Source organism: Octopus sinensis, unplaced genomic scaffold (assembly GCF_006345805.1).
Source record: "Octopus sinensis unplaced genomic scaffold, ASM634580v1 Contig10875, whole genome shotgun sequence".
Taxonomy (NCBI): domain Eukaryota; kingdom Metazoa; phylum Mollusca; class Cephalopoda; order Octopoda; family Octopodidae; genus Octopus; species Octopus sinensis.
Window position 1 is genome coordinate 80837 of NW_021832228.1, and position 72089 is coordinate 152925.

General features: G+C 36.4%; 2 pseudogenes; both read right to left on the reverse strand.

Moving 5' to 3' along the window:
- Nucleotides 1-31113: 31113 nt before the first annotated feature.
- LOC115228665 lies at nt 31114-33164 on the reverse strand (annotated as a pseudogene).
- A 3792-nt stretch (nt 33165-36956) lies between these two features.
- Nucleotides 36957-39443, reverse strand: LOC115228666 (annotated as a pseudogene).
- Nucleotides 39444-72089: the final 32646 nt, after the last annotated feature.

Below are 72089 nucleotides of genomic sequence, written 5' to 3' on the forward strand. Positions count from 1 at the left end.
TAGATATCCGTGCTTAAATGTATCAACAATGCTATGTCGGATTTGGGGCAAGACCACATAATTCTATTTCTCGACCATTTTGAACACGCAGGCCACGTTTTTATTGTGTTTGAATTGCTTTCAATCAATTTGTATGATTTCATGAGAATTAATGCATTTTCTCCAATTTCAATTTACGGCATTCGGGCAATTACCTTTCAAGTAATTTAATATCTGACAAATCAAGGTTCTTAAAGCATTAATAAAGCTTTCATACCTCGGGATTATCCACACTGATTTAAAGCCGGAGAATATCATGCTGGTTAACCACCAAGAATATCCATTCCATATTAAAGTTATTGACTTTGGCTCTGCGGTATATTGTAATCGAATAAGCGACTCCTTTTACTTACAATCGAGACATTACCGGTCATTCTGAGTGATTATGATGTAGAGCACCCGAGGTTATTTTGGGTTGTGAGTATGGATGTCTCATCGATATGTGGTCTCTCGGCTGTATTATGGCAGAATTGGTCACTGGTTGGTCTATATTCCCCGGAGCCAACCAGTATGAGCAGATTCGTTATATATGTTCTGCATTGGGTATTCCCAACGACGCAATGCTCATGTCTGGAAAGAAGGTGCCTCTGTTTTTTGAGAAAACGACTTACTGGAAGCTCAAGGTATAAATATGGGCATTTCAATCTTTCAGAATGCTTCTAAATTTACTGAGGCTACCGGAAAAACGGTCAAAAATCCGTCGCGATATTCCGTGAAAGATTTGAACAACATTGCCATAAAAGTGGACTTTAATGCTCATATTTAGATTCTAAAATCGTCCCAAAGTGTTCCAAATTTGGATTCATATCAAATCTATCAGCAGGATGTTAATAATTTCATGTTTTCGCTGAGGAAAATGCTCGCAGTGGACCCGAATGAGCGAGTAGCTGCTTGTGATGCAGTGTATCTACCATTTTGGGACTTTACTTCCTATTTGCCTCAGGATTCCAATTGGTATTCATATTTGTGAGTGGATAGGGTGGCCTATAATGTTCGAATAATGTACTCCTCCTATTCCTGGAAATATTCTCATGTCCCTCTACACTTTAATTTACTCCCCACTCAGTCTTCAAAAAGGAGTGTATCCTTTCCTTTCAGTTTTATTGGTCGTTATTAATCTTATAAGATCGTCAAATGAGCCCCAGTATATGTGTTCCGGCTGTGAGGTAGTTTGGTGTGTGTATTGGGTGTAGTGGAGGTGCTAAGAGAGTGTGTTGTGATTCAAATGATAAAAATTTGAATTTAAAGTTTGGTTTGTTTCTTTCATATTTAAGCGTTTCATCGTTGTTCCGACAGCCTTGATTTTTTCTATTTTTTGAAATTTTTTTGTAAAATGTTTGATGCTAATTAATTAATTTACTCGGTCGATTAGTTTAATTAATCAATATAATAATTCGATGCCTATTAACTCGGATTAAGTAAGGCACTCGGATTAACATTTTTATGTAATGGTCATAACGTGTTTTATTAATATAATTCACATGATTTATCTTTATGCCAATTCTCTCACTAAAAACTCAGTTTCTCCCAACTTGATGAGTGTCCTGAGTCAATCTTCTCTCCCTTTTCTCACAATGGAGGACAAATTACTCATTATTAAGTTTCTGTGTGAGCATTGTGAGTATTATGTGACTTATCGGCTGATTCCTGCTTATACCGAGTTTTGAGAATGTGGAAAGTTTGTTTCTTTTAGAATTTATGGCAGAGCTAACAATCTGATGAATTGTCACCAATGTTGTGCTGCATTCCACTCCGAATGTGTTTCCAGTTTGCCTGATTCTGGCCAAGTTTGGGTTTGTTTTGCCTACAGGAGTTTTATGGTATGAATTGAGTTCTCAGATGTAGATTGTGGGGGTTCATGATTTGGTTTTGAAAGAATCTTTACTGGGGAGAGATAGAAATGGGAGGAAGTACTACTATATGGCCAGGAGAGTTGTGATGTAAGCACATTCTTTCATTTGTAGTCGTTCGAATTCCTCGGATGACGTGTATTATTCGACCAAACTACAACTTAAACGACTAATTGAGTGTCTAAATGTCGAAATTGAGTGTGAGAGGAGTTTGGTTGATCTTCTGGGCAAAAATTCGGATATTTCTCGTGCTTTCTCCGTAACTGAGACCCTGACAGACGAGGGTTCAAAAATGTTCAAAAAACTTAGTTATATTCAACAGTATTTTTGTCGAAATTAATATTTCAGCTAATGATACAAGCAGATCGGCTATTTCTATAAAAATAAATCCTAAAAATGTATGATATATAATATATATTGTAGATATCTCTCTCGAATATAAAAGGGGATAAAAGTATGCGGTTATCTTATGATGTCTTAGCCAATGAGCTGCTGGGTGGGAAGGATGTGAACAATCTTCTACTCAGAAAGAGTGACGGCACCAGAGTGAACGTCAAAGTCCTCAAAATTGTACTCCCACGAATGAATGTGCCTCATTCCAGTCCGACAGTGATCAAAGGTAAAGACAAATTATTTCCTTCAGCTTCCCCGTCGAATTCAGAGAGGAGTGATATTGGAGAGTTGTATGTTCTTGGAATTTAGTCCTGATACTAGTCCTGATATATAGGGAGGGATTATCATGAGTATTTAATTTACTTTCTTGTATTAAGTCAATATCGAGGTTGTTTGAGATAATAAAGTATTTGAGCTCCATGAATTTGTTTTGGATTCCTTCATGTTCGATTGGAGACGCATTTATTTAAAATTTGTCGACCTCAAATCTCGAAATTGCGTAAATTTTAATTCTTAGTAGACTATATAATCGGTCGTATCCGAAATGGATAAATTTATGTTCATACTACCGTCGATTATTGTTATTTTCAGTTCTATCTTTTTAATAGTAAAAAACGAAGTTTAACATTATCTGTGATGAAATAACAAATTTCATTTTTAAATGTTAACATTTTTGCAAAAAATTTGATTTTTCATTATATTTTTGGCGTAATTTCACTCTGGATTATATCTTCCGATTGAATTCTCTTAATTTTGCTCTGCATTCTGATGATATACTGCGCGTTAATTTACCGAGTCGTTATGGGAGCATCGGCACCCGCTCTTGCTGAGATTTAACCCTCCCATGTTACCTATCATCGTTGTCAGCTTCCATTAATTCCGTCAACTCTGTTCTTTTTCCATCTTCTGAACAGTGCGAGTTGTTGGAATAAGCAGCTGGTGTCAACAAATGGGTTTCCAGGGGGCTTAAAATCCCGGACATTCCATTTGATCAAAGAAACTGGAATAACATGTATTGCTCGCACGCGGGGACAAAAAACGTCCTGATGGGTTGACTTAATTCCCGTTTAGGGAGGGACTGGCCCTTGTGTGGGATGTTAACTGCGTAGACTCATTTTCCTCATCATCGCTAATCGACCCTGCTTCCCGTCCTGGATCTGAATTTGCCCTTGTCGAATCTAGGAAAACTGCAAAATATGCCTCGTTGACGGATACCTGGTGCTTCTTTCCTCTGGCTTTCGAGAACAGTTGGATAATTGGACCCAAAGCGCTCAAACTACTCTCAGACATTTTTTTAGATATCATTTGCGATATTACGTAGGAATTGGCTGTCCATTCCCTCGGTGACTATTTTATATTAGCGAACAGTTCTTTCATGTTCTTCTTTACAAAAAATTAATTTCCTTTCTCCTCTTCTTTAGTTTTTGTAATAAAAATGCTCTCTTGAATATTATAAATTCTAATTCTGAGTTTTTTACGATCCAAAGCATTGACAAATCTTCGTAATTTCCTGTATAATTTTTGTTTTTCTTTTTTAAATTTGCAAGTCTCTTCATTATTAAGGATAACTTTTTGCGAATACGTGTACTCTTGAAAAATATTTCCTTTGGAAACAGGGAAATGTAGTAGCATAATCCCATCTAAACAAAATTCTTGACAAATGAATAAAAAATCAGTGGATTCAATGATAATCAATGAATAAAAGATTTTTATTGATATCACTGACAATTTTAATAAGATTTTTAAAAACACTTTTGAGGAATTGTCATAACAAGAGGCTGACAATGCGACATGCAGTGAAAATATTTACAATTTTTTATCGGAAGATTGTCCCTTATCTCAGAAAACAGTTATATCCATACATTGCTGCTACTTCATCTATGATACATGCACTAATATTTTTCCACTAATGGATAAGCGCACCCTGCTTTGATAAACACTGGTATAAAGAGTCTTCTTCCACACAGATATACAAGTAACAGATTTTGTTTAAGGTCCATATAGAAAACTAACTAACTATAGAAATTATCAAATAAGCTCCACGTAATTTAATGCCTTGTCTGTGAGAATTACTTTCAAGACCAATTCTGTTCCAGTTCTGATATCTTGAGTTGTGCCCTCGTTGCTACTAAACAATCCACACAACACGGCCTGGGTCAAACTATCAAAATTACCTGAAAGGGAAGTTCACATAAGTCTTTACTAAGAGGTTTCAAAGAATTAACAGAACACACAATCGGACTACCACTGTCTAACGACACCAATCCGCAGTCGTTTTGACGAATCCAAAGTATTTTGCAACGATCAGAGTCCATAATTACGTAATCTCCTTCATTGAACTGTACAGATAGGGCTGTGGTGTGTTCCTAATTCGTTAGTTAAGCCTTTTCAGCTGTTGTTTCATCATAATCAGATCTTGACTGTAAAATACAGAATTAACATAAAAATTCTTCAATTCTTCACAAAAACGAATTGACCCACCTACTCCCCACCACCCATTCTCACAACACACAACTCAAAATGCCCAAATGTACGAAAAAGAAAAGAATCAGAAAAGTGCTTTCCATTTTTTGTTGTTGTGGACGGGCATTTCAGAAAACTGCAGTAATGTTGGATTCGAGTCAAACAGTCCCTTCTGACGTGGCACATAATATTATTTTTTTGTGTTGTGGATTTTTTTAATTCGTATTTAATTCAATATTGCTATCAATGTTGTATTTATATTAAATATTTTCGATTATTTATTTGTTTGAAGATTAATTAAATTGATTACTGGTAAAATATCCGAACAAAGTTTATTTTCCAGGTGAATTTGTCCTGATTTTATCGATTAACTAATCTTTATTCACATGGATTTTCTAAATTAAGTTTATTTTTTTTATTTTAGTGTGTCATTTGTATCTATTAGTTTTTTATTGTTTATTTTTATAGCTATAGTTTAATTTTTTTCAAAATAAAGAGATAGAAGAAAAGCGTTAAGTCCCAGCGGCAAAGACGCAGTGGCGATTTTGACAAAATTTTTGTTAAGTTATTTTTCAACGAAGAGAGACTGTTAGAAGACTAGCAGATAAAAACCTTCGGATTTCTTGCCTTTTAGTCCCGCAACACGCACACAGACTAAGACATACCGCTTTACCCGCATCATTATCTCTAGGAGGCCTTTGAGGTACAATTCCTGGGCGTCAGAAAGCTTCTTTAAAAATAGCAGGATGACTAGTCGTCTGACTTTTTTGATCGCCTCAAGCTTCTTCTCCCTGTCCTCGCAGAAGTGTCGGACACTATAGGTCAAGACGGGTAATACCATGGAATTAAAAATGCGGAAGCAGGCACCTCTTGGCATGTGGAAAGCACGCAACGCGCCTAGTCGCTGCATTGCACAAATCTAATAGTGCAATGTGATTGTCGAAATTACCGGACAGCCTGAAGAGCATGGGGATTGTTGTGATTAGATAAATACGTCTTTATCCCAGCCTAAAAATGGAAAAACAGCCTTATTAAGTTGAGGAGAATATGGTGCATCAAATCTTCATATAGTTACTATACATTGTTGTTAATGCTGGCAAACAATAATTTTTCCATAATAGTATTCACGGCGCAATATCTGACAAAAATTGGTAGGCGTGACAATCCAGATATGTCAGTACTTTCGTCAACACAAAGGGAAATGAAATCACAAGACTTAATGTCTTTATTTTATTAAAGAGAGATATTTTCACTCATCACCAAAATTCTTTCCTTTACCGTGTTTCGTGAGAGGGGAATGAATGAATTTATTTGAAAGGAAGTTAATGAGACAAAGTATGCCTCTTCTACGTTGTTTCTCTCTTTTTTATGTTTTATTCCAGATTCGAGAGGAAAAGGATCTCTCAAGAACACTTCCAACCGTTTCCGTCGCTTCTTCCATCTCTTGAGGGATGGGTTGGTCCAGCTAGAGTCCATTTGCCAATTTGATGGCATCTTGACTTGTCTTTTCGAGCTTAGCGATAATGCAATTCCTCTCAGCAGTAGGGTACCATCCCTAAATCCTGTAGTAAGCAATGTCCAACGCACGTTTTATAAACATATAAAAATGCTTCAACATGAGAGGGGAATTTTTTTTTCTATAATTTTTGGATTTTTTTGAATAAGAGTGCTGCATATTTTATCCACGCTTCTTTTATATATTCACCATCAGAAAAAGGCTTCCCATGGTTCGCAATAACATGAGAAATAACGTAACTAGCACTGATGGAATCAGATTGACTGTTAATGAGTGTTCTGAGTGATTCTGATTTTGAGAGTTCTTTTTTAACTGAGATGCAATTGTTTCACATTGTTCATCCTTAGTTTTCTCAGATAATGATTTGTGAATAATTATCGATATAAATAATTTGAAAATGGCGTTTTATAGAGGATGTTCGGTTCAAATTTCCTAACACACTTCTCATAGGCAAGATACTCCTCTTCAAGGGGACCTCCGGTAGATCTTGCCATCATTAAGAAGATGTGCTGTTTTTCTGTAAGATGTTCCATTAATTTTTTGACGTATTTCTCAATTCCGAAGACGGCGTCATTTTATCACGTTTTAGTAAAATAAATCAGTAAATCTTATTATTGATTTATCAACTACAAAAATAATTAATTTAAGTAAGCACCGAGCCATGCCCCGCTATGAGGGTGTGCGGCCGAGAGCAGGCACGCTAGCCGGTGTTGGTCTAGCTGTGGTTTCAACTTCTTAAACCAGTCGGTGGCCCAGATTTCACCCCACATACGTTGCCCGCACATGTCAGACGAAAGGGGTAGGTTGGCATCGGTCCAGAAATTCGGTAAAATGTCAGCTGGCAAGTCCAATGAGAGTTTGTTGTAGGAGAGTAGAATCTCATTGGTCAGATAAAGGCTGCTGCAGATCAGAGAAAAATATGCTTGCGGGGCCAGGTCCTTTGGCGAGCGAAATCCAATACCTCCAAACCTGACGAGAAGTTTCCCTTTCTCCATCTAATGTCGTCAAATTTTTTGTGAATTTGTTTGATTTTAAAATCAAAACAAATTTTCTTTATTTCCTGATTCTTAAACTCAGACCCATTATCTGACTGAAAAATTTGACATGGGCCGTTTAAATAAAATAATGATTTTAAATTTTCCGATACTTCTTTGCTTGACTTATTAAAAAGAGGCCTGGGAAAGGCAAATCTATAATGATTCTTTTAACTAACCAACCTGCTATAGACATCAATGACAGTTAAAATCCATTTAAAATCATGATTAACAGTTGAAAATCTTTTTAAGTCTATAAGATCTATCTGAAACCGTTCGTTAAGACAGGAAGCAAAAACATGGTGATTTATATCTCCAATCTACAATAAAAAATGCTTAAACTTTTAAAGGACGTGAAAATTTATAGACTTGACAATTTCGATTCCTATTCATTCTTCTATAATATGAAGACTGCAAATTCATCCTCTCAAAGTTAAACCGGTACTCATCATCTTTACTAATAAGTAACAATAAAAACCTTTATTATAAATGTCGGGATTTTTTACAACTTCCAATTCTTTCATATCAAAACTTTTTGGATTTTCCTCAACACCTAATTCAACAACAGTGTTGAATCCAGGAATATTACGATATCTTTGGAATGGAGTAACGTCTAGAAAATAAAAAATGCAATTTACATGTGGATGAATGAGCTCTCTGATTGTACAAAAACACAGCATTTCAAATGTGTTTTACCCACTCTTCAAACTTATTCATCCGAAGCCATCAATTTGGATAAACTCCTTGTAATTGTTTGATTAAATCTTTCAACTATCCCCTGACTCTGACTTTGTTAGGCATCAGTACAACGTGATTAGTGAAATACTTTATTGAGTTTATCGTCAAAAATTATGGTATGCCAGCAAAAATTGGTGTAAATCTTAAATACGAGTAAAAACTCATAATAATTCAAGAAAGTATTTAACAAATGGGAGTTGATTTTACGATTTAAAATACAACATTTTCATTAATCGTAAATCTACAATACTTTTAGGAACCTTGCCGAAACATCAAACGTAGGGATTTCACTCCTCTTCAATAAAGAAATAATCATTGGTCCAATTCCCAAATACTACAAATTCACACGAATTAACCAAACCAGCTCGTAGAAATGAATCATAAAACTTAGAACACGATGGCAATGTTGGATCCGAAAATCTTTATTTTAATAACATATTCATTATCTAAATGGTTTACAAAAAAATATTACGAGTTAAATTAAGACTAGGAATTTGTTTTCCTTATTATGTTCGAACCAAAAAAATTCCATTCAGATAGGGAGGATAGCGCACCGACTGTCGTCTCAGTTGAAAAATTTTAAAGTAAACTTAGGAAATTATAACCCATTATTTCAAAACCGCTAGAAAGACAGGAATAAAATCAAAATTTAACCAGATAATTAAAAGACATAAAATTTTAACAAATAGTTTTTCTGTAAATAAGTCACAGAGATCACAAAATTTATTAAATAGTTAATTAAATGAAATTCTTTGTTGTAATCAAAAGGATAGAAATTGTAAATACGTGAATCAAAATACGTGAATTTCATCGAGGAATTAAACCATCAAAAAAGATACTATCCAAAGTGTCTTAAACCAGGTTACTCCACATAAGACTGTATGCATTATATTCACCAAATTTTGAGTTATCAACATTGACAAACTAAAAAACGCCATGGAATTATTACAGCTCATTTACTGCACTCATCGATAAGCACTTAATTCTGAAATGAACTAATCTATTATCTAATCACTATTTTTCTTCCTTGCTTTTCAGTCTATATAAACACATAATCAAGTCACCAATGTTGTTACGGCAATCGCCCTGGAGACGGCTGGAGCCGCTGGAAAGGAGACTGACTAGTTCCTCAACGAGGTCGGGAAGTCCATCGGGAGGAGGCTTAAGGATCCAAGAGAGGGCTTCCGGTTCCGCCAGCACATCGGTCTGGCCATCGTTCGCGGCAACGCACACTGGGGTTGGCACATAACTTTCACACAAATTAAAAGTTCCTAAGTCACCAATTATTGACCAAACATTTGAAAATTTTTGGAATTTTTTATTAAAAATATTTTCCTCATTATCGGATCCATCAAACTTTCTAGAAGGCTAATTTCACTAGGAGTTGAGAGTTTTTAGTATTTTTATTTATATGCTTTTGCAATGCCATGGATCACCACAAAGCTTGTGCAGCATTGGAAACAATAAAAGTTATTAGTTCGGTCCATTTCCCTCTATCTTGGGCGACGTCCCGTAACAAGTCAAAATCGTTCCCGTTTTTTAAAATTTTCCCTACACTCTAAGGTCTCTGTCCAAAGCGTCCATGAAAGCGAGAGCTGTCAGTTTAAAAATAGTCCTCCATAGCGGTGTTTACCAGTGCCTTCAAACTTATTCTTGAGATGTGTCCAAATAGCCTCCATCAGCATGCTGTAATTTCGAAAGAGAATGGTTTGCTTCAATATCGAGTCTAGGAGAGACTACTCTCTGCCAACGTCACCCACTCACTCCCACTTTGGAGGAGGAATATTCTTGGACTGCTTCTTGGCTACATTTCCCGGCTTGTGTTCTGTCGGCGGGGAAATGACCATTTTAGGCCACACCGGGGCGGACAGATTTTCTGGGCGAAAGAGACTTTCGCCTTCCTTACCAGTAAATGGTAAAAATGATCGTTTCTTGGAAATGGGGATACTAAAGGTTATTCAAACTGGTGATTAATGAACTCATCCACTTGCTTCTCAATTAGTTTTAATCTGTGCTCGTCCAGGGTGTCAATGTTTAGTGGCTGAAGGTCCACCACATCTCCAAACAAACCCAACATTTTCATTCGGTCAATTTCCCGCCCTAACAAATAACACTTAGCTTATCACGTGGTATAAATTTGTTCAGTTTATTCAACAGAATTCTGACGAGGAATATTTTTTGTTCTACCGCTTCTCGATTGTGGGCAGAACCTTCCTATGATTATAAGATTGGTTTTCACTAACTTGACGACAGTTCGTTTCCTTTTGTTCGGCGACGGACGAATTGCAGTAGGTTTGGCAAACTTACTCAGGCAAGACACTTGGGATGCAATTACATCCAGCTTGTTTGTGAGAGTAATCAACTTGTTCTCCATACTTTTGAACTTTATCGAGTCCTTAATTGCTCAGAACTTTCTCAAAACATTTCTAAAAATCAATTTGAAAACTCAACCTGCAAACGGACCCCATTTTCATACAAATCTGAACCAGGAATTTTGTATACATAGCAGGTGGTTAAAAGAAGTCTCATATTTTGCACCAATAGTATGGAAAAAGAATTTGTAAGACCGACCTGATTACGTTTTTTTTGTATTATTTGAAAATTGTCGTCATTCTTGATTTTCCGACTATTCTCAAAGAGTCGATTGGTTATAAAAGACAATTGACAGATCAACCGGGAATTCAACGCAATTCTCAACTCCCAGTGCGACAAATCACTCTGCCAAGTAGTCATCGGATTCTACAACTCAATGTGAACTGTTTTCCAAAACACTGGACAAGAACAGCTAGGGAGTGTTACAATCGAGTACTGTCGTCTCTACAAGTTGGGGAAGGCAGCATATGAGTGTGGACTCTACTCCCAGGCACTGCAGTACTTCGAACGACATTTAACTCAAATTGGCACTGCAGATGATGATTATTTACGTAATTGATCATTAGTGCAGTATTGTAGTGTTTTTATGTTATATTTGTACATCTCTTGCTGATTGGAACGAATTTGGGGGCTCAAAACTCTTTTGGACCACGTAACATTTCCTTCTCTAAACAATCCCAGAAGTTTGGTCTTTTGTTGTTAAGGTTTTACAAGCCTCCTGCCATTTCCTGGCCACGTCCAGCTTTGTACCGATATCTATTTGTCACTGATTTCAGAGATCATCTCCTTGAGTGTGGCTCGGTTAAAGGGGTCACTTTTTGTTGTGGGTCAGTCCTTGCAAACAGACATACGTGAGGCAATACGAGTCTGAATAACTTTGGATTGGACATTGCAAGCACATCCGAGGCCTACGGACATCAGACGGAAACAAGTCACGTTTCCTGTCATACAAACTGACTACTCCCTCCACGACTACTCAAAGTATTTCAAATTCGTCTCAGAATACTCTGCTTCCTGGACAGATAGCCCGAATACTAATTTGTCTCCATCATCTACTATATCACAACAAGTGGACCTTTGACGAGAACTTTGGGACCACTCCGTGTTATTCCAAGTCGTGAGGCGACGTAGAAGGCAGTATGAAGACTGTCTCCAGCGATCAACATAACCTAAGGAATAGTACACAATACGCACACGACTGCTGTAACTGGCCAACAGTGCTGAATAAATCAGACTTTATCTCGGACGAAAAATTGGCGAATCCACAAAACTCCAACTGGACTAAAAGGTCTTTTTCGGGACATTTATCACAAAGACAGTACCCAGTGGCTAACAGTCGGTAACCGATGGACATGCTCTGTTTCACAATCTTGTTATAATCGGGGAGAATAGAGACAAACTATGGTTAGACAGGACGCATACACAATCCTTGAGTGCTTCAGGGACACCTTTGACGGTCATGAAATATTTCGTCACGTTGGAATTTCGTGGAATAAAACGACCAATAATCGTCATTCTACGCAAAGTCTTGCTGTAAGAATATACGATTACGTCGATATTGATTGTAGGCTTGTCTCTTCATTTTAGACTGTCCTTCTGTCTGGAATGTCATCAATTTGTGTTGTGGAGGGGAAGACGTGGGGGTTACTGTGATCTCCCATTTCATAGACGACGATCATAGAATGGGCAAAATTATGCTACTTATCCACAAAGTGTTCTCCAAGTCAGACGACATTGCCCACCCTCTTAATATTCTGTGGCTGTATTCTCTCGCCATCAACTTTGATGCCGACCTTCTCGTGGGTCTAGTCCATATTGATAACTTTGGAAGTGATGAATTGGCCTCTTTCCTTATTTTTGTACTCAAAGCTTTAAACATGATTATTCAAGTCGACTTGTTTTCACTGATTGCCGAGATTGTAGCAATGGATATTACTCGAAACGAACTAATCGGAAGGTCAGATTTGTGAGAGATCAAGTGGACTGCATTATCATTTGCCACTTATCTCTTGCAATGTCACCAACTCCTCCATAGAAAAGGAGCCATTCAAATTGCTGCCCGCTTTTTGAAATCTGTTCACGTCTTTAAAAACAGCACATTTTTACAATAAACAAATCGCAAACTTTAAAAAAACAGTAAAATGACCGATTTTATATTCATACCAATCGCTCTGGAGACATCGGGCGTCGCAGGGCCTCTAACCTCGGCCTTCATCAGCGACATCGGGAGGAAATTGGCCCACAGGACGAAAGAGCCACGCGAGGTTTCGTGGCTATTGCAGCGGATATTCATCGCCATTCTCCGCGGCAACACGCATGCGGTACTTTCCGCAGGAGGGTGCGTGCTTTAGCCCCCCCGGAGTTTTCCCTCTATACTTTCCTAACTTAATTTGTTTTCTCGTTAAAAAAATGACCGATTAGTGAATGATTAGCGTGTTTAATAAGTTAATTGGCTTGATTGGGTGTCCTAATGACAATCTAGGAATGACACGGACTAATAACCGTCTTTACATCAGTGTAGTTGGCAAGACCATAGGAACCCAACTCCCTTCCCTGTCCCGACTATTTGATTCTTCCAAAGAGGGCTGCCGCGTCGAGTGCAGCATAACAATTAACACTAAGTTGATTACTGTTTGATGCCAGTCTTATTTGCAGAGAATAATCCACAGAGATCTCAAACCCGACAACATTTTTCTGGAAAATCAAATGAGAGTCAAGATTGGTGATTTTTGACTGGCAATCCGCGGAGACGTTGAAAAGACAAATGTAGGCTCATTCCTAGTCTATTCCAGGTTGAGCAAATAGACCAAGACACGCCGTTGGAGTATTCTGAGAAAGCAAAGCCTTCCGGAGCTGTGGGAACTGCTTTGTAAATTGCTCCTGAAATTCTGAGCACCTCAAAATATACTAACGTTTTACATTTTGACTAATTTGGCCAGAAAGTGGACATGTACAGTCTCGGACTGATTCTGTTCGAAATGTCGTACTTGCCCATGACCACAAAATGCGAAAAAATAAATATTTTTACAAAACTCAGATTGCCTCAAGTCGAATTCCCAGCAGACTTTGGTTCATCTGAGGACGATAAGCAAATTTGGCTATAACGGGTCATTGGCAGCACAAGATAATAAGCTCACTGCTCGATCATGATCCTTCTATGAAACATTCCGTTGGGAATCTTCTGTCTTCTAAATTGATTACCCCTCCTTTGGTGTCTGAGTCACAAGCATTGGAAATGATCAAAGTGGCTATTGCCTTGCACGACAATACGTCGGCACAACTTAAGAATGTCCTCTTTGAACAAGAACAAAGACTGTCGTTGGAAGGTTTGGGATCATTCTACCATTCTGTTGATAATTTAACTGTTTGTTTGTAAATTCTTAATTTAGAGTTCTCTCGGGCATCATTTTGATTCAGAACTGCGATCTTTCATTCTTAAACGAATAAAACAAGTGTTCAAAACTCACAGTGGCTTGGAGCTCCGGACTCCTTTAATCATGCCGGTCTGCGAGGCAGAATTTCCCGGATTTGGAAGTTATGTAAAATTCTTGGACAGAGAAAGCACAGTTGTCGCTCTACCTTCTAATCTACGTGTGTCATTTGCTCGCTATGTCGTTCGACAGCGAATAACATTTATGCGACGTTCGTGTGTTGACACAGTCTACTTCCTCATGGCCAAGGATGACACGATAAAGAAGAGAAGCCGTGACTCCTCTTTCCATCCGAAACAAATGACGGAATGTGCTTTTGACATTGTTTCCGATTTACCAAACCCGTTTTATAATGCTGAATTACTTGTCATGAATCAGCAGATTGTCAATTCCTGTGGCCTTGGGGGCTGTTCTGAAAAATTGACTATCCTTATTTTAAAATAAACCACGCGGATATTTTGGCAGGAATTTTGAACCACTTCAACATTCCCAGTGAAGAGCATTCGTCGTCTATTTTTTGGTTGGGAAAGCCAGAACAAGTTGACGAGCCCAGTTGTTTCTCATTCAATCCCAAACGCCTTTTAATTTATTCATTCTCCAAGGAACAAAAAAATCAATTGAAAAAACTCCTATCGTTGGAATTTTCAGATTTGGACGAGGCCAAAACATATTTTGACAATTTATTATAGCCCGGCCATGTCAGGGAGTGCTTGCTGATTCTTAGGGGCTGGAGGATGCTGTCCAAGGGTTTGATAATTTGCGGGAGATTCTCCGTCTTGCTGATTTTATGGGCTTTAAAACGAAAGTATAAATTTTTTATAAATCAGTTTTATGTGAGCATGACTGTGTGTTTCAATCTGGATATGTATTCGGGGATGATGTTTGAGTTGTATGTACGACGAGTTCCCTGGCAGTGTCCATCTGTCAAATCTCAACAGAAAGGAACAGTCAGGAAAAATCCCCAGCATATTATTCTCATTGAAGAAGCGTGTTCATTTGAAGGGAGATATGACCGAATGGTCTAGTTTAAGCAAATTATGAATAGATTGAGTTTTACAGGCAAAAGGAGGACGACGAAACCAGTTTTTTGCCAGTTCAATATGCTGTGGGCTTTGGGTTTATTCTTGATCGAGTTGCCGACATTGTGCATTCCCATCGAATACAGAATGTTCAAAATAAAACGAATTGTTGTAGAGTAATGCACTCAATTGGCTTTCCCCGTCGGTTGGAGATGTGCTCGTGACTTACCAATTGGGATCAGCCAGGGAACATGTCGATAAAATGTTTTGTTCAATTTTGTCACGTTTCTGGCAGAGATCAGTCAGTGCTATTCTTGCTGTCTCCAATAAAGTTGGCTGACTGTATAATTGTGCAGAGCAATGAAGAAATGGCCGAGATGTGTCACGAACATAAGATAGGTCACTTACTGGTGGTGAAGGATGTCTCGGACTACTGCAATGTATATTCCTGGGTTATTCCAGGTTTGGAAATGTTATCCAACTGTCTCTCAGTACAAACGATTCGAGGTGACCCAGGCCATTCAGACCATTGTGTCGTACAGAAATAAAAATAAGTTTGTTTTTTGTTTCATTCCCAGGGAAAACGAATGTAAAACACCATTCGACATTTTAGGAGTGACGGATTTGTCTTCGGTTTTTTTCTAATTTCTACACGATTTTAGCACAAACACGAGGCGTCCTTGGTCAAGTATATTTACTACGATGTTGACGAACACAAAAATGAGAGTCGAATCGAGCAGACCGTCAAAACAAGAATAAGGGGGGCACTTTCGAAACTTAATTCATCGCAGCGAATATACATTGTGGTCACTGATTTGATGACCAAAGAAAACTTGAAGTCCTTTCATTTTTATTTGGATGGGGTTGGTTTTGTCGTATTATGTAGTCCAATCCGACGGAGAATCCCAGAACTGTACTATCGACGTTCCTACAATCACTGTAAGTGTATCTAGTGCAGAGGTTTCCAAATGGGGAGGCGCGCCTCCCTAGGGAGGCGTTGACTCGTGTCAAGGGAGGCGCGAAAAGTATTTCAGAAACATTTTTTAGAAAATTATATCTATGTAAAAAACGTGACTATATTCCGATAATAAGAGTTATTAATTTAAAAATTATATTTTTTCAAAAATTTATTTAATTTATTAGACAATTAATAATTTTAACACATGAATAAATTCTTGAGTGGCTGCAAAAGAAAATTCACGAATAATAAAGATTTTGACGATGGTTCAAAAAATCAAAATGATTGGAATATAATCAATACCACTCCAAAGACAAGAAAATACTTTCCATCTTACTTATTGTTAGGATTCACACGTATCTTTGTTGATTCTATGGAAAAACCCCTCTGTTGCTTTGCCTCAAAACACTTGCAGCAGATAGTATGAGGCCATGCAAATTAAGAAGACATTTTGAAACGATGCATTCTGAACATGTCCATAAGTCTGAAGAATTTTTTAAAAGAAAATTAGAAGAGTTTGATAACCAAACGAAATCGTTAAAAAAAACTTGTTTCTGTCTCTTCAAATGCTTTACTAGCATCGTACAAGTTTCTTACAGGATTGCAAAAAATGAAACCGCACAATATCGGAGAAACTCTAGTTTTGCCAGCAGCTATCGATATGGTTGAAGCAACTTCATATTTATGCGAAACTGGATTTTCTGCACTAGCTGCAATTAAATCTAAATATCGAACTCGTTTAGTAGTGACTAATGAGCTAAGAGTAGCACTCTCTGCGATGACACCAAGATTTGAAAAACTTTGCGCCAAGATGGAAAAAAAAAATTATTCTCATTAACTTTTTGTTTTAAAAGTGTTTTGTTAAAAAATTAATTTTTTTTTTTTAAAAAATTGTATTATTATTATGAATATAAAGGGAGGCGCAAGATTGTACTTTTCTCTAAGGGAGGCGCGTAAAAAAAAGCTTGGAAACCTGATCTAGTGATTGGCGTAGTGATGATAGCGTTGGCAAACATGTTATGAGGTTGGCGGACGTTGTGCAGGATTACAGGAATGAGGAATGCAGTCCTGTTGTAATTGTATGGATATAAAGCAAATCACTACGTACTTTTCATTTCTCCGTAAATCTGTTTAGTTTTGTAATAAATACGTTATCCTTATTTTTAAATTATTCACGAATGATTCTAAATTTTTATTTAATTACGTTACTAAATGTCAATTTAATTTATTTCTTTGATACTTAATAAAACCAATTGTTTAAAAGCGCGAAAGTATAATATTGGTTTTAAGTATGTTGTGGTCACATGGAAGATTTATGTAATTTTTTAATATAAAATATAATAGTAAAGAAATATCCAATATATTTCCATACAAAAGCTTTAATTCTATTCAAAATCAAATTTTCAGGGATGTTTAATCAAAACAATTTATCGTTTGTTCTGAGAGCTCCCACAGGCTCAGGGAAAACCGTTGCATTCGAGTTAGCAATCATTCGTCTGTTCGAAAATTCCATAAATACTAAGGAAATTAAAGTCGTTTACAGTTTGCTAAGCAATAAAACTCACTTCCAGTTGCACCCCTCAAAAGCCTTTGCAGAGAAAGAACCTTAGACTGGAAGAAATTTACTTTGATTAATTTAAGCTGCTGCGAGATAACAGGAGACTCAGAAGAAGAAAAAATCTCAGAATTGAATTCCTCTCAAATAATAATTTCAACTCCAGTCAATGATTTATTTTATAAAATAGGAAAAACTTGAAGGAATTACTAAAAGAAAAGATTTGACATATTTTTCAGAGAGGTAGATTTAGTTCTCATCGACGAAGTTAAAAATAAATATCGAATTTTCCAGATTCACACTATAAGTGAAGACAACAGAGGCGCAGTGCTCGAGGTGGTTGTCACCAGATTGATGATGACTTTGAATATTCGATTTATTGCCGCCTCAGCCACGATAGCTAACATAGACGATGTTTATATAGTTCTAGCAAGTATTTTAGATATTAAATTGGCTTTCCTGTAACAGCCCTAACGCAGGACATTATTGCAGGTAGTCTGATCATAAAATTGTCAGAATTGATGAAAATAGACGCATTGTTCCACTCAAAAAATAGTTTTGGGGTTTTCTCAAGGCTATCGATGTGCCGACTTTAAATTCGACATGTCCCTTAATTATAAGTTGGCAAATATCATTCAAAAATACTCCAATAATAAGCCAACTCTAATTGTAGTTGTATATTCTCATCTTCAAGTTCTGTTCGACTCGTAAAAGTACATTAATGGCTGCCAATGTGCTAATAAACGAATGTTTTGTCACCGATATGAATATTTTGTCTCAGCTTGACAATTTTTCCGACAAAATAAAGGACAAGGGATTAAAAAGTACATTTCAACCAAAATTTAACATTTTAAGGTTACGTCCGTAAGGGAATAGGCCTTCACCACGCAGGATTAGATTACAATGATCGCCTCTTGGTCGAAGAAATGTTCAAGTCTCGACTCTTGTCGATTCTTCGTTAATGAATAACCAACCATATTCTAGTTTGCACATCCAGTCTGTCCCAAGGAATCAACCTCCCAGCCCACTTGGTTATAATAAAGTCGACTTTCCATTACAACAATGGCCAAATAAGACCTTACGATGACTGGCAATTGATGCAGATGATGGGTCTGGCAGGCAGGCCACAGTACGATGACTGTGCCACTGCGGTTATTATGACTAAGGAAAACTTGGTGGGAAAATATCAGAGGTTTGTAGACGAATCTCAGTCCTTGGAAAGTCGGTTGTTTAAATATAAGCAAAATGTAAGGTTGGGACAATGCTTAGCTGAGTATATCAACGTGGAAGTGACAATCGAGACAATTACAAATTTAGACGAGTTATTTTCCTGGATTAGATCGACTTTTCTTTTCGTTCGTTGTGTAAAAATCTGAAATTTTATGGTAAAGAGCAAATATTCTTATTACAACAATTAGGCTTAGGTTTGAACTCAAGTTCTCCTGAAGAGATAAGAAACAATTTAATAAGTAGAAAAATATTTGAATTTTTATTTTTAGAAAATTATCAGAAAATTTTTGAAGAAATGAAACATGAAAATATAGTCCAAGTAGACAACCAAAAGATACAAAAAACAAGTAACTATAAAAATCTCATTTCGAGGATTGGGAGTTCTAATGGCTAAATACAACGTAAGTTTTAAAACAATGAAACATCTCAAATTGTTGAAAAATGATAAAGAAAATCTTTTGATTCGTTTTCCCATCAAAAAAAGAATAAAAATTGCTTCAGATAAAATAAACTGGTGTTTTCAAATTTTAATCGCAGCGTTATCCAAGCTGTGTTGGGTTCTTTGAAAATTGAGGATTTCGGAATTATTCAAGACTCTTATAACCTTCTCCGCATCGGCGCAAGAATCAGTCGATGTGAGAATTGGGAGTTTATTTGTAGTCTTTTTTGAACTTGTTTATGAACAGAACGACGATTATGAGATGGTTAAAAACGCAGCAACTTTAGCTAAATGTCTACAAACTCATCTTTGGGAAAACTCTCCATTTCTGAGCCGACAACTTCCCGGAATAGGTGTTAGATAAATTTGAGATAACCTCAAACTCAGGACAGACATTAGCTGTCCTGTTATCCCGTTGTGGTCTTACGAATTTTACTAAGCTCGCCAGTTCTTCCGCAGAACACCTTGAAGCGGTCATTCTTTAAATAATGAATTAAATATAGATATTACCTTTCGGTAAGATCCTGCTGGACAAAATTAAGACTATTCCTAAATTAGAACTGAGTTTAGTCCAGGAGGTAGCTTGTCTAAATATTATAGCCACAAAATTTACATTCACTCCAAATACAGATTAAATGTTTAAATCCAAGCAATTTAAATACAGTGAATACCCCCAAATTCGCCATTCTTAAATTCGCCAATTCTTAGATTCGCCTTTTTTAAAAAAAAAATTCTAGTTTCAATGGAAATTCGCCAATTCTGAAATTCGCCAGAATTTTTGAAAATTTTTAAATAAAAAATACAAAAAATATTGATAAATAATACATTTTTAAAAAAACATGGCGCAACGTGGGTTTAGTACTATACCATTTCCCATACTAAATGGGATTAACACCAAACTAAGTGGGAAAAAATCAAAATATAAAGAGACAACAAATGGGACTGGAATATTAATTTAATAAAAAAGCCTAATTCTTTGTTAAAATAAAATTAATTTTTTCAATTACGTCAATTTTGGCTATTTTCGATTCATTAAACAGTTCTACTCACATTCAAAAATTATTGATTATATTCTGAAATTCGCCATTTCTCAAATTCGCCGCAAAAAATGACGGAACCAAAAATGGCGAATTTGGGAGTATTCACTGTACGAGAAATTCATTTTTGTACATTTTGTTGATTGGGTCTAAACAGAATCGACTACTTTTCCGAAGAAGGATTACGTAATTTAATTACAACCAGGACTGTTAGGGGAAGGACAATGCACGGAGAGGGGATGTGGAAATCCAATTTGTTTGTCAATGACATTGAATACTTTCCCTTGGAGATTAGCTTAATTTGTCTTCACATGGGTTTATCTACAACGGATATTTCTAGTTGGAATTGATATTTGTGTCTCCTACGTTTCACAACCAGAGACAACAAACAAACAAGAAATCCCTCAAAGGCTAACACGGCCAATTGCAATTGTGGACGAAAATAAAAAGTCCGAAGACGCTGAAGAACTTAATTTTGATCTTGACTGTTCAATAGGCGACAGTATTCTTTCAGAAGAACCTATCAAAGACAATAATCAAACCAACAATAGAAATCGTCGTATAACAGATTATTTCTCTACATATTCTAAAACAAATTCTACAGAAACGACAAACAACGCTTCTTTTAAAAGCAAAAAATCAGTTTTCTCTGCTAAAAACAAGGAAAAACAGATCAAAGAACGTTCTAACCAAGACTTAACAGACATTCCAGTTGGACAGTCTACAAAACTTGATGAAAGTAATAAAAACAGTCTCATTCTAAATAATATTACTGTGGAAAACGCGATCAACAAATCTGTCAAAAATATCAACGACTCAATCGTTATATCAAAACAAAAATATTCGAAAAAATCTTCAAATGACTTTTTGAATTTTATCAAACAAAACAAAAACTTATCAATTCAAACAGCGAGAGAAGAAAGTCTATCTCAACCAGACATGAGCGTCAATATTAAAGAAGCAAGTAATGGATTTGTAGATGCAAATTGTACAACCAATTCTCAATTGAATTCTAAAAATACAAACGACAATGATAAAAGACAGGAAAATGAGTCTTTTGATGAAATAGAATGCACAATGACTATCGAGCTAATAGACAGTAATAATATTGACAATTAAATTTCAAATAAAACTAAACCCACCCACAAACAAACTGAAAATGCCAATAAAAGCACCTGCATCCAAAGAAAAAATTTGATAATCGATAAATACAGTCAGAAAAAGAAAATTTTCCGGTCTCATCTTTTCGATATTAAAAAACCAAAAAATAATTTGAATCAGCAAGAGTCGCTTGAAATTCTTAGAGATGTTGACGATTTTACAAATAACAGAAAAGGAATGAGTCTTGAGATTTTGAGTCAAAATAAAAGAAAGATGCTCTCAATTAGCAGCGACAATAATAAGTTGATGGCTACGATTGACTAAACATTGTTTTACGTTTTTGTTTTAATGTTACAAATTTATCACAATTCATATTTATCAGGACATTAAAACCTGTCATCAAAACTTAATTAAAAAATAGTTAATTTATTGCCAGTTTTTCCTTTAGTTTTCGATTTTTCATAAAATTAAGTCGAAAGTCGTAAAATTCTTTAAGCAATTTAACAGAATCTTGCGTTTCTCTTGCAAATTTTTTAACAATTAAGGCTCAACTTTTTTCCAATAGAATTGCAACAATAAACTCATTCTTTTCCATGTTTGAAGTCGAAAATGTGATCATTTATTTCAATAAACGATTTTAGTGAAAATTTTTCTCCGAAAATTAATATAAATCTCAGATCATGTCACTTTTTAAATCTGTCAAGCCAGCGGATTGATGTTTTGAAAGTGTTACAATCAATTTTGAAACCGTATTAAGAAAACTAGACGTTCAGGAAATGATTTTGAATGTTTGAATGCTAAAGGAGCACAATACAATATGCAAGGAAAGCTTTCGGTGTTTGGATTTACTTGCATTGACCGTTAATTTTGGCCTGACTAAAAGTAGCATATGATGTTTCTTCAACCAATTTAGTGAAGTTTGACGACCATTGCAAAAACGCACTGGAAGTTCTTGTTCCGTTTAAAAAAATTAAATATATAAATCTAGATTTTCTTTCCTACTATATATAAAAAATAAGTACCGAAACGTTCGTAATGCTGAAAATAATTCTCAGAATTACAGGAATATGCTTTACCATGATTACAAATGGAGGCATAACAAGGTGGTAAGGCAGCGTTTCTCAACTTTTTTTAATGGGGATCCCCAAAATGCTTTAAAAAAATTTCAGGGACCCCCTAGTATCTATTTTATCTTAATCAAGAATTAAATCAAATCTTGTTTATAAAAATTTATAAAAATTAAACTGCCTAATGGGACATTTGTTCTTGCATTTTAGAGATTAAAATATCAATGTTCGGTTTTGTCTCAGATAGGGCAATACGTAAATCATCTTCTACTTTAAGACGATTTCGATACTTTGACTTTAAATATACAAGATGTCACATTGCCGTTTCACATAGATATTTTGTGTGAAATTGAATTAACTTCTCTAGGGCTATTGAACTGAGTAATGGATATACAGTTCTTAGTTCACACCAGAATTCCATTAATGTACTGTTTTTAAACAATATCAAAGCACTTTGAGAGCTTTTTAATTCAATAAAAGATTTTTGAATTTTGAGATCGTCATCTACATTCACGAGAGAAAGGAAGGGATTTACAATCAAATCACAAACAGAATTTTGTGCAGGAAAATAATTTTCAAATTTCTCAACAAGATTTTCAAGATGTTTATCAATAATTTCCAACAACGAATTATCGGGATCTGTATTTTGATAAAAAGTTTCAAAAAGAGGAAACATTTATAATTCATTGAGTTAAATCAGTTTGTGAGAACTCGAAAGTGCACATTAAAATGGATACCCCAAATACACACCTTGATTGTTGTCCAGCAAAATAAACCAGACATGTTGGTCTGTGATATGGAAACTGGGGAGATTGTGAAGGTAGGCATCAAATGTCTACATTCCATGTGCATGAGATGGACTGGTCACCAAATACTATAAGAATTAAGGCAGTAGGGTGTAGATCAGTCTCTGTAAGCATGAAAACTCAGTAATTAGTTGAGCAATTAAAAAGATTCTTGTATCAATAAAGCTTCGAACTCCCATAATCGTTAGTTAGTAGCTTCGAACTCCCTGACATGCAGGAAGCCGACTGGTAAACAAACCTCAACTGAGGCTATTATCAGTGAGGTTGATCTTCGGAATTTACTTGGATTCCTCATATCGTCGATGCTAAGAAGAAGACTTAAAAGAATTTTAAAAAATAAATGAAAACTTATTGTAACAGACAAAATTCGAAATATCAATGTGATGCCAATAAATTGACAAACTTAAAGAAGTTTGATACAGACAAAAAAATAACCAAAAACATGACAATTTATTTCCAGTGAATGTGGACATTTCTTAACCAAATGTACAAAACTAAAATGTTCTTATACTCAATGTCCTTCCATACTCCTCACATGACACACCTGGGAGAAATTGGTTTGTTTATGCAAGTAGTCGCCCAGTCCCGTCTGTATGTTGTGTTGATCTGGCAAACAAGATATTGGAACTGGGAATCACTATTGTCCAGAAAGGAACGTTTGATTCTCGCAAGTATGGCGTAGATTTGAAAAGGTTCACAATATAATTTGTATTTAAATTTTTAATAAAATTTAAAACTTCTAATAAAATAATTTTTGTTAGAAGTTGTTGTAATGTCTTTTAACAAAAATGTTAATTATGTTAATTCAACTGCTGGTGCTGTTCCGTTTAAGAATAAAAAAGGTATTAATTCCAAAAATACATCTCATAGGTGAAATATCTATGCAGAAAGTAAAAGTCCAACGTTTCTTAGTAAAGGACGAAGGTTCCTTAATATTATTAATTCCTAGGACTAATTTCGATACAGTAGAAGATCACGAAGAGATCAAAGAGGAGAAAGTAAAAAATATCAACACAATTCTTAATTTCATATCTACATATGCCATATCTGACATAAAAATCAAAAAAGAAATGGAAAATTTAGAGTTTGGTCCTCAATTTATTTATATGTTAGTCTAAATAAAGAAATCAAAAAAGAAAATGACTCTGAAGACGAAGATCACTTATATGAGAAGAGACAAATGCTGAGACAACAAATTTTGGACAAAAAACACGAACCTGAACCGGAATCTGAGGAAGAAGACGAATTTGTCTCAGGTAGTCATTACTAAATAGCATATTTTGTTAGAATACGAGGAATATGAAGAAATTGTAGAAGAGGAGGTGAAACCTTTGCCCAAAGGCATTTCCCATGATCGAAGAGAATTGTTGTCATGTCATCTGGGAGCTTTTAATCTCCGCGATCCAACCCGACTTGTTTTAGCACACTAGGGAATCCAGGAGATGTCAGGACGCGGGTCACTACATCATTACACTCAGAGTTGCCAGGGAATCGGCCAGAACTATGACGGCAAGATAGTTGGTGTAGTCCTAAGGCAGGGGTGGCCAACCTTTTCCACAAAAAATATAATTTTAAGACGTGAAATTACGAAATCATTTTTAAGCATTTCCGACGAGACATGGAAGTCGGTGATTTTTACCGATGAATGGTCTTTTGATATTTTTAATATCAATAAGCATCAAATAGTGTATAGAAAAAATGGTTCGGCATACAAAAAATGCAATATTGTCCCAACTGTAAAATTCGGTGGTGGAAAAATAATGGTCTGGAGCAGTTTCTCGTGTAACGGAGTCCGTAATCTTGTTTTTATTGACGGAATTCTTAATAGTGCAAAATATACTAATATTTTATCCAATAATATATTCGAATGTGCCAAAAAATTCGGGATAGGCTCATTTATTTTACTACAGGATAATGGACCTTGCCACAGATCTAAAATGGTACAAGATAAAAAACATTATTTTATTTCAATGGCCGGCTCAATCACCGGATCTAAACCCGATAGAACATCTATTGGCAGAAATGAAGAGAGAATTATCAAAAAATGTAGTCAAAAACAAAAATGAGCTAAAGGACAAATTAACAGAAATATGAAATAATATATCACCAGAAGTATTGAAAAAACTAGTAATGTCTATGAAAAATAGATGTTACAAAATTTTCAGTGCAAATGGTAGACATATTAACTACTAAATGACTTGTTTTTATTTTTGTCCGGTTTTACGTGTCTTAAGTAAATTGAAATTCTGCTTTAAATATAAGTTCTATAATAGCATAATTAATAATTATTACACAATTATTATTATTAAGTAAAAATATTAGGCGTAAGTTTTTGATTTTTCATATTTGATTAATAAAATCATCAAAAATGGCTTGTCCGGTTTTCAGTGACGAGGGGTGTATATATTTTAATAACAATTTTTTATTTTATACTCAAAAGTTGATGGGATTTTTAACATTGTAATTTTCTTACGATTACATAAAATTCTGGTCCTGAGAGCACAAACATGTCCTCTATTAAGATTTTATATATCGAAGGCGATCAACCAAGAAATGCGCCGATCGACTGGTTGGCCACCCCTGTCCTAAGGTGTCAATCGTCTGACCACAGGGCATTAATGCTCACGGCAGATGTTTAACTCTAAGTGCAGAGAAACTACAATTCGGAAGAATTCGTCGTCCAGCAACGTCCAGACTGACGCCACTGATGCCCCAAATTTTGAGATTCGATGGCGTCGTGATTTGACGCTGGATAAAAGCGTGTTGAAGGAACAAAGAATATCGGAAAAATGATGTAAATCGCAACTGATGTTTATGATCTAAGATTCATAAGAATTGATTTCGAGATAATGGCGTCCAATGAAGGGATTAAGATTTTCAAGTCCTTAAAAACGGATTCAGATATACCGCCTATGGTGGAGTCATCTAGTACTAAACGTTGAATTCGGATGATACATTCCTGGCAACATTATCAACGGCAAAAGCAACAAGAAGAGGCCTCAGTAAGTCACCTTGCTCTACTCCATTACCTGATTACCAGCAATGAGAAAGATGGGCTGCCTGTAGCCAAAGGCGATGAGAAGTGAGATTATTCAATGTTGAAGACACACTCATTTGGTGATAAATTTCACTTATTCTTTTGTCCAGTTCAAGCGTTCTTTCCCGCGGTTCAACTCTGTTTCTATAAGAAACAATCATCACTTTTCAAGGCAAGTTTCAAGTCACCGATAAAGAAAGGTGATTTATCGAAAATAAGGTGCTCTGATTTTCTTGCCTCATAAAGACCTTTGGGAAGTTATGAGATAATAAACGGCTCAATCGCCTAAAGTCTATTTCCCCAAAGACCTTCATATTGTAAGAAGAATCTCTTGGAACAGCGGTCATGGTGGTGGAGTGTACACAAGGAACGAGCATTGAGCCACCGTGATGTCCCCGATGTCATCCAAATGTAGCAATACGAGCTGCTTCTGTGCACGAAGATGCATATTTTCAATTTCAACCTCAATCTTGGCAATACCCAAATTTAATGCCCATCGGCGGCTCTGCCCACAATAAGGACACAATCCGACTGAGTTATGCACCTTTGAGTCACACAGTGTTTGTATAGTCCGCCTGATAGACCACCATTTTGAACGCATCTTCCAGTTTACCAAGCCAATGACAGAGTTGATATTCATTCGAAGTGGTAGTTAATGGCACTTATACGTATCAAATGGATTTTTATTGAATTTTTGGAGTACGTCTGAACTGGTTAACCCCAAAATCGAATCATTGTATGACACAATTCAAGCACAAATGTATCAATGGAAACTTTTGAGGTCATTGGCACTACTGCCACAACGTGGATGTTATTCAGCGTAGTTAGTAGTCTATCTGGTCTGCCATATTTATTACACTCACTGGAGGCCTGGAAAAGATAAAAGTTCTTGTAACCCCCCAAAACCTTGTCTCCCAGAAGGGATAGCAGTTTTAGGACCTTGTAGGGGTACTTCAACTTTATGTAGTCCAATAGTCCAGTCGGGATCTCCACCAATGTCAAGTCCATGATTTACCGAAGACGGGATATATTTTATCCGCGTCGTCCCCCTGTCTGGTGAAATAACGGAAAACGAAGACCTTTAGAGGGCTGTGGCCGCGTCCAAATGTGTCCAACTCAACCCATAGTCAATTAAACGCATAAACGGAGAACACGAGGCCAGAATGACACTCGGCATATTCTCCGTCAGTCTTTGATGTCACAATTAGCAAACTTTGTGTAGTTTTGTTTGAAAATAACAGCAATGATGGACCCCGTTTGTGCTTTGATGGTAAAATGGGAGGAACATTTGGCCAACAAAGAGAGCTGTCCCACCAGGTTACCGTTCACGAGGGAGTATATGGGAATCTAATAACAAAACGCAACGCTGAATTGGACGGATAATCTATAAACGAAAATCCTCAAAAACATTGACAAATAATTCATGAGCGACTCTAAAGTAGTTTTGTAGGGAATAAAAGGCCGCGTTATGAAATCGGTGGAAAATTGACTCCAAAAGAAACCCTAGTCCCCGACTATTCCTCAAAAAAAGTATTAAACGACTCAATCGGCAGTCTTTTAATTACAAAAAACCAAAACATGTGAGTCCACCACAGCCACAGCAGATATCCCGTTATAATTCCGAGTCTCCGAAATATAAAACAAACACACTTAAACAGTAACACAGCTATAACATCTAATAAACTGCATATACAATCCCCAGATTTGGCGTCCTTTAGGGAATAAATATTATCATTCTAGAATAACCAGAGTCGGGTACTTCATCGACTAAGTAGTTTTTCCGTGTGAATGTAACTAAAAGACATGATTGGGGTGATATACCGGCTGATTTGTTTTAGTTTATATCTAAGGTTGTCGCCCTTGTTGTCGGCTAGTCTATTGACCTTGATTTAGATTGTGGAAATTACTCGTTTCATTACTTTCTTTCCGAATTTGATCATGTCAACAACACGTTTTCTTGTAATAACACTTTTTCTTGCATCCTGAGCGGCTGTGACGATTCTTACTAGTATTGGTATTTTTGGGAATATTGTAACGTTTTTTGCTTGTTGTATGAATTTGTAAACTGTCAGGAATAGGATTATTCCGGTTAATGATAACAACAAATATAAGGCATCCATAAGAAGTGATCTTTATTTAATTTTATTCTAATTAAATTTATTGGTTTTAGATATTAAATATTAATAAAAAATACATTTTAATGTAAATTATTTTAATAACTAGACAGGCAGAGGACTGTCCCACTGGGAGGAGATCAGTCCCTTCTTTGGTTTGGGAAGTGAGGGTGACACTCAGTTTGAGCATCCCCACATAACACACCCGATATTCCTCCCCCTTTCAGTCCCCTCCACCAACATTGTGAGCAGTCGAGTGAGAGGGGGGGACAGAGGGGACACATCTGAGGGGAATTGGGTCACACCACACAAAATATTGTCCATAACAGTCACCAGTCGACTCACACGTTTTATATCCTCAATACAAGAACAGTCCTGGCAATATTCCCCACCAATAAGAGAGGACACAATGGACTCCTCGTCTTACCCAATGTTATGTTCACTCAGCATATTCAATGTCTCCACAGCCAACAAAACATCCTTGTCTCCCAAATCAGCTGTTTTGGTATATATTGATACGATTTAGACACCACTGGAGTCACCACAAAGTCCAATAACGGAGTATAAGATAATAAAACATTTGCAATAGTTTTGACTGAAATAATCGCGTCCATTAATCTTAAGGTGGCCAGTAACACGTTATCGTTCAATCTCTTCACTTTGGACGTCAGGCATTTCCCCAAATCAACTTTTTCCGACACAAATTTGTAAAAAGTAGAAATAAAATCTTCATTTTTGTTGAATTTAGCAATGCTTGTGTACAAATCAATTACATGGATATCAACGTGGAAGGAATTTGTGGTTGGAAGGTGGATAAAACTGACCACAGCCAACCTTCCGACCACTGAACTCTCCATCAACATCACTGAAATGTCATTATTTTCAACAATCAGAGAAAAAGAGTCGTAAACCGAGTTTACGGTGAGTTTTTCTTTGTCAGTCTCCGCCAAATCGACCAAATAAGTGGCATAATCAATCAAATATTGAGGCAACAAATCAGGCAGTGCCAAAAGGACCAGTGCACGAGCTGAATAAATCCTAAAATACATATATTGGATAAATCCAACCTCTCCTCGAACAAGAATCAAGTTCAGAGTTATCCATATCCGAGAAAACGCTTTCCAAGTCCGGCATTAGTACAAATAGATCTTTTTTGTGTTGTGAAACGGAGTACTGAAATACAAATTCTATCGTGGCTTGCTGCATGAGAATATCGCAGTCGGAAAGACAGTCGGCGCATATTTTATGATGATGAATGAGCAGCAAGTCAGAATTGATGCATCATTCACCGACGATTGGAGTATTATCTACAATAAATAAACAAAATCAAATCCAATCGCCCCAACAGCGTTATAGTTTATAAAAATGGCAAACATCAACCTCGTATAAAGAAATCCGAGTTTCTGAACATTCAATGATTTCTTCAAACATGCCTTTAAGAGTCTTGAGTGCTTGTTTTAAAAACTGTGGGTACTTTCCTTTCAATTAAAACGTGTTTAAGACAACCGAATATGTTCAGTAAAATCGATCGAGTGAAATTAGATAACTCTTCATGCTCTAAATAACTGAGGCATTCATATAAGGTGATACGTTACCACTAAAGTCAAAATTATTGAACTGCCGATGAGTTTGTTAGGAATACCAATGATAAGGACAATCTACGACAGAAATTGAGTGGAATCTCTATTCCTTCACATATTGGGTTGTGGACGTTAAAAGGATCAGATTTTATTAGACGGTTAGTAATGGTGGGGAGAACTTTGTTCAATAATGAATCACATGATTGACAAAGATGGGATTCTAGAGTTGCAATGCGGTCACAGATTTTGAGAATAGTCATTATAAGATATTCGTCAGGAATAATTTCAAGTTCTTTCTCCAATTCAATACTCGATAAATTCTTGATCATTGTTTTAAGAGAAGGGGTAATATCCGAATCTTCGCATTCAAGGAGAGACAATAGGAAATCCATTTACCACGTAAATTTTTTTTTTTTTTTTTTTTATGAAAACCAACCAATAACCACGTAAATTAACTGTAATAAAATATTTATTATCAAATTAAGTTTTTCTTTACATAATAATTAAATTAATTTTGAAATAGTTTAACATGTAAAATAATGTCAAAATAATCATCGTTAGAGTTAAAAAAAGTCTTTAATATAAATTAATAATATGAACAAACTTCCGGACAAATTTCAGGCCAAGGTTTTTTATCTTTCTCATCGGCCAAAGGATAGTTCTCTCTAGTCTCAAATTGAGTACTGAATTGTCCTTTTTTCTTGCTAAATCTATTTTTAAGGAATCTTTAAAAAGTTGTTCTTGAATTATAAAAAATATTTGTTTCACTGACCACGTATTTTCCAGCTGGTTTCTCAAACCAATGCCAAAAATTTCAGAATTAAAAAACTTTAGTCTGTTTTTAAACTATCTCTGGATTCATCTGGAAAAACTTGCTTTTATATTCGTCAATTTTTGTATGTCTCCTCTAGATGCAATCTACAATAAGAACCGCTTTTCAAATTAAGACAACCAAATTTGTCTCATTCAAGAAATTGAATTGAAATTTAAGAAATTGAGGATTAGTGGTCAAATTGTTAGTATTTTTTTATTCTAATTTACTAAATATTAGACGTCTTCCTTCTTGTATTGTTTTAATTGCTGAGGGGTCGTTGATTGAGGAGAGATCCCCAAGTTCGGCTGACCCTTTGGCAATTTGACGCAGAACGCGACGCATGATTTTCCCAGATCGAGTCTTTGGTAGCATCTGTGCATGTTGTATGTATTCTGGAGTTGCTATAGCTCCGATTGTGTTTCGAACTATAAGTTTATATTCCAACCAGTACCTTCTTCTTTAATGGATTTTTCTAGTTCAGGAGTTAATTCCATTCCCTAAGCAAATATATACAGATCCTCATTCCTGCTGTAGTGAGACGAACGAATAAATGCACTCTCCTTTAATATTGTGCGGAGTAGCCACTGCAGCAGCTTCCACGACGCTTGGATGTTGAACTAGGACTGCCTCAATCTCAGCTGTGCTTATAAGATGTCCAGAGACATTGAGCATATCGTCAATTCTGCCTGTGATCCAAAAGTATCCGTCTGCGTCTTGATGTGCACCTGTGAATGATCATTTCTTCTAAAAACCGTCTCCAGTGATATAATATCCAGGAAATCGTTCGAAATATGTTTTTTTGTACCTTTTGTAGTCTCCGTAAATAGTTCGCATCATACCTGGCCAAGCTTGCTTTATCGCCTGTTAATTAAGTCAAATCAATGACCAAATATCCATCAGTCTTTCCTTTGACTTCTTGGCCTTGTTCATTCAGAATGACTGGGAGAACACCAAAAAACGGAAGAGTCTAGCATTCGAATAATGATTTTAAATACAGCAGAGCCTGGTTTGGTTTTAAAACATGGCATAGGAGTGATGATGTGTCCTCCCTGTATATTAGATATAACTGCATTACCGTCTCTGTCTGCCAATAGGTGTCAATCACTGCGCAACGAGAATTTCCAACAACTCTGTGATACCACTCCCAAACGTCTGGATTTATCGGTTCTCCGACAGTGCCGATGATTCTCAGAGAGTCCCTTTTACTGCTCCTGAGAAATAAGACAAAATAATACTCAGTGACATAATTTTCTCCATAAGACATCAAAGCTCTTATTGCAGTTGGTGCAGTATAAAATTGATTGACTTTGTATTTGTCGCATATCCTCCAGAATCTGGTGACATCCGGGAATGTCATGACACCTTCAAACTGAACATCTGATTTGAAAGGACTGTACCATTACACTCGTTGCGCAGTTAAGAAGTGGGCCATAGCAAATATAGCTGTGTCCTGTTATCCACCCGAGGTCAGCAGTGCACCAATAAACATCTTTCTGTTTATAGTCAAAGGAATATTTAAATGTTGTCGCAGTGTACAACATGTATCCCCCAATAGTATGTAAAATGGCCTTTGGAGTTCCGGTTGATCCACTTGTATGGAGCATAAAAAGAGGATCTTCGGCATCCAGCCAAACCGGAAGACATTTGGAACTAGCCTTGGCCATGACCTCGTCCCATAACAGGTCTCTTTCGGAATCAATGTTTACCTAGCTTATTGTCAACATTTTCTAACTTGCAATGTAAATGGTCTGCCGCCTGGCTCAGTTTTGGCTTGCTGATCTTCCTTAGGATTGAGATGTCTCTTTAATATTACAGTCTTAATAAAATGTCCTCTGAACTGTCAAAATTAAAAATTGAAACTCTTTTTTGCATAGTTCGATCCCTTCATCGCAAATATTTTTTAAATTTATTAATTTTGTTCCACGCCAGAAGCCATCTGTGGTTTGACAAACCCAACAAAACCTGCAGTTATTACCAGTTTCGGTTTGGTGCTCAAAAATCTAACGCAGAGAGAACTCGCAGAAAATCCGGCAAACTGTAATTTTAAAATTTATTGTCGTACAATCACTGAATGGATTATTCCCAATCTTGCACATGCTAGCATGGCCACGACCAATTCGGGAATCATTGGCATGTAGAGAGAGACAGTATCGCCTTTTTTCAACCCTAAACCAATTCTCCATTAAATGTCGACCAAAAAATTATTTTTTCTATTATGACCACATACCTTGAGCTTTGAGAACATTTGCCATTTTACAGACTTGTTTATGTAATTCATTGTATGTAAGTTGAATTCTATCTTCTATGTCGTTGCCCTCCCTAAACAGTCAGTTAGTACTACCGAACCAATAATATGCCACTCTATCACCTTTTCCTTTCTGAATATGGCGATCCAGACAATTAAAGGTCATGTTAGTCTCAGCGCCTTTGAACCAATTTACATAGATTCGTCCCTTGTTTACATCAAAGTTCCAGGTCGCCTTGTCATTGCCTCGAAGCTTATTCCAATAAAATTCTCTGGCTATTATTTTCCAAAACTCCGCAGGTTCTGTGATGGACATTTTGTACATTCTTTTATATTCTTCCATGCTCTTCAGGTGACTCGAATTTATCACACGATTTGATGGTGAGAATGTCAGTTTTTCGGCGTTTTTTATTGAACCATCGTGTTTAAATGATGCGTTGCTTGAATTGTTCTTCATTGTTAAGTCTATTAAAAATAATATTTAATGCTTCAGGGTGAAATTATAATTCAGAAAAAAATAAATTTAAACAAATAAATATTAAACAAATCATTTTTACTTTAAAGAATTTTCCAAGAATTTTTAACGATTATTGGTAAAAAACTAAATATGATAATTAATAGTCCTGTTTGTTTAAAATCATTTCAAACACAGTAAAACCTCTCCTGCTAGCCACCTCTATTACTCGTCAAAATCGATTTTTCTAGAAAATTCTGATAAATATTCTCTTTCACGCCACTATTTTTAAAATTTTTATAAGAAAATATTTGTTGGTAAACCATTTTTTCAATAAATTTTTTTCTCAATGGAGGGTATTTATTTTTTTCTATCCCAAAAAAATATTTCGAAAGTTTATTAAAGACCTAAGGCTTTAAAGACAAAAAATTCTACTGATCCTACTTTTTTTAATACGAAATGATTATCTAATCTAACATTTCTTGTTATTGACACTGAAATCCTAATATGATAAACTTTATTAAACTTGGACGTGGATTTCTGAATGATAAAGCAATTTTGTTGAAAGAAAAAACATTGCTAACACACGGGATTTAACAGTTTAAAGGTAGCAATGTTTGCCTTAGTAAGTTAAAGAAACTAACTATTTTAAGTTGAGAATTTTACACGAAGAGTGCGATCTCTACAAAGATTCAGAAATAAAAAGTATAAAATATTTATAACGCTAATGAAACTGGGATTTTCTACAAATCTGTCCCTTCCTATGTCAGAAAATCTAATCAGAGCAAAAAATACTGAACTATAAGTTTTAATTGTTTAAAAAACTGTTTTGGTCATTTTAAATAGATTGAATAGAAAGAAATTTACTTATAACAAAAAGTGAAACATTAAATTAATAGAAATCTGTCAAAATTAATTAAAATACAATTTAGTCCCTAATTTCTTTCTATTTCCTCGTTTTGGAAAAAAGCATCAGACATTGAATTCTTGGAATACTTTAAGCAATAATAAAACTTTGAATTTTATTTATTCAAGCAAGGTCTTCAAACTAGACTAAAGATTGGCCCATTTCTAAGCATGGTGTATATCAGGGATGTCAAGCATGCGACCCTCGAAAGTCATAGGTGCGGCCCTCAGCGTACTTTACCAAACATAAGTGCGGTCTGATTTAATAAAATAAAAATGGCTATAAAATGCCAAGAATTATTTTTTATTTTTTTTACATTTAATTAAAATTTTTAATCGTATTTTTAAATACAACCTAAAGAGGCATCATCAATCTAATCATCTATCATACAATTATTTCGAAGGTATTAAGTTGCTTATTAACCAAGAAGGTCCAATGCGTGTTTCAAAGCTAAATGAATTGCGAAAAAATTTATCTGCGTTACAAACTCATTTCACAAAAAATCATAATCGAAGTACTGCATTAGTCGCTGCAAGCTATGAAATCAGCAGAATGCTTGTAGTAAATGGAAAATCATATTGTGATGGTGATTTCATCAAGCAATGCCTTGTAAAAACAGCGAATATTATTTGTCCAGACGACGGCCACTTGTTTAAAGATATTAACAAGAACTACTGTTGCCGGACACATTAATTAACAAGAACTACTGTTACGGAGTATAAGATAATAAAACATTTGCAATAGTTTTGACTGAAATAATCGCGTCCATTAATCTTAAGGTGGCCAGTAACACGTTATCGTTCAATCTCTTCACTTTGGACGTCAGGCATTTCCCCAAATCAACTTTTTCCGACACAAATTTGTAAAAAGTAGAAATAAAATCTTCATTTTTGTTGAATTTAGCAATGCTTGTGTACAAATCAATTACATGGATATCAACGTGGAAGGAATTTGTGGTTGGAAGGTGGATAAAACTGACCACAGCCAACCTTCCGACCACTGAACTCTCCATCAACATCACTGAAATGTCATTATTTTCAACAATCAGAGAAAAAGAGTCGTAAACCGAGTTTACGGTGAGTTTTTCTTTGTCAGTCTCCGCCAAATCGACCAAATAAGTGGCATAATCAATCAAATATTGAGGCAACAAATCAGGCAGTGCCAAAAGGACCAGTGCACGAGCTGAATAAATCCTAAAATACATATATTGGATAAATCCAACCTCTCCTCGAACAAGAATCAAGTTCAGAGTTATCCATATCCGAGAAAACGCTTTCCAAGTCCGGCATTAGTACAAATAGATCTTTTTTGTGTTGTGAAACGGAGTACTGAAATACAAATTCTATCGTGGCTTGCTGCATGAGAATATCGCAGTCGGAAAGACAGTCGGCGCATATTTTATGATGATGAATGAGCAGCAAGTCAGAATTGATGCATCATTCACCGACGATTGGAGTATTATCTACAATAAATAAACAAAATCAAATCCAATCGCCCCAACAGCGTTATAGTTTATAAAAATGGCAAACATCAACCTCGTATAAAGAAATCCGAGTTTCTGAACATTCAATGATTTCTTCAAACATGCCTTTAAGAGTCTTGAGTGCTTGTTTTAAAAACTGTGGGTACTTTCCTTTCAATTAAAACGTGTTTAAGACAACCGAATATGTTCAGTAAAATCGATCGAGTGAAATTAGATAACTCTTCATGCTCTAAATAACTGAGGCATTCATATAAGGTGATACGTTACCACTAAAGTCAAAATTATTGAACTGCCGATGAGTTTGTTAGGAATACCAATGATAAGGACAATCTACGACAGAAATTGAGTGGAATCTCTATTCCTTCACATATTGGGTTGTGGACGTTAAAAGGATCAGATTTTATTAGACGGTTAGTAATGGTGGGGAGAACTTTGTTCAATAATGAATCACATGATTGACAAAGATGGGATTCTAGAGTTGCAATGCGGTCACAGATTTTGAGAATAGTCATTATAAGATATTCGTCAGGAATAATTTCAAGTTTTTTCTCCAATTCAATACTCGATAAATTCTTGATCATTGTTTTAAGAGAAGGGGTAATATCCGAATCTTCGCATTCAAGGAGAGACAATAGGAAATCCATTTACCACGTAAATTTTTTTTTTTTTTTTTTTATGAAAACAACCAATAACCACGTAAATTAACTGTAATAAAATATTTATTATCAATTAAGTTTTTCTTTACATAATAATAAATTAATTTTGAAATAGTTTAACATGTAAAATAATGTCAAAATAATCATCGTTAGAGTTAAAAAAAGTCTTTAATATAATTAATAATATGAACAAACTTCCGGACAAATTTCAGGCCAAGGTTTTTTATCTTTCTCATCGGCCAAAGGATAGTTCTCTCTAGTCTCAAATTGAGTACTGAATTGTCCTTTTTTCTTGCTAAATCTATTTTTAAGGAATCTTTAAAAAGTTGTTCTTGAATTATAAAAAATATTTGTTTCACTGACCACGTATTTTCCAGCTGGTTTCTCAAACCAATGCCAAAAATTTCAGAATTAAAAAACTTTAGTCTGTTTTTAAACTATCTCTGGATTCATCTGGAAAAACTTGCTTTTATATTCGTCAATTTTTGTATGTCTCCTCTAGATGCAATCTACAATAAGAACCGCTTTTCAAATTAAGACAACCAAATTGTCTCATTCAAGAAATTGAATTGAAATTTAAGAAATTGAGGATTAGTGGTCAAATTGTTAGTATTTTTTTATTCTAATTTACTAAATATTAGACGTCTTCCTTCTTGTATTGTTTTAATTGCTGAGGGGTCGTTGATTGAGGAGAGATCCCCAAGTTCGGCTGACCCTTTGGCAATTTGACGCAGAACGCGACGCATGATTTTCCCAGATCGAGTCTTTGGTAGCATCTGTGCATGTTGTATGTATTCTGGAGTTGCTATAGCTCCGATTGTGTTTCGAACTATAAGTTTATATTCCAACCAGTACCTTCTTCTTTAATGGATTTTTCTAGTTCAGGAGTTAATTCCATTCCCTAAGCAATATATACAGATCCTCATTCCTGCTGTAGTGAGACGAACGAATAAATGCACTCTCCTTTAATATTGTGCGGAGTAGCCACTGCAGCAGCTTCCACGACGCTTGGATGTTGAACTAGGACTGCCTCAATCTCAGCTGTGCTTATAAGATGTCCAGAGACATTGAGCATATCGTCAATTCTGCCTGTGATCCAAAAGTATCCGTCTGCGTCTTGATGTGCACCTGTGAATGATCATTTCTTCTAAAAACCGTCTCCAGTGATATAATATCCAGGAAATCGTTCGAAATATGTTTTTTTGTACCTTTTGTAGTCTCCGTAAATAGTTCGCATCATACCTGGCCAAGCTTGCTTTATCGCCTGTTAATTAAGTCAAATCAATGACCAAATATCCATCAGTCTTTCCTTTGACTTCTTGGCCTTGTTCATTCAGAATGACTGGGAGAACACCAAAAAACGGAAGAGTCTAGCATTCGAATAATGATTTTAAATACAGCAGAGCCTGGTTTGGTTTTAAAACATGGCATAGGAGTGATGATGTGTCCTCCCTGTATATTAGATATAACTGCATTACCGTCTCTGTCTGCCAATAGGTGTCAATCACTGCGCAACGAGAATTTCCAACAACTCTGTGATACCACTCCCAAACGTCTGGATTTATCGGTTCTCCGACAGTGCCGATGATTCTCAGAGAGTCCCTTTTACTGCTCCTGAGAAATAAGACAAAATAATACTCAGTGACATAATTTTCTCCATAAGACATCAAAGCTCTTATTGCAGTTGGTGCAGTATAAAATTGATTGACTTTGTATTTGTCGCATATCCTCCAGAATCTGGTGACATCCGGGAATGTCATGACACCTTCAAACTGAACATCTGATTTGAAAGGACTGTACCATTACACTCGTTGCGCAGTTAAGAAGTGGGCCATAGCAAATATAGCTGTGTCCTGTTATCCACCCGAGGTCAGCAGTGCACCAATAAACATCTTTCTGTTTATAGTCAAAGGAATATTTAAATGTTGTCGCAGTGTACAACATGTATCCCCCAATAGTATGTAAAATGGCCTTTGGAGTTCCGGTTGATCCACTTGTATGGAGCATAAAAAGAGGATCTTCGGCATCCAGCCAAACCGGAAGACATTTGGAACTAGCCTTGGCCATGACCTCGTCCCATAACAGGTCTCTTTCGGAATCAATGTTTACCTAGCTTATTGTCAACATTTTCTAACTTGCAATGTAAATGGTCTGCCGCCTGGCTCAGTTTTGGCTTGCTGATCTTCCTTAGGATTGAGATGTCTCTTTAATATTACAGTCTTAATAAAATGTCCTCTGAACTGTCAAAATTAAAAATTGAAACTCTTTTTTGCATAGTTCGATCCCTTCATCGCAAATATTTTTTAAATTTATTAATTTTGTTCCACGCCAGAAGCCATCTGTGGTTTGACAAACCCAACAAACCTGCAGTTATTACCAGTTTCGGTTTGGTGCTCAAAAATCTAACGCAGAGAGAACTCGCAGAAAATCCGGCAAACTGTAATTTTAAAATTTATTGTCGTACAATCACTGAATGGATTATTCCCAATCTTGCACATGCTAGCATGGCCACGACCAATTCGGGAATCATTGGCATGTAGAGAGAGACAGTATCGCCTTTTTTCAACCCTAAACCAATTCTCCATTAAATGTCGACCAAAAAATTATTTTTTCTATTATGACCACATACCTTGAGCTTTGAGAACATTTGCCATTTTACAGACTTGTTTATGTAATTCATTGTATGTAAGTTGAATTCTATCTTCTATGTCGTTGCCCTCCCTAAACAGTCAGTTAGTACTACCGAACCAATAATATGCCACTCTATCACCTTTTCCTTTCTGAATATGGCGATCCAGACAATTAAAGGTCATGTTAGTCTCAGCGCCTTTGAACCAATTTACATAGATTCGTCCCTTGTTTACATCAAAGTTCCAGGTCGCCTTGTCATTGCCTCGAAGCTTATTCCAATAAAATTCTCTGGCTATTATTTTCCAAAACTCCGCAGGTTCTGTGATGGACATTTTGTACATTCTTTTATATTCTTCCATGCTCTTCAGGTGACTCGAATTTATCACACGATTTGATGGTGAGAATGTCAGTTTTTCGGCGTTTTTTATTGAACCATCGTGTTTAAATGATGCGTTGCTTGAATTGTTCTTCATTGTTAAGTCTATTAAAAATAATATTTAATGCTTCAGGGTGAAATTATAATTCAGAAAAAAATAAATTTAAACAAATAAATATTGAACAAATCATTTTTACTTTAAGAGAATTTTCCAACAATTTTTAACGATTATTGGTAAAAAACTAAATATGATAATTAATAGTCCTGTTTTTTTAAAATCATTTCAAACACAGTAAAACCTCTGCTGCTAGCCACCTCTATTACTCGTCAAAATCGATTTTTCTAGAAAATTTTGATAAATATTCTCTTTCACGCCACTATTTTTAATTTTTTATAAGAAAATATTTGTTAATTAAACCATTTTTTCAATAAATTTTTTTCTAAATGGAGGGTCTATCATCTATTTTTTTCTATCCCAGAAAAAATATTTTGAAAGTTTATTAACGACCTAAGGCTTTAAAGACAAAAAATTCTACTGATCCTACTTTCTTTAATTAGAAATGATTATCTAATCTTACATTTCTTGTTATTGACACTGAAATCCTAATATGATAAACTTTATTAAACTTGGACGTCGATTTCTGAATGATAAAGCAATTTTGTTGAAAGAAAAAACATTGCTAACACACGGGATTTAACAGTTTAAAGGTAGCAATGTTTGCCTTAGTAAGTTAAAGAAACTAACTATTTTAAGTTGAGAATTTTACACGAAGAGTGCGATCTCTACAAAGATTCAGAAATAAAAAGTATAAAATATTTATAACGCTAATGAAACTGGGATTTTCTACAAATCTGTCCCTTCCTATGTCAGAAAATCTAATCAGAGCAAAAAATACTGAACTATAAGTTTTAATTGTTTAAAAAACTGTTTTGGTCATTTTAAATAGATTGAATAGAAAGAAATTTACTTATAACAAAAAGTGAAACATTAAATTAATAGAAATCTGTCAAAATTAATTAAAATACAATTTAGTCCCTAATTTCTTTCTATTTCCTCGTTTTGGAAAAAAGCATCAGACATTGAATTCTTGGAATACTTTAAGCAATAATAAAACTTTGAATTTTATTTATTCAAGCAAGGTCTTCAAACTAGACTAAAGATTGGCCCATTTCTAAGCATGGTGTATATCAGGGATGTCAAGCATGCGACCCTCGAAAGTCATAGGTGCGGCCCTCAGCGTACTTTACCAAACATAAGTGCGGTCTGATTTAATAAAATAAAAATGGCTATAAAATGCCAAGAATTATTTTTTATTTTTTTTACATTTAATTAAAATTTTTAATCGTATTTTTAAATACAACCTAAAGAGGCATCATCAATCTAATCATCTATCATACAATTATTTCGAAGGTATTAAGTTGCTTATTAACCAAGAAGGTCCAATGCGTGTTTCAAAGCTAAATGAATTGCGAAAAAATTTATCTGCGTTACAAACTCATTTCACAAAAAATCATAATCGAAGTACTGCATTAGTCGCTGCAAGCTATGAAATCAGCAGAATGCTTGTAGTAAATGGAAAATCATATTGTGATGGTGATTTCATCAAGCAATGCCTTGTAAAAACAGCGAATATTATTTGTCCAGACGACGGCCACTTGTTTAAAGATATTAACAAGAACTACTGTTGCCGGACACATTAATGAAATGGCATTGAATTTGAAAAACCAATTAAAGTCTGATTTGTTAAAATTCGAATATTTTTCAATTGCAATCGATGAAACAGTCGACGTCGTTGGAATTGCACAATTAGCAATCTTTTTTAGAGCCTGTGATTCAGATTTTAATATCTATGAAGAATTTCTCGAACTGGTACCAATGCACGATACTACTACAAGTAAAGATATCTTTATAAAACTTCTACAAATTCTCTTTGAATATGGGTTTGATTTGAAGAGTATGTTTATGCACTGATGGTTTTCCGAATATGGTTGGACGACATGCTGGCGTTGCCGCTAAATTGCGAGCTGAAATAGAAAAGGTAAATCCCGGGTCATCATTTGCTCATTTTCATTTTATTATTCATCAGCAATATTTGTGCTCAAAGATATTAAAAATGGAAAATACAATTAGTTTGGTCACGAAAACAGTAAACTATATTAGAGGTCATCCCCTCAACCACCGGCAGTTTAGTAAACTGCTGACAGATATTAATAATCAGTTCAGCGACATTCCTTTTTATAATCCAGTCCGCTGGTTATCACTTCACAAAGTTGTTAAAAGATTTTATTTTTTGAGATCGGAAATAATTTTATTTATGGAGATGAAAGGGCAAAATATAGACGAAATGAAAAGTCAATCTTGGATCAAAGATTTGGCATTTGCAGTGGATATTACCACACATATGAACGACCTTAATTTAGAATTGCAGGGCAAAGACAAGCTCATATACACTGTATATGGAAGCATATCATGTTATGCTAGTTATGTTAAAAGAATAAAATTATTTTATTAATCTTTTATGTTTTGATATATGGAAAATACGATTGACTTTTGAAAATAAGTCATTGGGTGAAGTAAAAATAAGAAGAGGAATTTTGCAAGGAGACTCTTTGTTGCCACAGATCTTTGTGTTGGTATTGAACCCTTTGAGTCGAATGTTAAAATGAAAATACCCGAAAGTAACAATGGGGAATCGGAGACATGGTCAGCTTGTTTATGCAACAAATCACCTTCTATTTATGGATGATATTAAATTGATCTCCTATCAAAGTGATACAATGGAAAAAATGCTGAAAGAAGTCGAATCATTTTTTGATGCAGCTGGATTTGAAGAATTCTTATGGAGAGCCATATTCACATGCGACCGGCAAACAAAGAAAGACTATATTTACCAAGAAATAAACTTGAAAGATGTCTCGAGTGTGTCAGTAACAAATCTGAACAAATGCTATTCCAATTTTATCATGACTTGAAGCATAAAGCCGATTACTGCCTACGAAGAGAGGGGATTCAACGGGTCGTTAATTCAAAGAAAACTCATATGGCCACTATCGTAGAATTCATATTCCGAAAGTACAATATCGAAAATATAAATGAACTGACAATAACGAAATTGGTGGAAATTCAACATGAATATCTAATGAGGCAGATTGAAACTAAGCCACTGCATTCTATTCTTTTCCAGCGTTTGAAGGACACTGAAGTTAATGTTAATGAATCTGCAGGGTGGCTAGTTCATGGAAACAACTCTGCAAGAATCGAAGGAATGTGTTGTCTACTACAAGATAGAAATTTGTTTTTCGATAACGGAGAAAATAAATGAGGAAAATGATTTGGACGTTCTGATTGTAAGTCTAGAAGTGACAAATTAGTCCATACTTTTGACAGATTGGCATCCTTGGTGAACGTATGGAAACTGGAGGCATATACAGTCAAACCTCTATTGGTCGCCACCTCTCTTGCTCGCCACCTCTCTTGTTCGCCACATTTTTCAAAAAAATTGAGAATTTCTAAAGAAACCTCTATTGCTCGCCAAATTCTAAATCTCGCCACTATTTTTAATTATTAAAAAAAATTTTTTTTGGTTAAACTGACTTTAAATATAAAATAATTTTAACCACGCTTCATCCAACATACGCAAGTGTACTAGACTGACGTTCAATGAAAAAAGACGCATAATAACCTACATCGATGATAACAAGCATATGACACTGGAACATATAGCCTCTGTTTTCTCTTCCATTTAAAAAAAAATTTCCCGCAGATCAATTAATGATCTGAGGCTTGAAAAACAAAAAATACTTGATAGTGATTCTCTTTTCTCAAGCAAAAAACGACTATTCAATCTAACATATTCAACTATTGATACAGAAGTTATGAAATGGATGGAACATATCGAACTTCGTGGCGGATTTATGGTCGATAATTCTATTCTTTTGAAAGCAAAAAAAGTCGCCGATCTACATGGAATTACTGATTTCAAGGCTAGCAATGGCTGGCTCTCTAAATTCAAGAAACGGAACAATATTAAGTTAAGAACTTTTCACGGAGAGTCTTATATGACTAACGTAAACTTTGAAGAATAAATAAATTCTTTTATTTCAGTAATTTTCACAAAATTGCAAGAATATGAACCTGCAAATATTTATTACGCCGACGAAACAGGAATATTCTACAAAAATATTCCTTCAAAAAGTGTTTGTCAGAAAAATTGCCCAGGGCAAAAAATGCTAAAAGACCGGTTTATTGTATTTCTTATATTTTAGATTTTCTTTGTTGCTGTATGCAAATATGACGGGGACAGATAAAAAAGTCAATTGATGATTATTTTCATTAATTTTTTAAACAATTTAAGAATTTCTTAACTTTTCTACAATTTAAAATTATATCATTTTAGATTATTAATCAGAATTTAATAACATTTATAATTTTTAAATTATTTTACATATATAATTTTCAATTTGTGGTGAACAACCGGAAGTGCTCGCCAAATTCTAAATCTCGCCACGATTTGGTCGGTCCCAAAAAATGGCGAGATTTAGAGGCTTGACTGTACCTTGTAGGACTCGGCAGTGCAGGCGCAAATAAGTTGCAAACATGAATACAGTTGTTCTGACATAAATGGGCACAAGGAAACTCGCAGTTCGTCGTGCCGTTTTTTGTAGGAATAAATAACATATCGTGGCTGACAACTGGGAATGGAGTCCCCAATAGGAGTTGATTTAGCAGAAAATAGCGATCTAAAGCATGCCGGATTGTCACTAGAAGATGCAGACGATCTATAGACAGGGATCGAAAAATCAAAATCTCAAGAAGAGCGTAGAGGTGTCTAACAGACAAAATTGACCAGGGTGTAGCACAAGCGACGAGAAAATTATGATCTTACTTTTCAATCAAAGCAGATAACCGTCAACCAATATTCGAGATTTCCTCACAATTTGTGTAATAAATCATGAATACGGAGAGAGGAAAATAAGTTAGTTATTTTATGATTATAAACATTAGACAATAAATTCTTGAACAGAGAGAACTCAAGTCCTGGCAAAGAATTTCGTTTGTCATTTCCCGCGGTAGTAATAAAGCAGTTGTCTTTGTCGATAAAGATTGGACGCTGTATTTTCCTAGCAATAATTAGATCTGATACCTTAGCTCAGGCATTCTCAACCTTTTTTTGTTCATCGCCCCCTTAGATATTTTATCGCCCCCTTGTCCACATACAATTTAAAAATTTTTGGGCATTGTCCCTTAATTGGTTATTTTTTGTATATAACTCAAAAATCAAAATATAAAATAATAAATCAAATGTAAAAAATTGAATTTTTATTAAAAATTATTAGTGAGACCCTGATACTGATGTTTACTCGCTAAATATTCTAAGCCCTCTTGGCTGAAGAGTATGCTCTGGATACTGGAATTCAGGCGTCGTGGGTTCAAATCCAGAAGAGGATTCGTTCTTTTGCCCGTGAGGTGACGAGTACATCTGGCACGACACAGTATGTCAAAAGGGATCTCCTTCCTATCCGGCCTTAGAAAGGCGTTACGTGGTCCACCAAATTCACTTGGAGATTTCGACTGGATTTGGAAACGCCGAGGGGGCACCTAATGCTCACCGAAAAAGGACCAATAGCTCTCCTACCCCCTGGGACATCGTCGTCGCAGGACGATGCACTTTGCATAGGATTGAACCTTTCCGGAGGATCTCCGTCGAAGTGCGTCGGGATCACACGCTAATTAGTTTGTTCTTAACTGTGGTCTTGGTGTTTAATAAATAAATAAAATGTGGGGTTTAAATCCCATTAAAACAGCTTTACTATCTACAATGACGCTTTCATCAATTTGTAATGAAAACTTACTTCGCTTAAGTCTTTCAATAAGGATTTCCTTTACATTGTCACCCATTTCATCAATTCTTCGACGAATCACCTAAACGTGTTAGTTAATGGTTAAGACGGTGATTTTGTTTGGCTTAAATAATCATAATAATCGAATCATTGCTAAGAGGTAGACTTTTAATAATTTTAGAAGCATCTTGATGCATTTCATCCGATATTATTACTTCCAGTGATGGAATTATTGCATTTTCTGCGATAGTATGAGAACTGGAAGTTTTCGCAATAATTTCAGCAATTTTATAAGAAGCGATGTGCGCACCCACAACTACATATAAATAAATGTTAAATAACCACCATGTACTGGCTTTGTGAATAACGATTTGATCGTTTTCTTATTTTCAAAATTGTATTTTAAATTTTGAAAATATTCAATCGGCTTTGACATTTTATCCGGGTGCTTGCGTTTTAGATGATCCTGTAATCGTGATGGCTTCATCGCCTCATTTGAGAAAGAACATTGACAAATAAGACAATAAGGCTGTTTTGTATCTTCAGTACTTTGAATAAACCCATATTTTAAATATTCGTTTTGATAATGACGACTTTTCTTATTTGAGCGAGAAGACATCTAAGATACCAAACAAGAATGTAAAAACAGGGTGGTATTTTAAAATCGCCCCCTTGTAAAAAATTATCGCCCCCTTGTACAAAATTTTCGCCCCTAGGGGGGCGATTCGCCCCCGGTTGAGAACACCTGCCTTAGCTAATGACGTATAAAAGTTGTTTCATCAACATTTCCAGCGAACCCAGCCAGTAATCATACTACAATATAGAACTCCGTTTTTAATTAAATCAACTTTAATGAATATTAAATAGTTTGATAAAAATTATGTATAGTCACTGTCAGTTCCAAGTCTGAATAATCGTAGTTTTATTAAACCCATAAATAATTTATTTTAAAAGGCATTATGGAATTATGTCTAAAACGTACCTGAAACGCTTGGAGGAGATAAAAATTACATCATTTAATGTTAGAGGGATCAGTAAGGAATGGAAAAGAAACTTGTTATGCTCGGATCTAGCGAAGTACGGTACGACCGTGGGATGTCTGCAGGAGACCAAAGTACAAACTGGATTGGATGAGTTACATGGGGACTACAGGCTTATTTTACTGCCATCGACATAAAGGCACTATGGACAGGGGTTTGCCGTGCACAGGAAGCTTACACGTGGGATATTTCGGTGCTGGAGTGTTTCCGATAGAATCAGTGTCCTTCAAATTCGGGTCGGTGTCAAACGCACGTCGAAGACCCTCATTTCCATAATCAACGTATATGCACCTCATAGTGGACGGGTCGCCAAAGATTCGGACGAACTAGACTTCTTCTACATGCAGCTCTCGGGAACATTTGCCGAACTGGAATCGTCATTTCTAGTTTTCGTTGCAGGAGACTGGAATGCTAAAGCGGGAATACGTCGAGAAAATGAAACCACTATCGGAAGACACGGAAGAGGGATAAGGAACCTCCCCGGGGCCATGCTGGTTAACTTCTGCCGGGCGTTTGGTCTATTTCTGTGTAATACTGCGTTTGCACACGCTGCACGACACAAGTCCACCTGGACAGGCTGCCGTAGAAACGAGTCTGGAGACCTCGTACCGATTTACAATCAGATTGACTACATTCTTTGCAAACAGAAAGACAGAACACTACTACGGGATTCGAGGTCTTACGGAGGGGCCACCTTGGAAAGTGATCACAAGATCGTCGCTGCCCTGTTTGATATTAGAAGTCGTTTTGTACGCACTTCAGGAGCGAAGTCTCATGAGGTCAAACGACGAGGATACCTAGTTGAGAGATTATACTCTTCACATTCCACTCGAAATATCTATCAAGATTCTATGGAACATTATCTACAAGCAATAGAGAGAGACCTTCCTCCAGGAGTCATCTGGACGCATGCAGAGGAAGGAATTCACCTGACTGCAGATGCTCACATTGGGAGACGACCGTACGATGTAAAGACCAATGCCATCCCGATGTCCTTGCAATGGCTGCAAAACAGAAGGCTCTCCGACTCTCGCTAGAGAACACAACGGATATGGTCAGAAAACTTTCCTTACAATCGGAACGCACCAGGATACAGAAAATGATCAAAAAGTTAAATAGCGAACACATGCAAACGTTTTGGATGCCAGGCTAAAAGAAGTGGAGAATCTAAAGGATTGTGCACAGATGTTCTTAGCAATGAGGTTGCTTAAGAGGAAGAAGCAAAAGATTAAACTAAAGATCGAGGACAACAACGGAAATATAATTTTTGATACTACGGAACAAGCAGAACTTATTGCTACTCATTTTGAGCGACTTTTTAATGTTGACGGGGAAAAGGTGGACCTAATCACTACTAATCCGGTAAACCTGGTAAATGAAATCACGGTGGAAGAAGTTATGAAAGCAACGAATAGACTGAAAAGTAATCGCTCTCCGGGATCGGATGGTATAAGTGCTGAGTTACTGAAATACGGTCCTAAAACACTGATGGAAATCATGGCCAAAGTACTAAACAAAATGTTTACAACCAATGACCTCCTTCCTTTGGGCAAAGGAATTCTGGTCCCGATTCAAAAACCGAATAAGAAGATGGGCTCTGTGGATAACCTGCGACCAGTCATTCTACTCAATAAGCTGAGAAAGGTCCTCGCTCTCATAATGCTAGACCGTATACAAGAGCCTGCGAACGAATTCCTGTCTTCGAACCACAGTGGGTTCAGGACGGGTAGATCTACTGCTGATGTGATCTGGAGACACAGGTGGCGTTGCGCTACTTGCCGAAGATTCGAGAGAGCGACTACAATTCTAGGGATCGACATGTCGAGAGCCTTCGACACAATTTGCCGAGGAAAACTTATTAGTGTTTTGCGGGGATTCCTCGACGGGGACTGCGTCAGGATGATAGAAGTCCTATTGTCGAACACGGAATTGACAGTACAAATTGGGAGTACGTCATCCAGAAATTTTTCGACGACAGTGGGTACCCCTCAGGGAGACTCCCTTTCCCCTTTGCTGTTCGTGATATACCTGGAGGCGGCTCTGCGTGATCTCAGGCTCTTTTATAACGGGCAAATCACCGAACTTGTATACGCTGACGATGTGGATTTTGTATCACACGACACAGCAGCCTTGAGGTGGTTACTTGATGTTGCCCCAGCAGAGCTTGGAAAATGGTTCCTCACTGTGAACACAACCAAAACGGAAATCACGGAAGTCGCACGCATGAGTTCAAGACTAGATGATGAATGGAGACGTTCCAGAAAACTGGGCACACTCCTCGGAGATAGTGAGGACATTGCCCGGAGGAAAGTACTATCGAGGGCCGCGTTGAACAGGCTGAAAACGGATTGGGTGGCTAACAGGCCGGTAACGATTGCGCTTCGTTTGCGCCTCTACAATGCATTTGTGAAACCGGTCTTGCTATACTACTCCTTCTGTTGGGGGATCTCTGCTTCCGAAATTAAAAACCTTAACTCCTTCCACCGAAGACAACTGCGTATATTATGTGGGGTACAATGGCCGACCCGGATCAACAACGGGGCACTTTACCGTAAATGCTCAGCGCAACCTGTGATTCTGGATGTGATGGAAGCCCGATGGAGACTGTTCGGACATGTCCTACGGATGGACCAGACGTTACCCGCAAACTTGGCTATGGAAGAATATTTTGCCGCTAGTGGAAAGAAATTTCGGGGACGCCCGCGCATTACTCTACCGGAGGTGCTGGATGCTGACCTCAAATCAATCAACCGCAAGCTTAAAAATGGGGATGATCTGGACGCAATGAAAAACTTAGCATGCATTATCGAGAAAATCGTTTCAAGTGCCGCACGTGTGGAAATATAACTATTATGTTTCTACGGCAGTTGCTGATAATAATAATAATTATGGAATTAACTTGATTGGCCAGCAAGCCGGATGAAATAGCTATTACAACGTATAACGGCCAACAGGATCCTTTGCACTGGGAAAGTAAATTCTCTATTATCCTTGAAGAGTAATAAACAGAGGTGGCCAAGTTTTTTCAGACAATTAACTGTCTTGAGCACAAAGACACACAAAGTCTCAACAGCAATTGATCAAAACAAACAGCCGTATAACAAACGCTGATATTTCTTGAATTTCGAAAATTCAGCCCTATTAGCACAAACCCGGGGAGAGAGACGGATTCGTTGATGGCCGACTCGGAAAAAATATCAACAAACGTGGCATCTATAACTAATGGTTTACCAGTGTCTAAAGGGGACAACGCAGGTCTTTTTCCATCACTACGGTCCAGACCAATTGGCTTTAGGACAGAAGGATACCCTGTCTTTTCGAGACCTTTGAGAATGATCTTGTTAAGAGCCGAATGGCGAAGAATACGACCAGCGCTTTTCTTAGATGAGAGGACATGAAGCCCATATGTGTTTATCGTTGATCCACATCAGCAGGTGTTATACATCGTGGGAAGTAGGTTAAGGCAAGAGCCAGAATACGATTGGCGACTGGCCCGAAAGAAAGCTGGCCCGTGCTGGTCCAAAAGATGCTCAAGCGAGTCAACATAATGTTTATAAATAATTTTATTCTACTCACGTTGGAGAAATTGCTCTGACGGTAAGACGATATCCTTCTCCTTCCACAGTAAATATGCGGAATTAATATCAATATTTAAAGTTGATTCGGATTATTTTTCAAGAATTTTATGGACAAGAAGATATAATCATGTAAAAGATAAAAGAAAAGGGTGAAGAGAAAAGTCGAGCGCAGAACGCAGTGCCAGACTCCCAAAAGAAACATGAAGTTTGCCATGACTTCAACCAACGTCATCAAACTTGACATTAAAAACCATCTCAGCGGAAGAACGTACCAGAGTGTCGAAAAATCCGAAGCAGTAGGAATAGAAAAGCAGCGGGATCTCCTTAGGATATAATTGAAAAGATAATTTTCGAGAATGAAATAAGGAGGGTGGGAATCAATATCTGCAAGTTTATCACAAAGAGTAAAAAGAGCATTTTTCTTAATATTAAGAATATGGGTGACGGATTTAGATTAAATGGTATAAATATTCAACTTTTCAAGCATAAAACCATAAATCGCTCCAACCAAATTTGAAATAGCAATGAAGATTGAAATCACTTGCACCGCAAAAGACAAAATAACAGCTAATTCGGGTAGTTTTGTTATCAGGGAAGATTGATATACAAAGAATGAATTAGCAATGTCGGACTCGCAACCGTTGGCGATACCCACCTCGAATTGGTAAGGAGCAAATTCTGAGCTGAGGTGGAAGTAGTTTTCAATTGCTATAGCCAAGATTAATTGATTTAAAATCACCTTTTTTAATAATCTGGTTATTATTGGATCCTTGCTCTCTAAAAAGGTGAATTACTGACATTAAAAACTGTTTTGTAATAAAAATAAAGTTTTTTTATTAATTATTGTCAATTGCCTCCGCTGCGGAACCGGGCTCAGTTGCAAAGCAGGCGGAACTAACAAAACAGAAGAAATACCGGGTCCTGGCAAAGAATCACCAATTCACTGCAGTCGCGGTGGAAACCTCTGGAGTCATCGGCCCGCAGACGCTATCGTCTCTCCGCCGCCTTGGATCTAAGCTCGTGGTTGCCACGAAAAATCCCAACGAGTCGATCAGACTCTTTCAAAGGATCTCATTGGCCATCATGCGCGGGAATTGCTAGTCGATCCGCTGCGCATTTTAACTCTTTTCGTTTATTAACAATTTAACATCAGAAAAAAAAACATTTTAATTCAATTAAAAAAAACTTAAAAATTTTTAGTTTTTTTATTAATTATTGTCAATTATCTTAATTTATTAATGGCAAACCTAATGCCTAATAAATTATGCCACGTGTGTTGCACGCTGTTGATTTACTTTGTGGTGCTCGTTTAATTATTTGCTACACTTTAATTTTTTATAATTGTATTCAGAAGGAATAATTCAGGATGTATTTTCTTTTAATGCTTTAATTATTTGAAAGTTCATCATTTTTGTGATATTTTTTGATTTTATTCCTTTAATCTCCTTTTTTACTTATTTATACTGTTTGTGATATTTTTTGATTTTATTCCTTTTACATGTTCTCTCTTTCTATCTTGATCTTATGTGGCTGGCCAGTGCGAGATTTCACATTAAGTTGCGATCTCCCGGAACGGCTGTATTGATTATTCCTTTAATCTCCTTTTTTACTTATTTCTTATTTATAGTTTTAGTGATATTTTTTGATTTTGTTCCTTTAATCTCTTTTTTACATACAAATTTCATGGCCAATTTGAAAAAATCAATATTTAAGAAAATGAAGTAAACACCTTTAAATTTTATGCCGGAAACCTCCTCACTTTTAATAATTCTGCAAACAGCTGAAAAACGTAATACATTGATTTGTAGAATTATTCTTAATTGTTTCTTTTTCAAATCTAATTTATTAAACAAATCTCCGAGTCACCCTTACCTTAACCATAACCATTTATTTATTTTATTATTATTATTTAAAGACCAAACACGGGCAAAGCCAGTTAATTATAGTTATTCCCGTGATCGCCGATCCAAACGAGGGAGATCCTTCTGAAAGGTTCGATCCTTCCCGCAAGATCGGCCTGAGACGACGATGTCCCAGGGTCTGAGAAGCTAAGAGTCCTTTTTCGGAAGGCATTAAGTGCCTCCTGAGCGTTGCCATATCTGAAGGAATTTCCAACTGACATGGTGGACCCCGTAACGCCACGCTAAGCCCGGAAGGTAAGAGATCCCCATTTCCAACTGTGTCGTGCCAGAAGTACTCGTTGCCTCACGGGCAGGGGAACGATAACGAGAATTAGCCCCAGGATGAAAACTGGCCTCCTTCGGAATCGAACTCACGGCCGTCCAAATCCATTATCCATAGCTTAGTCTTCAGCCAAGGGGGCAAGTTACAAACTCGTCGTTCTTAATTTAAATTCTTCTCAATTTAAAACCTCCAATTCACAAAGTCCGGCTCTGACATTCACGTCGCACTTTGTATTAAATATAAAAATACAACAAAAAACCAAATGTCAACAATACGCTGCAAAACCTCATCTCCTGACTGAACTACAAGAATTTTTGAAAAATCCTCGTTTTCTTGGAAATAAAAGTAGAATTCAATATAAGAACAAAAGCCAATAAACGGATGCCTGCAATTGGCCAGTTCCACCGAAAATGGACTCGAATGATTACCAAATGTCGGCCATTACTGTATAAAAGTTCAAAGCATCGACAGAATTCATACATAAACGTTCAGGCTAGTCACATCATCCAATAAAAATACCGCCATATATTTAAAAGTGCCCAATCCAGTTGCCGCAACGAGTTCTATAAAAATCCGGAAATGCCAAAATCGCATATTTTGACTGAACCCTCCAAATTGAATAAAATATTGGCAGGTTTTATGTCTACAGCAGATTTCCTTCAACATTCTGATTTCTGTGCATTATATTCTTTGATTTCAGATAAACCAGTCCGGAGGAGACCTTAAATATCAGCACATATTTGGGTACAGCGTAGGCCACACAGGACAGGACTCTGGTCGGGACTTTCAACTGGTATTTGTGTAGAATACACCCAAAACTGGAGTTCGTTGGTTCCATAAATATCAGTAAAAAGTCCTAAATTAGTCTTCTAGTACATATTGGGGTAATTCCCACACCTGCCTGGTTCGCCGCCTGATTGATGCAGTAGTCATCAATGCAGCATTCAGTCACATTCTTGACATTCACATTCACATAGGTAACAAGAACACCGTATAGACCAGTCTTATTCACCATGTACGCTCGAGCAAAATCAGCCCTTAAAGGGACTAAGCTGCTCAAGTCTGCATTTGTTACCTCTCCTCCAGCCAATATTGCATTTTTGGTTATTCGACAGGATAGGTAACTTATCCTCTCAGTCACACTTAACCCTTCACTCCTCATCTTCCATTCACGACTTATAGACCTCGGTTTATGTTGGCATATTCCTTTGCAGTCACCTTTCTCTTTTCGGATCATTACACCCTCGACTGAGATCCAGTAATATCTCCCGCAATAAATAGCACAACATTCCTGGTCGAAAGTCAAAACAGACTTCCATTTGGTTGCATATTTTCCCTCCCCCAATGATGCTAGCCATATCTCCACCCCCTCGACACACACATCTTTGTGGCTTAACACGAAGGCACCCTTATTGTCTTTCAACAAGCAGAAGCTCCCTGAGCATTCGTTCGACTCAAATATATCACCCTCTATCTTCCCGCTCAAAGGATCCACCGGGTAACTAACAGGATGTATCAAAGTGGCGTTCACGCAATCTGACTCATACTTAGGCCATATGCATGACACTTGTGGATAGGACACTAGGTTTTCACCTTTGTCAACTTGCCCGGACCTGTACATGTCGATTGCTCTCTTACAGACTTCGGGACTTGGCTTTTTAAAGTTGTGCCAGCTCTTTTTTACAATTGGCTCCCACAACGCAAAGGGGTAATTGCAGCTTGAGCATAAAGTCATCTCAGTACACACATGTCCGTAAGCTCTTGGCTTCAAGTGCGCGTCTTGAATGAAGTGGTATTTTTCGAAGTTGGACTCTACAGTTGTATCGAAGGACTGAACGATAGAACAGTCTAGCTCATGTGGGTCGAGCAAGCGAAAGTGATCATTTGGTCCGATGGAGGGTAGTCGTACAATTGACTCAGTTTCTCCACTTTCTTGGAGCTTTGAAAGATGGACAAGGCAAATAACAACCATTGCGATATTTATCTTCGCTTTATATATGTTTCTCATTTTTCTTTTGTGTTGTAGTTTTTATATCCTGTTTTTTTGACTCTCTGTATTAGCCGGCGAGTTTAAGAGGTTAATCGAATCAAGTGTTTTATGGCCTAATAACAAGAGGGATCAAGATCACACCTTATACTGGATTGCTTGATAGTTGAGTTGTCTAGCCCTGCAACCAACTCCTCAGAATGCAATTTCCCAAGGACAACATTCACTCCGGATAATAAATATTCCTGAAATGATAAATTCCTTGTGGCTACGTGGGTTTGAGATGGGAGATGAAGCACCAACTTGACAGAGCCGTTGTGCCCCGAGTCTTTAATGTCGTATTTGAATGTCTATATAGTGTATAACAAGCACAACTACTGAAGGGAATTTTAAAAAGTAGTCGGCTAGATAATTCAACATGTGGAAAAATTTTAAACTTATTTATTACAAAAATTTTAATTTTCAAAATAGATTTAATTATTTAATTTATTTTAAAAATCAGCAAGTCCCATTTTTTAGAACATAAAGAATTAAAAAACCAATTATTGTAATTAATCTTATATTATAAAAATTTAGGAATTACTAAAATATTTTAATATATTTTATTTAAAATAAATTTAAAATATAACATGTGAATTTGCCTTGCACATGACTTCAGAATTGACTGTTTCCCAATTAAATCAAGTTCATTTTAATTAAAAAAACTAAAAAGTTTGCCGAACTGATGCGAGGATTCAACCGAATGACTTTGACATGCTTCAAAAACTGTGTGATTTCATTTACAACTTCGTCTGCTACTGGAAAAGAGGTGAGTAAAGTCGTATTTATTTAGACGACGTGCGTAAACATGTGCTTTGACAAATTATTGAATGCAAATCAGAGAATTTCAATGGGATTTCAGGAATATAACTTGAGTAATGCAGGCACTTGATTTATCCTTATATTCTTTCGTAAATAAATTTATGAATTTATTCTTTGCTAAGTGATGGAAATTGTAAGATCACAATTTTAAAACAAAGTCTCAATTCGTTTTATAAAGACGAGGCCATTTTGAATATACAATCAAAATAGTATTCATTTTGAAAGACGGAACGAGACCAATTCTACGCTGGTTGAATAAGGGCTACCCCTAGGACCTAAAAAATCATTAATTTTGGACTGTCTAGTCTTCTGGCAAAGCCGTAGGACGCTTTTTTCTAGTTCATATAAGTTTTTTCAGAATCTTTTTTCTATATCGGAATCTTTTTTCTCCCCATAAATGCGTTTAAATGATATTTTGTTTCTTTCTTTCCAACGCTGAAGCCAACCTGAAGTAGGAATAAAGTCATCCATTTTCATTGTTTTAGCAAAGCTAGTAGGCTTTGTGGGTTATTATGTTACCAATTATTGGTACATTTTTGGTCCTGGTTTGAGCAAACCAAACGGACAATGCAGTTTCTACGTTCTTTTCTTTCCCATCGCGTCGTCTTTTTCGACTCAAATTGGTGCAATTAGATTCAGCCAATAGCATAATTTCTTCTCTATTCTTCAAAATCCGTGAGACTTGAGACTGAGAACAGTTGAATCTTGTAGATAGAGCTGATTGAGTTTGACCTCCTTGAATAAACAAATTGATTATTTCCAATTTTTGAGAAAGTGTAAGATCACGACGTAACGAAGATGACATGTGTAATAATAATTAAATTTTAAAATTACAAATTATAATTATGCAATTATGCGAAAATTTTTATACGAAAAAATAGTAAATGTTCCCAATGAGAGTATGCAATTAACCGAATTATGCAATTAACCGATATGCAATTAGCCGATATTTTTTCAATGAAAACCATATAAGTTATGGTTTTAAACATGAATTTATGCCATTAACCGATTTATGCAATTAACCGATATGCAATTAACCGATGTTTACTGTATACAAATTTTAGTTTGTTGCCGAAGTACAAAACGTTCCGTCCGTTTATAAACATTCAATGCGAAATTTATTTTGAAAGGTTTATAATGTGCTTCCAAATTGATGAATCACTGCCAATATCATATTTATTTCTATCTTCAAGTGTAGACTACTTGGAGACGAGAATGCTTGATTTATGCTAGAGTATGTCCATATCTATTTAATAGCCTAGTAGTGATTCTGAGTGGCAGTTGTTTGCCGGAACTTTCACATTGACCACTGTGAGTGCCTTCTGATGTTAAGATATTAAGAAATGGCACAAATATTAACATTCTTTCTTCTAATACTAATATTCAATTGTGTAATTAATTTAGCCATTTCCGTTATTGAATTCTTTGTCCGTTAATTCGGTTTTTTTCCAAAGTTCAATTTTTTGCCTAAATTTTTATTCAAACCTTTCTACGCATTTAAGTTAGCGACTTCGTCCAAGATACCCGAACATAGTGGATTAGTGTATTCCAAAGGAACTTAATCATCAGTATTGCTAAAACCACCAGACGACCAAGGCTATGTGCCGACTGAGTAATTTTTATATTATTTATACAAGCTTGCAATGAGTCAAATGTGGGGACAACGTGATATGCTGAGATATCAGGAAATGACACAAATATGACCATTCTTTGGTCAGTAAGAAGGAAAATGTTAATGGACAGTTCTCCCATGTCTTGAAGACTCTGCTTTAAACTCTGTGAAAGATATTTAAGGAAGAGATGGGCGGATCCCTTGTCGACGACTGTGCCGGACACCCCCTGAGCCACTTTAATGGAGGACCCGTGGCTACGATGAGTAATACCCCAACCATAGATATCGAGCCTGGACATCCTTGGTCAACTCCATGGCATCGAGTGACCCCATTCCGCGATAAGGCCTCACTTTGACGTCGTTGATGAGGACAGTCTCCACGGGGGATTCGGAGGTGGCAGCAAACATGGATCCCATCATGACTAGTGCATGTGGCTGAATGGGGCACCTGTGGAGGCTCCCAGGGCAATTGCCTTGGCGATGTGTCCCGGGGACTGGACTCCCCCATCGGCAATGACTGGCACTCCGAATTGTCTGGCCAACTGACTGAGTGGTACACAGCACTGGCCTGTCCTTGACCAACAGCCATGACTGGGGGATTAGTGGGTGACTGACCTTCCTGGGTGATACAAATAGATCCCGACCCCATCCTACTCGCAGACCATCCACGCCTGCATTGATGAGGTTGATGGTCTGGGAGGCAGTCACCACTGTTCTATTGCCACAATGTTTTAACAATTTCCTCCTCCTTACCCTCCACTTGCGGGTAGTTCTGCTTTATGAACTTGACCATTTCTAATTGAAAAACCGAGTTGCCTTTGGAGGAGTCCTTCATTGGTCAATTAGTGCCACATACCACCACAATTACATCCACTTGTGCCTCCACTAGCAGAACCACTCTTTCACGGTCACACTCACGAGTGCTCACGGCGGCCCCACACATCAATTGATTTTTATTAGTCATATTCATTATCGACTACCTTTGGTCCACCACTGAGTTGGGGAATTCACAGTTTTTTATTATGTCTTTTCTGGTGACCAGTGCAACCAGACAGTACTCTTTTTCCACGATTGGCAGTTTTCCTTTCTTTAAATTTCGGAGGGTCTTGTAGGCGTCTTGGAAATTGATTCCGTCGTTAGAAGTGACCAATGACTCTCCGGGGTCATCACCTGCAGTGACAAGTCGAGGCAAACCACTTCCATCCTCGTCTGGTCGGACACACAGAACAAATCAATGTCCCGTTGAGGCACCAGGCCCAACAACCGTCCATTCAGTGTCACCGAAAAGCCAGAAAAGCCATGTTTATTGACCAGGATTTTGTATTCTGCCACAGTAGTGCTGGGGGAGACGACAACTGGGTTCATAATGAAGCCCTGTTTAGAGGATTTGACTAGTCGGGGGGACGGAAAAAGGCCACACTCTCCATGGAAGAATTTTGGATATCAGCAATGTCGATGTTTGGAGTCGTTTTGTATGTTGTAGTTGGTGGATGCGAAAATGGTGGAGCAAGGACATGTTCTTGTGATTTCGTTTAATGCGCAACAAGTGATGGGTGTGGTGGACAAATCGAATAAATTGGTGGAGGGAGATATGGTCGTGTGTGATGTATTAAAGAGAATAGGAACAAGCACGTTTGGGCTTTATGTAGGAATCAGAGTTCTCTCGATCCTATGACTGCCTGGAAGTTGATTGACGTTTCGTTTATGCCTACCGAACAGTGGATTTGATTGATAAGTTATATTATATTATTTCTTAATTCGAGTCTAATTAGCTTTTCTTATTTTTTGATAATATTTTATGCTGATTTATCAAGAATTATTGTGAAATCCGCCACCCTTTTATGGGCTAAATTATTATTGCACTCATATTTTGAACAGCCATAATCGAAAGTGGAATTCAACAAGGCGGCCCTCTGGGTTTACTCCTAATCTCTCTCGTAAATCAAAAAACCCTAAGATCTGGTAAAACTGATCTTAAAGTATGATTCTGGATGATTGTGCATTTGAAAGAACCGCTGAAATCATTCTAAGAAAGCTAGAATAACTGTGTCGAATTTTTAAGCTCTCGCATTCGAAATTCAACTGTGGAAATTGCAAGATCTTGAATATCAGTTTCCCTTAAAGCGATCGGTATGGCCAACGCAGCTGCGAAATGATTGGCACGGTTCTATCTCAATACAAGAGCAGCTAATATAGTTTAGTATAGATGATTGCCTTGCTCTTGAGTAAACTTGGTTTACCTATATTATCTGATACAACTTGCCAATCAACAATAAATTGTTAGTAATATAATTGGAAGTCACGTTTGTAAACTTCTTTCCGCCCAGAACACAGGAGCATCACTCAAAAGCCCTGAAGTCTCATAAAAACGGGCCAAAGGAAGAAATAAGAGCTATGTCGAAATGGTTTTTATTCTCCCGGCAGTCTAGATGTCAGGAGTATAGTGACATTCTACAAAAAGCTTGTTTTGAGCATCTGGTCATTTTGGAGAGGGTTGCCGACGACCCATCTGACATGGCCAAACAAATTTTCCCAGCTATAGTCTAAGGTAATTTCTTTGCTATCCGTCAATAAGAATTTTTCGTCAGACCTGTGACAATAATTAATAATTATTTGTTTTAGTGACAATTAGATTCATAGTCTCCTGTCGTGTTTTGTTGTCTATGACGTATATCTGTTACACAAATCAACAACAAAAGAGTTGAATACAACCAGCCTTATATACACCAGGACTGGGTCAAAAACCATACAACGTGTCTGGTTAAGATACTTTGTGACTACATTTGAGTAAGATTAATTATCATATTTAAGTATAAAACGCGTGATAACAATTTCTCCTTAAAAGTTATGAATATTTTGTTAAAAGTAGAGTTTTGATGACTTCCGGAGTCTTTGGATCAGAGAGTTTTTCGTTCATTCGAAGATTGGATGGTCTAATCACCAAAAAAGCAGGTGATCCGCGGGAGACGTCGTGGCTCTTCCAGAGGATTTCGTGTGCAATTGTCCGCGGAAATTCACACGCTATCCTAGGGTCATACTAATTAATCCAATCGATTTTGTTCCTTTTGGTTTTGATGAGCTGTGCAATACTCAAAAACTGTCAAAGTTTATAAACTGTATAATTCCTTTTTTGTTCTCTGCAGAAGTGTTTCCAGACTGCATGTATACTGTTTAAAATCTTTACGTAGATGGACGGTGGATTTGGCATTATTCCAGTTGTCGGAACTTGTACAGTCGTCATTTTATATGACAGCTTCAGATCTTGTTATTAATATGGAATACTATTTTAGAGTAATGTGTCAATCTCAACAATATATTTTTTGTCTATTTTTGATTTTATTAAAGAACTGGAAAATCATAATAAAATAATGCCGACGCCGGTAATAAAAACTTTTTTTTATAAATAGTACCGCTATCGTTTATTGGAAAATCAAAAAATGACTTTTTTGACGTGTACATGGACTGTAAAAAGGATTATTTTAAAAATATTGATGAAGTAGTGGATAATGTAATAACATGATTGCTTATATATTTAGATATACCAAAAATTGAAGTGTATTTTTTCTATTCGATTTATCAAATTGACATTACCTTCATCTTTTGAAAGTAGTCAGCTATACTCATACTTTGGAGTATAACTCGGTTTTAATCAAAAACAGATTGAACGTGAATTAAAAATATATTTCATGTCACAAGATATTAAAACTTTTAATAAAACATGTATTTTGGAAGATAAGATTACTGCTAAAATTTTAACATTTAAGAATCGCCAATTTATGAGTAATTTTGAAATTAACTTCATAGATTTAATTAACACAAATATAGGGGAAATAAAGCAAAAATATAATGTAATGATATTGTTTTAATATCGAGAAAGATTTACAACGTCCTAAATGTTGGCAAAATTAAACTTTCTGAAGGATGCCAAGTTATAGCACATGTATTCCCAAATTGTAAGGAATATTTTGTAAACGTTTTATTGAAACTCATTCTAAAAAACGATTTCAAATCCGTCAAGTTTATGAGAAATGTATTTGGAGTTGATTTTAAAACTCTTTGATTTTAAAATCCAGTAAACCGCTCCTGAATGTTGCTGCGAGTAAAGGATTAAAAGTATTTTGACTATAAAGTTGTTATTTTTGGATATAATCAGAACACTCCTCGAAGGAGGGGCTTTAGTCGATTTGTATGACTGTAATGGAAACAGTCCTCTTCACTGTGCTCTCAATGCAAAACAATACTCAGCAGCAGAGGTTGAAAATGTACCTATTTTCAGATATTAGTAGAATGGGGGCATCACTAAGTATTCCAGATCGGCACGGGCGTACTCCTTTAGAACTGTTTCCTTCATCAGTTTTAGCAGAAAGTTAGGAAATTTACATACATTTTTAATTTATAAAAAATCATAGCCAAATCGACAATTGACTTAACGAAATTATATTCACCTGATTCTCTGCTTGAAATTATATTCACCTGATTCTCTGCACGAAATTATATTCACCTGATTGGTAGGAAAATGATAACAAATTTGAACACGAGGTTTTTTAATTAAAATGAACTTTGAATAGAATTCAAGGAATTACGACACTACTACATCTGGCTGTGTCGATTGATTCTGAGGACTGCGTCAAAACTTTACTAAATCTTGGTGCTAATGTTGACATGGTTGATAAAAACAGGCAAAATGTTCTTTATGAAGTTAAATCTACAGCAGTCCTAAAGGTATTTTAAAAGAACTCGATAAACCAAATAATTATAAGCAAACAAATCAATAGAAATGAAAGAGACTACGATGGAAATACACCTCTTCATTGGTTTGCTTGTCGAAAGGGAGAAAATACGTCTAAGCTTGTCAATCTTCTATTGGAAGACGGTTATGATATAGCTGCAAGAAATGCTGAGGTTTGATTAGGGTGTAATTCAAGTCAATGTTACCCATCCATGTTTCTGCATTAAACGGTTGTGAGGCTCTATGTTTGACGTTTTTGGATCACGACAAAAACTCAATCTTTAAAGCAATATCAAACGAGGATCAAAGAAACCCAAAGAGTCTTTTATTTTATTCAATAATTGGAGGTCACATTTCTTGTGTAAAAATGTACTCGAACAGACTATTATGCGATAGGTTACAAGAACATGGTTTTTGTTTTAAGGAAGACGAGCTAAGAATACTTCTTTGTATGGCTTCGGCAAACGAAATAAAATGGCTGATTTGTCTAATTTTACATTTCAGTAATGATATATTTGAAGTTATGGAATATCTATTGGGAGAAGGTGCGGATCCAATGAGTAGTGAGAGTAGTGTTGGATTCCTCAGTTCTGGGATGTTCAAAATTGGGGAATTGGTTCAAATCGAGTACAATTTAGTGTTTCATTGGTAGACCGCAGGTTGTGGGGGTTATAACTCGACTGGAACGTCAAAACTTTGTGATTCTTAATTAGTTCGAAAAGGTGGATTTTCAGAGGTGATTTTAGATTGTTAAGAAAAAGAACAATTCGATAACAGTGAGGAAAGTGAGTGCCAATGCAGTGACTTTTTACTCGGATAACCAGGCAATAACAGTGGCCAGTTCGGTCAAAGTCATCAAAGGGCCTTTGGAAGTAAGTATATTACGTAATCAGTAGAATGAGACGGGAACAGTTACAACAGTTACATGTATATACAAGAATTATGTGTTTGTCAAGTCATCCAGTCTGCAACATAATTCTGGGTTATTTGTGGTGGTTAGACGGAATCTGCGTCGATTGGATGGTAGTGAGTGTTAGTCGGGGGTTGGACAGTGAGGCACGGAGGAATGCAGTCGAGGGTAAACTGGGTGGTTTTGGGTCTCCATTCCCGATGGCTTCGCCAATGCACTACGCCACCGCATCTACCAAAGTAGGGTCTTAGAGGAATGTGAGGGATCGTCGTCTTATCGGGAATGCCGTCATGATCATTAAAGGACCACTGAAAGGGAATATTGGTATCATTAAGGACGCGAGTGAAAAGACTGCACAAGTTGAGCTTCACTGTAGTTGTCGTACCATCAATGTGGATCGTGGCAATTTAATGGCCATTCGTGCTGCTAATGATAACTCCTATGATTTGTCCACACAAGAAGGCAAAACGTTGTCGATTACTCCCACTGTGAGCAATATTCCTGTCCCTGTGGGGGGAAGGACTCCTTTATATCCGCAGACCCCGTCCTACCCCGAGATTCCGGCATATCCGCAGACACCATCTTACCCACAAACACCGATGATAGAGACAGAGGGAGGAGCAACCCCTCATCATTTGATGGAGGAGGGCATGTCTAATTCGTATTGGCTGTGTATGTTAATTTGTAGAGTTCAGTCGAGTCCTGCTACATTTGGGAGAATTAATTGGCAGTCCCCATTGGATACTCCATGTTTGTGTTTTGTAATATTGTTGTAGCTCATCTACTATTTGCTCAAGACTTTGACACCTTATTCTACTGTGTCGGTCTCGTGGTGGCTGCTTCCACCAATAAGTCGTTCATTGATTGCGTGATTCGCCGCCATTAAATTGTCTTAGTCGAATTTCACAGAGAAGAAACAGTCTGTCGTAGAAATTCGATAAAATTTGTTTATGAATGTTTTTTAAAAGCAAGGGAAGAATTTATTCCAGTCTCTGGACCTATTCTTAAAAACGTTGCTATAAAAGTAGTTAGGAATTCCGAACTGTATTCCATTCAGAGGTTCAATGGTTTGCTTGAAAAATTTAAGAAAAGACACAATTTGTCATTTAAGATAATAATTAGTAAAAAATTCGTGTGATATTTCTTGCCTTGGAATAATTTTTAATTTTTTTTTACAAGAAAATATTTTTTGTTAAACTATTTTTACTGTATTATCTCTACCCGACTGTATATCTAAAAACGAAAATATAATCTAAATCTGTCAAAAAATTAAAAATAAAAAGTTTTCGCAAAGGAATTAAAAATGTATTCATATAGCTAAATTAGGATTATACCAACAATTTTATCTTGCAGTAATTCTTAAGATCAATGGAAATTCTTGATGGTTACTTTGACAAAAATATTAATCAAACAAAAATAATTAAAACACGTGATTCGAATTAGTTAATTTTGTACTGTGAGAATCTATCAACGAAGTAAATTGCATACACCAGTTATTAAAAAATTTGTTTTTGTTGGGAAATGAGTTCTAAACGAGTTGTTTTAGATAAATTTCTACAATATCTTTCGACGGGATTGTCACAAATAATGAAAAACGGATTTTTTAACACTCTTTTGAACTCCATCGTTGTTAAATTAGTCAAGAACAGTCAGTTTATCGACCAAAAAGATAGTGTTGAGTATATTGTGCGATGTCAAAATAATAATCTATCCCAAATTGTTGAAAATAAGCAAATAATAAGAGCTGTTATTTGCCACGAACAAGAATTGTTGACTAAGAACAAAAAAGCCATCTGCTGACCTGGTCTCTAAAGCCAGGCTGATAAAATGTCTCTTGAAAGAATTTGGCAAAAAAAGTACTGCCTCATATTCGCCTGATCTAGCTGCTCTCATCTGTTCCTATTTCTCAAAATAGTTTAAATAATTGTTAATTTGGTTTAAAAAAACTGTTAGAAATTAAATTAGAAGTAATGTTAGAAAATTAGTTTCAGTCAGAATCCTCCAAGTTTTGCGTATTCTAAATCAATATTGGCGCTTATTTCTATGTATATTCTTTTTTCTGACATCAGTTCTTCTATAAATATATTAGAGTGAAATAAAAATAGTGTTGTTAAATGATCCAGGGAATGGTTAGAGACCAATAATAATGGATATTAGTTAAATGGAATTCATGTCATTCCATTCATCGTCAAATGTATCAAATGAGGTTGTATCAATTTCATTTTCCAGCTTACCTGAGCAAATATTGAGAAAAACAGACCTTCCGCTATTTTTAGATCTGATTCCATTTTTTGCATGCGATTTAAATATTCTTCATTGGATTTGGTCGCCTAAGTGAGTGTGTTAGCGGGGAATGTCATAAATAGGTAACACAGCAACTTTCTAGCCTATCGATGTCTTGCTGACACTTATTAAACACCCTATTGAACTCTGCTGCCCTTTCTCGCTCTTAAATTCAAATAAACTCGACAAATTATGCCGCATAGCAAAGCTTCATATTACCTCATACAAATCTTCTCTCAGTTTCTTAATTGTAGCCTCGTATTCTTCTACCTTGTTATATGCCTACAATAAATATGTCAGTTTAATTAATTAAAGTTAGCACCAGGGACCTAGTGGGGATAAGAAAGGAAAGATTGTTAGCTCGGTACCTCAAGAAAATTAATCTCAAGATATTCGAGATTGTTTTGAACAACATTGTTTGCATATTTTAATCTTAACAATCTGTTTTTAAATTCCAAGATCTTAATTTTTTCTTCCAGCACTTTCTTTTGTCTTTAATTATTAGTGGTAGTTAATAGGTTACCTGTCACTTTCGCAGAATTTTTCATAGTTTTGCATTACAAAAATTTCAATTTGTTAATAGAATTTAATATATTTCCAATCTATGTTATCCTCTTAGAAAATAATACTTATAAATTAAATTACTTAATAAATTATAATTAATCCAAAAAATGACCTCACTTAATTCTTTTAATGCATTATTAAGTTGAACTGAAACTTATTTCGGGGTTAGCTGCCTCGATGTGGATTTACCTCGAACTTGCCACCACCAGCAAACACGAGTATCTGTGTCAAGATTTCGACGGAAGATGCCTGATTATCAGTCCTTCTTCTCTGAATTCTCTTACTTACTCTCTGGTGATTTGTTTTTGGTATTTTAACCTGTTGGCCTTGACAGAGGAGATGGAAAACGTCCTGATGGGGTCACAATTTTTCTATTTGAAGAGGGGAAACCCCTAGTCTGGAACACAACTTATATCGACACTCTCTGCCCGTCTAACATTGCCGGGAGCGCAGTGGACAAACTGTATGCCGCGGAAAAAACGATGAGGGCAAAGAAGAGAAAATAGGAAGCGCTGCGCGACCGATTTGCGTTCTATCCGATTGTGGTCGAGACAACTGGAGGAATAAGTTGGAAATCGCTTCGCTTCCTAAAGAAACTTGGACGCTTAGCTACGACACACGTGTGACCCGGTGGCTTCTCCAGTTGATCTCTGTTGCGATTGTGAAAGGCAACGAAGCCTCGATAATGTCGGCGGGGTCCACTTCGGATGAATGACTGTGTTAACTTTTAACTATATCTGTTTTTGTTATAAAAATAAAATTATTAAACTGTGGATAAATTTAAAGAAAACGCCGAAATTCCATTTTTGATAAATCTCTGTTTTGGGGGAATTTTTTTTAATAGGTGCTCAAATAGAGATCATATTGTAATTACAAATTTATAATATTGATTTGAACAAAAAATAGAATGTGACTATATTGTCAAGAATAACAATCTTATATCCTATCATTATTTCAGAAATAGTTTTCTAATAAAATCGACTGTAAGCTCGATATTCTTTCTAAATATAGTCAACTGATTATTACAGGCACTTTCGCGATGCCATGGATCATGACAAAGCTTGTGCAGCACAGGAAACAATACGAGTAATTAGCTTATTCCATACGAGTAGTGCATCGAGATCGTCCCCGTCCTTCAGTTCTCTACCATCCTTCTTTAGGTCTCTATCCAGCGTACCCGGGAGAGTATTTCTTGGTCGCCCACGGAAACGATGGCCCCCAGCTTCGAAATAGTTCTCCATAGCGGCGTTTGCCGGTGCATCCAAATCCATCCTTAGAATATGTCCAAACAGCCTCCATCTGCATTCAGTAATTTCGAGCGAGATTGGTTTGCTTGATGTTCTGGCATAAACTGTTCTGCCACTCAGTCTTGAATGCCACTTGGAGTACGTCGAAGGTGATCTCTATGGAAAGAGTCTAGGTTGTCATTGTCTGTAGCGGAAAGTCCCCAAGTTCCGGCGTTATATAGGAGTATTGGCTTCACTAATGAATTGTATAGTCGTATCCGTGTTTTTGTGCTGAGTCCTTTGCGTTTTAGCCAATTTTCCTTTAAGCTGCGTAGTGCACTGTCTGAAAATTCATCATGTGATATTTTTTGAGTTTATTCCTATAATCTGTTTATATATATTTTTTTTAAATATTTATTTTATTTGATTGCTCTTATTTGACTGGTTTGCAATATTTTGAATTGCCAAAGCAAAGGCATTCACAAAGGCATTGAAAGACCGGAGGGGTGTCTCTGCATTTCAAAGGCATTCACAAATTCTCCGAGGATGTAGTTCACTCGACCCAGCAATGTCACTGCAGACACAACCATCATGTGGAGGGGACCATATATATGAGTCAATATCCTCACTCCCAGAACTGCCTCAACAACACAACTTGATTGACGTGTAGTTGGTCAGTCACAACGTCGACTGAATAGCCATAGTAAGTGGCCATCTCCTCTCTCACCAGTCCCCACAGACCATTGTAGTCCATGCTGGCCATAGTAGAGCATATTCGCGACTTGCCTTTATTCCCCATCCTTGCAGTCCCCGGGAAAAGCAAACAGTTCATAAAATATGAAATCGACTGGGCATTCACAGTGCCAATAACACGACGAAATACATGTTCTTTCTAGCCTAATGATTGCAAGAACTTTCCGTATGCTATTTATAAGAATTACTGGCCTCAGATTCTCCACTTTTCCTTTAGCTTTGTTTGGTTTTGGACAGGGACCAGTATTCCTCGTCCAAGGGGTAAATGGTTGTTTGTTTTAAACATTCCGTTGAAGAGGTCCGCAATGAGGACATTTAGCTTTTCACTTCCATATTTGAGTAGCTCTGGTCCTAGTCCGTCTGGTCCTGGGCTTTTATTGTTTTTGAGTTTAGCACATGCTCTTTGCACTTCTGCAGGAGTTATTTCCAACTCCAATTTCCGGTATATCCATCAATTCCTGTCACCGTTGAGTTATATGACTGGTTATCTGGTCTATAATCGAAATCCATTTATAATCGAGGTTTTTAGACAAACAGGTGGAGGACATCATATATTTCAAGGATTGGTTTAGTCTTTCCACGTGCCCCTGCTATAGGCTCCTATGGGCTAAATTGCAGGTATGGTGTTCATAAGCTTTCTCGCCTGACATTGGCAGCATGATTTGAAAACTGACATAACCTCACTTCTTAAAGATCCATAAACATTATCTTTAAGGAGAAAAAGCAGCTTGTCTCGACCTGGGTGTCCATTTTTTAAATGGAGAATTTCAATAAACAGTTTCTTTTCTTCTACTTCCTCGAGACCGAAGGTACGTAATAAGATTCCGGAAGTTTTGAAGTAAACAATGTCATTTTTGGAGTGCGACGATCTAAATAATGATGCCGTTCTCCTAAAATTTGACTCATTTTGATTCTGAATCACTTCATCTGGCATTTCACCATCCTTAAGAAATGCTATAATTTCCGACTTTTTCTGTAGGGTCAATAAAACGAACTTCATAACAAAAAATTATGTAAAGTGTTCGGAAAATTTCGATTTTCATATGAGGTCAGCCATTCTAAAAAATTAAAATTTTCTTTCTTTTTTAAATTAAAAAATTTAAAGTGATGATTTTTGTGATTATATACAGAAAGTTAAATTAATCAGAAATTAATCGGCCAGCAAGCCGGATGGAACAGCTGTTCCCACGCACAACGGCCAACAGGATCCTTTGGATTGTGATTATATTAATTTAATTTTTTGATAATCTATAATTTTGAGGTTTCGTTTTAGCGTAGCAACGGCACGGCGTTAACGGCAAAATCGATTTTGCGCGATCTTTCTCAGCCTGCAATCACTCTCAACCGGTGACAATTCCTTTGCTGTTGGATCGAAACAGTTTCTCGAAGTTGCCGGAGATTAGTTCTGCTAATTCTGCGGAGTCTGCAATTCGTCTTCCATTTTTGTCATTTATGATTAGTGGTTGTCTGTATTTACGTCCTCGTAATAATCTGATCGCCTCATAATACCTTCCATTGTCTTTCAAGGCTTCCATGGCCTTAATCTGTATCTCAGCCTCCTTCCTTGACATATAGGAGACACACTTCTTGATCTTCTTCTTAATATTCGATCTTTCCCGACCAAGTTTTTCTTTGATGTGCTTGTCCTCCGTATTTAAATATTGTAGCCAAATAGATTTTTGTTTCTAAACAAGGAGCGATATCTTTGTTGTTCCATTTGGTGATGTGGTAACCATTTCTGTGTCCATGAGCTGTTTCTCCGCTGCTCCTCGTATTGATTCCTGGATTTGTCCCAGAGTTTGGGGAATGTTGATTTGTTTCCACACTTCCCAAATACGTATCAAGGCATTTCCTATTGTTATCTCCCATTTGTTGTATTGAGAGTCCATTTAAGTCGAATATTCTCTTCCTAAGGATATCCTGCCTTCCTTTGATATTTGTTTTGTTTTTGTTTAGATGTTTATTCAGTGATATTCTTGCAATGACCATTTTGTGGTCACTGTCAATGTTTGACCCACCATATGACCTTGCGTCAGTGAAAAGAGCTTTGTCTTTAGATCGACAGATTATATAATCTATCTGGTTGTAAATGTTTATAAATTCGCCGGATAAATTCTTCCTAAACCCCGTCCAAGTAGTTTTGTGTTTTGCATGAATGCAGTGTTGCAAATAAATAGACCGTTTGCCTGACAAAAATCGGCAAGTAATATTCCTGCCACGTTCCTTATTCCCCTCCCGTGATTTCCCATAAAGGTTTCATCCGTGTTTCTTCGTAATCCCACTTTGGCGTTAAGGTCGCCAGCAATGATAGTTATTGCCGAGTGAACAAGTTCAGAATAAGCTTCAGACAGGCAAGAGTAGAACAAGTCTATCTCAGTGGGGTCTTTTTTAATCCATCCACTGTGGGGTGCGTATACGTTTATAACGGATAGTAAGCTTTTAGATGGGCAAAGCTTATTCATGCTGATCTGAAATACACAAATCCGATCATTTATGCTATAACAACGATGAACCATTGGTTTCAATTCCTTCTTTATTACAAATCCTTGGCCAAAGTGTCTGCATTCACTGATAGCCCGACAGTTCCTCTTCTAATCCCCCATGCAGTTTTGTCTCCTGTAAACATCCAACAGAGACTTTGTATATTTTCAGATCTTCGCACAATGCTGTTCTTTTCCAAGATTTAGCGATTCCTCTGACATTAAACGAGAGTTGCGAAAAAAGTGTTAGTTTCCTGAGCTTTTTTGACTCCATCTTTAAAGAACCACGTCACAAGTTCAATCGAAAAAGTAAAAAAAAATTATTTCTGAATAATATTGGAAAATCTAAGAAAATTAAAATTGCGTTTGTACGATTTAATTAAACCTTGATCTAGTGGTTGCAAAACAACGTTGCATCCCGTGGTAAAAATATTATTTAATTTTGGTTTAATTTAATTAAAACTGAATGTAAATGTTATAAAATTCACCTTATGTCTTAGTGAGGACAATTAAAGGAAGGCTTTGATCGAGTTGAAGGCGATTGGACTGCTTGATCTCCAAAAGAAAGTGGGGGAAGAAGTGTTGTGTGTGATGAAGAAGTCCTGTCGAATTGAGGGACCTGCCTTTGGTCGTCGAGTCAAGAGAGAAAGTCTCCGTGATTCCAGAATAACAGAAAGAATAGAAAAACATGAAAAAATGGAATCCGAGAGACTAAGAAGACAACAATTTTAGTTAAAATGTAAAAATTCTGATTTTCAGGAATTTTTGGGGAGAATTCAGCAACATCAAAAGCAATTCCGTAAAAATATGCGAATTCGCGCAACCAAACTGGGCAAAGTGAGCAAGGCCGTGTTAAACCACCACCTGACGAATGAACGAGAGCAAAAGAAAGAAGAGGATCGAATTCGGCGGGAAAGAATGGGTCGATTGATGGGAAATAAATAATTTAACACGTTTTTAAAAAGAGGATGAAGTGGAATACCGAAAGTTGATAGATCAAAAGAAGGACACCCGATTGAAATACTTGTTGGAACAAACGGACGAATATATAGGGAATATGGCCAAGTTATTGCAGTCCCACATGTGTGATTGGGGGAGGAAGGACAGGACTGTTATTCCATTGCTTAGAAAATAAAAATTAAATTAGTCTTGTATTAGTAACAACTTCTTGTGTGAAAATGACCAAAATGGAAGCCGAATGAATAAATTCGTCAAGAAATTAAGTGAACGAGTGATAGTTTTGTTGCAAGACTTTCCTCCACTTCTGGCCAAAGATTGGGGTTACCAGGATGATAAATTCAGGCGAACAAGTCAATCGGATTTTGGTGATTTTGGCAAAGAAAAAAAATTGCGTTTTTCTTTAAAAAATAAATCAAAATATCATAATCATTATTTTTTAAAACTATTGTTGTGTTAATAATTTTAGCAAAATTATTTATTAATCCGGGAAATCATTAAATTAAAAACATTTATTTTAAATTCTTTTTTCTAAATAGTTTCTCCAATTCTGATTCTGCGGAACCGGATGTCTACTTCAGCCACACTCGAAAATAAAAATTAGATGGAGCAGAGATACATGTCTTCGTTTGGGTCGTCTTCCTCTGGATTAATTAGTTTCCTAATACAGTCGGACCTCGGTTTGAGCCACTTGGTGGCTCATAAACCGAGGTTGTATCATAAACCGAGGTTCGCTAATAATCCTAAATAACAGTACTTTAAGTAAAAAATAGTTCACAAGAAACAGATAGAAACAGTTCATAAGTTATACTTTTTTGAAATAATGCGTAATCTTTTCTCCAAAACGATTTTTATCCCGTAAATTAATCATTATTTTTTCCTTAGGGCGTAGAAATCATTTAATAATTTTGGAGAAAGTTTGCATATAATTTCCTTCATATTATTAATAAGAGTCAGTGGATCTATAATGTCTGTTGATTCAGGCCCATTATAAAAATTTATTTCGCTTTCAAGCAATTCTTCGACAAAGACTTTGTTCACCATTTCTGTCGATTTTTTATGAGAACTAGCATTATCCAACAACATTAATATTTTTCGGTTTTCAGAAAGCATTCTGGTATTTAATTTAAAAACCCAGCTTTTAAAAATTTCAGTTGTCATCCACGTATTTTTAGAAGAAGAGTACATGACGTTAAAAACATCAGGATTGAATTGTTTTAAGCACCAAAGGTTTCGATATTTGCCGATAATTAAAGGCTCCAGTTTCTCTCCAAGATAACTGCAGCATAGAAGCAGGCTAACCCTTTCCTTTCGCCGAATTCGATCCTCTTCTTTCTTTTGCTCTCGTTCATTCGTCAGAAACGAGAATATTTAATATAAATACAACATTGATAGCAATATTGAATTAAATACGAATTAAAAAAATCCACAACACAAAAAAATAATATTACGTGCCACGCGAATCCAACATTACTGCAGTTTTCTGAAATGGCCGTCCACAACAACAAAATATGGAAAGCACTTTTCTGATTCTTTTCTTTTTCGTACATTTGGGAGAACAAAGAATGGGAGGTCAATCAAGACACAAACTGAGGTCGATGCGGAGCGAGGATTCCAGATAGTTAGCACAGGGAAACTTGCCAGCAATGCTAATAGCGTTGATGATAGCCTTCTGGGGAGAATGTTTGAGGGCGGATAAAAAGCAGTCCTCCAGTTGCCACTCTATCAAGTCCAGAGT